Source organism: Cervus elaphus, chromosome 11 (assembly GCF_910594005.1).
Source record: "Cervus elaphus chromosome 11, mCerEla1.1, whole genome shotgun sequence".
Classification (NCBI taxonomy): Eukaryota; Metazoa; Chordata; class Mammalia; order Artiodactyla; family Cervidae; genus Cervus; species Cervus elaphus.
The window spans coordinates 15605378-15677466 of record NC_057825.1 but is presented as its reverse complement, the minus strand read 5'-3'; the positions used below and the strand labels follow the sequence as shown (position 1 = coordinate 15677466).

General features: G+C 43.0%; 1 long non-coding RNA gene across 1 annotated transcript; it reads right to left on the bottom strand.

Moving 5' to 3' along the window:
* Positions 1 to 27432: 27432 nt before the first annotated feature.
* LOC122702512 lies at positions 27433 to 59743 on the bottom strand. Its single transcript, XR_006343269.1, has 3 exons — positions 59671 to 59743; positions 59472 to 59532; positions 27433 to 28275 (listed from the first exon to the last, which is right to left on the bottom strand). It is a non-coding gene; the product is annotated as an uncharacterized LOC122702512 (long non-coding RNA).
* Between the last annotated feature and the right edge of the window lie 12346 nt (positions 59744 to 72089).

Below are 72089 nucleotides of genomic sequence, written 5' to 3'. Positions count from 1 at the left end.
AGTATTGAGAAACTGATTACATAAAAAAGACAATCAGTTGTCCAGAGCTTTAATAACTGCATAAGAGACTTTAGGACATTATACGTTTTTTAAAAGTTTTTCTACGACACTACAATTTTAGCCATTGTGAATCAAGACAGGATTGAGCTATTGACAAGAAGGAGTAATAGACATAAAGTGTGAGACCAAAATGACTGCTACTTCTATCTTCCAAAGAAATGATCATGATTAAGTCAATACATTATCTTAAACTTGGAATGCAAATGTATGATTATTTACAATTGTACATTATATGAATTATGTACTATGTGTCAAGAATACATGGATTATCTCCCTCAAATTGCAGTGCAGACACATTTTAACAATCCAGTTTAATTTACAGATGAAGTAGTTGAGGCTCAGAGGAGAAAAAGAATTCATTCAAGTTCAAAACTAGCTTATTGTCAAAATGATGAGCGCTTGCTTAATTTTTCATCTCTGAGTTCAACATGCTCCTTGCCTCATGCATTTAGAGCACTATGCCGTGGCCGTGGGGAAGCAGCTCCAGCTAAATGGAGGTGTAGCCTTGTCAGGCCACATCGCCTCACTAGATCCTGATAGAAGAAGCAAACCCACCCACAAACTACCTCCTGCTCCCCAGTGATGCTTCTAATGGTTGCAACATAGCCATGCAGAGGAGTGTCCTCTGCTCCATGTTATTCTCAGACTTAAAGAACAGCTGTTCATTACAAAGTAAGGGAAAGTTGATGTGATTTTCCTGCTCCATGGCCAAGTCAGTCTTGGGACATTTAGAACACAATTCAGTCAATTGTGCTTTCTTTAACAATAACACTCTTCATAAAAGCATGGCCAATTGTTGCCATTCTCCCAAGATAGTCCTGGTTTATTCCAGTTGACCCTGTGTAACTATTGATAGCATATTCTTTCACTCTGAAAGAATGCTAAGCTGGATAATAAACATTATGATCAATCTACTGATACACATCATTATGTATTGTATTTAATTTATATTACAATTATACGTCAAGAAAAAATAGACCAACTATTTAAATAGCTAGATCAACAGGTATTATATAACAGCTTTATTAACTGAATTTATATTATTATTGGTAACTACCCAAGTTTTATTCTAATATTTCTTACCAGGGCTACATAGAAGCAGCCTCTGTCTCTGACTTTTTTCAATGAAGTCAAAACAGCTTTGTCTTCTGTGATGCTCTCAATCATGGCAGGTCTCCTGGGTCCCCAGAGCCCTGAGAGATGTTCTTCAGAGCTTCTGACTAATAATAAGAAAAATCTAACCAACTCAGCCTCTCCCCACCATCCAATGTTTGATTTGGTCATGCTACATAAATACAGCTGAAATTTATTACAAACTAAGGAAACAAAAGTACATTTTGTTTATAATAAACATTATATTTTTATATAATATAAAATATTAAACATATAATATATATATTATATATAATATATACTCAACAAAAATATAAAACAAACAAATGGTTTATAAACCATTACCAGTTTAGCTTTGGAAAAAAACTGTTCCTCTGAGGCTGCAGTTGTACAATTAGGGGAGAAAGAAGATATAAACATTAGCCAAAGGATGAATGGTGAGCAAGTCTGGTGCAAAACATCTGAAAGTCATAGTGGGTGATAAAAAAACACTTATTAGCTCACTGTGCTACTACACTGAGTCAGGATTTCCAGAAGTCTTGTAGAGAAACTGATGGCTTTATGAGATTTCTAACCCAAGATGAAGCAGAACAAGAATTAGTTCACAGAACTCTATAAATTGATAGAGGAAGAGTGTGGGTTTTGTCAGGAATATTGTTGATGCTTTAATGATTTTTTTCTTTGATATAAAGAACCCCTTTCTCTTTTCTCTTAAGCTATCTATAATTCAAAAAAATTCATTAAATTATGTTTTGTAAGCAGAAAAAAAGAAAAAAGAAATACTCATTAGCAATACCTGGGGCAACAATAAATTCAGATGCAAAAATAGTAATAAATGCGTGGTGAATGTGAGTGACCAATAGCCTGGTAGGTCAGCGACCTTATGCCTGCAACCTTAGCATAGTTAAGGTATTACCAACTTAAGAAGTGGCACAGACAGCTTGGGGAGGTTGAGGGGGGAAAAAAATCGAGATGAAGCAAAACCTGGAAGTAAGAACCAGGAAGTGTTAAGGATTATTTACTCTTCATGTATCAGAGAGACGATGCAGAGACCTAATAACAGGCTTTATGTAATCAACAGACTATATAAAGAGAAGACACTGGCTTGCTGAGCAGACTAGATGCCTTGAGCTTATGCATGAATACATTTATTTAAACAGAGGGAGGGATTTTTTTTCTGCCAAGATAGATAGATTTTAAAATAGTAGGGTGTGACTGAGGAAATCTAGAATTTCCTTTGCAAGAGAACCTATTTATTTATTTTTTTGCAGGGTGCTGGAGGAGGGAGGAGCCACCCCACTATCACACTGAAGGGTGGTCCACCCAGGGAGCAAAGGAAACCTGGACACAGGAATAGCACTGTTTTTCTCGCTGAGCAGCTTAGCAGCAGGTTGACCTCCCTCTGAGTCAGGTGGATATTCAGGAGGATCGGTTCTCTTTGGTGGCCACACTCCTCTAATCTGACGTACTTAGAAGGTTTCTCTCTTTCTTTCCTAAATGCTTACTCTTGATTCTTTTCCTAGGACTGTTGCATTTATTCCCTATTATAAAATGTTAAAAATTAGATTGCCTTCTCCAGGTAAAAATGACCACAGGAATACATGCATCTCCTTTTTGCTCCCTTGCCAAACCCTATGAAAACTAGAGCAAAAGCTGGTTGTAGATACACCAGGGCATTGACTGAGTCCAAGGGGAACAATATTCAGGAGCTGGAAATAAGTTGAGAAGTTGAAAAAGACCTCAGGACGCAAAAGAGTGGTGTCCTGAGTCCACAGTAAGGAGCCTGGGAGGGAGTCATCTTGACCATGACCATCTCCGCAGCTGGCAGCACTGGAATGGGGGCGAATTCAGGGGCAGAAATCAAGAAGAAGGGCTGAGAGCCAGTTAAGGCAGTTGGATCCGGGCTACTCTCTCTGCCTGTGCATCAGAACCACTTGAAATTCCCCATGTGCAGGAGCCCAGGGGTCTCTTCTCACATGTGTTACAACTTCGTGTCTCCCTGCCCGAGTCCTCAATGCAGATTGGATCCACCCCGATGGCTGGGTGACCAGGGAACGTAGGAGCCTGGATGCCAATGTCCTGGGAGCCCGGCCCACTGGTTCCCACCAGGCTGGCAGGCAGGCAGGCAGGAGCGGCCAGTCTTCTCTGTGGAATGTGACAGGCTCCAGAGGAGAGCATGAAGATATTGATACTGGAGTTTTGCCAGATCCCTAACCTCAAGATTAAAGAATTATTTCTGAGGCTTATACGCTTCAGTTTCTTGTTTTCAACGTTTCCATCTTTAATCCATCTGGGATTTATTTGGGTGTTTAGACATGTTTTTATAGTGGTATCGTGTTTGAGAGGTATCCTCTGGTAAATATTGTGGTGGAAGTAGTGGGGAAGGTAAATGAAATATAGTGTTTGCAGAAGAGAACGAGTCTTGATGTGAGGCTAGTGCAAATTAATTCTCATTACCAACTCCTAGGGGATCACCAGAGTTTACCAAAAGCCTAGACAAAAAGTAGCCGAGTTGACACAAAGCTTTGTTTTCAGAAAGGCTTCTGCAGCTACAAGCCCTCTGAGAAACAGGTCCTGGAAAACAAGGTCACAGACGCAGAAGCAGATTGAAGGAAGTTCCAGGAGGTTGTGGTGAAGGAATCTATCTCAGACTGAGACGACCCAGAATCTCTGGATTTTTGTAGAAACATCCCCTATGACACGTGGAAGTCAATGGTTTTCTCTCTGCTCAAGGTATTTCTATTTCATGTTCTTTGGGGTGCAAGGCAGTTACTTCTAAACAAAGCTGTTCAAAATGACTTGAAATTCTTATAAAAATGGGGTTTCTAGGTCCACCAGATCTGCTTGATTAGAATTCACAGCACTCACTAATTAACTGACGGTAAAACAAGATGGTGCTCCTGTTTAAGAGGGGATGAAAGGTTTTGGGGGAAGTGTGATAATTATTTACTGCATCTTGTGTTGTTCAGTCGCTCAGTCATGTCCAACTCTTTGCAACCCCACAGACTGCAGTTCACCAAGCTTCCCTGTCCTCCACTATCTCCCGAAGTTTGCTCAAACTCATGTCCATTAAGTTGGTGGTGCCATCCAACCATCATATCCTTCTTAGGACATTTTAAGATTTCTGAAAAGCAGGCTACACTCAGACCAATTAACTCATAGTCTCCAGGGGTGACAAGGGCAGTCCTTCTTGCTTTGAAGTTTCTCATGTGATTCCAGTGGACCGAAAAAATTGAGAACCACTGAATAAAGATACCCAAGACATAAAATGAGTCTGTGTTTGTGTGCGTGTGTACATGTAGTCACCGAGTCATGTCTGACTCTTTGACCCCATGGACTGTAGCCTGCCAGGCTCCTCTGTCCATGGAATTCTCCAGGCAAGAATAAGAGTCTAAATTCTGTTAATAGGTTATAGTGTTAGTATTGATAGATCAGGACAGGGATTCTCAGGTGGGGTTTCAGTGATTTTGGCTACCCTGCAAGGCAAGTGGAATCTCAGCTCCCTAACCAGGGGTCAGACCTACCCTCCAGCATTGGAAGCAGAGAATCTTAATCACTGAACCACCAGAATGTGTGTGTTAGTCACTCAGCTGTGTCCGAATCTTTGTGGTCCCATGGACTGTAGCCCACCAGGCTCCTCTATCCATGGAATTCTCCAGGCAAGAATACTGGAGTGGATTGCCATTTCCTCCTCCAGGGGATCTTCCTGACCCAGAGATCGAAACCAGGTCTTGATTGCAGGCAGATTCTTTACCATCTGAGGCATCAGAGAAGCCCAAATTTCCTTAAATGGGATTCCCAGTTTTATAGTTCTTGGTGGACCCAAAGAATTGCATTTTTAGCAAAGAACCTGCTGCAGGTCTGGAGACCCCATCTGGAGACCCCTTTGATTAGAGAATGAGATTCCGAGGAATAAGACACAATGAAAATATTCTGTATCTGTGAACACAGGGTCAACTTGAAGATCTTCACCTGCAGGATGAGCTTGGAACTTCCAACAACAGGCTCCACAGAACAGTCTCCAGGAATGACTTTCACAAATTTAAGCAACACTCCTTAAGTCTCCTGAGGAAAGGATGACATCTAATGTGGTTCCTGACTGCTTCCCAAGGTAAGCTGCCTACCTGAGTTTCTCTCTGCCTTATTCTTAGGTAAACATTAAATGGTTAAGGTACATGATGGAAAGGAAACAGCCTACCAGCATTTAATGTTCAAAAACAACCTGGGAAAATGGAGCCAGTTTCCCTATTCCTCCCACTATATAACACTAATACCCTGGTCAAGCTAAATAAGACAAACACTAGCAACTCTGAAAAATGTTTCCTTCTGAAAAGAGAAGGCAGACCAGTGAGAAGATTTGGAACTAAGGGTGGAGAGTGTCCTGGTCAAGTCTGTGTATTCCATATGTGGAGCTGGAGGCTTTGTGGCAACTTACAAATGCCAAGGAGCAAAGACAAACAAACAAAACAACAGAAAACAAAACTACAACAGCAACAGAAAGACCAAGTCTTCTCTCTCTAGCCAAAGAACCAGGAAAGGGACAGCTGAGCAAGACACCAAATCTTTAGATGGTACCTGCTTCACTCCAGACAAACAGGACAGGACGCTGTGTGGTTCAATCCCAGCAACAGCAGTAAGCTCTGAGCAGATGCCCACTCCTGCCCCTCACCAGCCTGCAATGAGCTGTCCCAGCTGCTCTCCGGGGGTCAGAGGAGGCTGATAGGGAGCCGAAACCATCACCCCCACTAGATGAATGGACACTGTCAAGGAGCCTGGACTTACTGCCCCAGCCAGCCCTCCCCCACCGAGATAAAATGGTTGAGTTGATATGAGTGTGACTTGGGGATGAGGATTTTAAAATCTGCCTCAGAGATTCTAGGATGGAGCCAAATTTGAAAACTTCTGACCTAGAGCAGTTGTCAGAATACTCTGGTCCGTGGGTCAAGTCTGCCCAGTGGCCTGGCTGGTTCTTATAATACGATGTTGGAAGCCAGCCTCACACAGGCATTTACATCTGCTCTGTGGTTGCTTGTCTGCCAGGCAGAGTGGAGTAGTTTCCTTAGAGACTGTTTGGTTCACGTAACTGAAAATCTTTACTATCTGGCTCTTTACAGAAGAATATTGCTGACTTCTGACTTAGAGGATGTCGTGGTTATCAAAGTCCATCTGATCTACTCTATAACTTGATGACTTTAAAAACGTGTCTTTCTTTATTTAATTAAGGCATAATTCTGGAAATAGGTTCTTTGTATGTAAAATAAATGTCATCCCAGAAGTACTTTCTTCAGCTCTTGGTAGCTCAGTTTATAAAGAGCACCCTCAACTAGTGACCACACAGAGGAGACAGACAAGGTGAATCCTGGATTCAGAAACCTGGATGTAAAGAAACGGAGGCTCTGCAGTTCCTGTAGAGAGGGAAAAAAAAGCAGTGGAGAGGAATATGACAACTGCCTTCAAATGTTTGCTGGGCTCTAATGTGCCTGAAGGTTTTGATGTATCCTATGTAACCTCATAGAGAAGATAGATGCCCAGTGGATAGAAGATGTAGGAAATTAGATTTGACACAGTAATAGATAGAATTGCTAACAGTAAAAAAAAAATTTCCATGAGCTTGTTAGCTTCCTCTCATTGAATATTCATGTGAGCTGATCCCTTTTAGCATCTGGGATATTCGGTACTTCTTCCTCACTCCATTACTTAAAGTCTGTATTGGTTGGGGTGAAAAAATTGATGTGACAAACAGATCCCAAAGTACCTTTTGTTGATGTATTCCATTTGCCTAAGATTTCCTGTTCAACTGTGCCTTAGCTCTGAGAGACTGACTTACAAATCCCAAGTCCTCCAGCCCCGCTTTGGTTTTCCCATAACAGGGAGCCCCTGGGGGACCAGAGGGAAGGAGTGGATGGAGGTCCAGGTGTTATGCTCCAGGTCCCTCTCTGGGGAGTCATCCTGGGCTAGTCATATCCTTAACAGGACATCAATTCTCTCAGGGAACCAGCTCCAGGCCTTCTTCTCGGTTTCCAATAGCCTCTTCTCTCCTTATCCTTTCAGACCTCTGCCAGTCAGTCAGTTCAGTCTCTCAGTTGTGTCCGACTCTTTCTGACCCCATGGACTTCAGCACGCCAGGCCTCCCTGTCCATCACCAACTCCTGGAATTTACTCAAACTCATGTCCATCAAGTCGGTGATGCCATCCAACCATCTCATCCCCTGTCGTCCCCTTCTCCTCCTGCCTTCAATCTTTCCCAGCATCACGGTCTTTTCAAATGAGTCAGTTCTTTACATCAGGTGGCCAAAGTATTGGAGTTTCAGCTTCAGCATCAGTCCTTCCAATGTATATTCAGGACTGATTTCCTTTAGGATGGACTGGTTGGATCTCCTCACAGTCCAAGGGACTCTCAAGAGTCTTCTCCAACACCACAGTTCAAAAGAATCAGTTCTTCTGTGCTCAGCTTTTTTTTGTAGCCCAACGTTCCCATCCATACATGACTACTGGAAAAACCATAGCTTTGACTAGATGGACCTTTGCTGGCAAAGTAATGTTTCTGCTTTTTAATATGCTGTCTAGGTTGGTCTTAACTTTTCTTCCAAGGAGCAAGCGTCTTTTAAATTCATGACTGCAGTCACCATCTGCAGCTATTTTGGTGCACCGCCCCCCCCCCCCAAAAAAAAAACAAGTCTGTCACCAGACTTGGGCTATCCCAGGTGTATCACCATCCTGCCCAGACCAATGTCTTTGGTCCCTTTCCAATAAACTATCCTTAAGTTACCCAAATTTGAGTGTGCTATCTCATTTCTATTATTAATACTATGCTGAGTGATACGGGGATATTGGCTCAAGCATAAAGTTTCTTTCTCATTCAAAAAAGAGTTCAAGGTGGGCACAATTGCCATCCCAGAATCCAGGATGGTATGGACCCTGCAACCGTCAATGTGCCCTCGCGTGTGGCCTGGAAGACAAATAAGTATGAACAACACACTGGAAATGGCACAGCTCACATCACATTGCTTAGAACTTGGCCACATGGTCTCTCTAGACTCTGAGAAATGTGGTCAGATGGGGTGGGGAAACGGTCATGCTTTGGGCTCAGGAAGCAGAGGAAGTCAAGTTGGTTAGAGGCTCACGTCTCTGCCAGGGCACTGACTGTACATTGGTCACATACGGTTGGTTTTTAGCAGTAAGTCGACCATAGTAGGCCAGGTCAAAAGTAAGCCTCTGCCATATCACCCTGCAAACCTCAGTAAACTCTCTGGTAGTTAGCTACTAATTTTCATCATTTACTTGTATATATATATATTTTCAATTATTTTTATTAGTTGGAGGCTAATTACTTCGCAACATTGCAGTGGGTTTTGTCATACATTGACATGAATCAGCCATGGAGTTACATGTATTCCCCATCCCGATCCCACCTCCCACCTCCCTCTCCACCCGATTCCTCTGGGTCTTCCCAGTGCACCAGGCCCGAGCACCTGTCTTATGCATCCCACCTGGGCCGGTGGTCTGTTTCACCATAGATAATATACATGCTGTTCTCTCGAAACATCCCACCCTCGCCTTCTCCCACAGAGTCCAAAAGTCTGTTCTGTACATCTGTGTCTCTTTTTCTGTTTTGCATATAGGGTTATCATTACCATCTTTCTAAATTCCATATATATGCGTTAGTATGCTGTAATGTTCTTTGTCTTTCTGGCTTACTTCACTCTGTATAATGGGCTCCAGCTTCATCCATCTCATTAGAACTGATTCAAATGAATTCTTTTTAATGGCTGAGTAATATTCCATGGTGTATATGTACCACAGCTTCCTTATCCATTCGTCTGCTGGTGGGCATCTAGGTTGCTTCCATGTCCTGGCTATTATAAATAGTGCTGCGACGAACATTGGGGTGCATGTGTCTCTTTCAGATCTGGTTTCCTCAGTGTGTATGCCCAAGAGTGGTATTGCTGGGTCATATGGCAGTTCTATTTCCAGTTTTTTAAGAAATCTCCACACTGTTTTCCATAGTGGCTGTACTAGTTTGCATTCCCACTAACAGTGTAAGAGGGTTCCCTTTTCTCCACACCCTCTCCAGCATTTACTGCTTACTTGTATATTTTGTATAGAAATAGCAATTATATTGCAATTCAGACCTTTCTACCTATGCAAGGAAGCCAAACATCTGACACTTTTTGACTCCTTCCTTGGATTTAAGACCTCCTTGTAAATTAGCAGTGCTAATACATCCCTTGGTTTGTATGGGACCATGGATTCCCCATGGAATAAAGATCGAAACCAGTCTGAGAATGCAAATTGACCAAAAAGCACTATTCCAATGTACTGGCAGAGACATAAAAATGCTATTGCACAGATATAAGATGAGGTTTCTAAATAATACCTTTAAGGAGAGAGAGTCTAACCAAGCAGCCATATTAAAGTGGAAATTACATGCTATTTCTGCCTAGTGGAATGGGAGCTGGGCATAAATGTGCCCTATACCAGCCCCTAGAGGCACCTGTGGTGGTAGAAAGTCTATATAATGAGCTGCTGGTGCTCTCCCCAGAGCTCCTCTACCTACTGGTGTCCAAGAGTATTGACAAGCTAGCCGTAGATACATGGCCAGTGACGCCACGCCCAAAGACCATCAGTGACTGAAAAACACAAGTCCAGATCCTGTTGCCTAAAGACAAAATACCATTGGTTTCCTCGGTGCAGCTCAGTTCCCTGCAGAATCATCCTGAATATAAACTCATCAGATGTTTCCTCTTTTTCTAGCTTCATTTGCTGTTTCCTATGCACTCCCTCTCCTGGGAAAGCTTCCCCTATAAATCACAATTTGCACAAGAACACCAAGCCTCAGCTCTGTCTCTGAGGAAGCTGCCCGAAGGTAGCTAGGACCGTAGCACCAAGAACTCGGACTCCTGGCAGGTGGGCTCCATCCTTAACTCTAACCTTGACCCCATTCCAGATGCTTCTAGAGTCAGGTGATGGCGATGCTTCAGAACCACCAATGACCCAGGGAGTTTCAGTGTCACCTTATGTGCAGCCCAAACATGGGATCTGCAATACCAGTGATCCTAAATGCAGGCGACTGGGGGCCGGGAGGGTGAACATGCTGGTGAATGGTAGTAGAGACTGAAGACGGAGATGGTGCACTGGATGCAGTAGGCAGGATGTTGACTTAGGCAGCAGTGTGGGTGAAAAGGGCACATGCTGCCCGAAAGATAGCATCAGTGAGGTCCACACCTGGAAGGAGGGGGTGATGGAGGAGCCAGTAACTGAAACCACTTGAGGGTCTCTTTGGCTATCAGGCCACCAGAAACCAGCAGACAGGATAGAATGGAGGGCCCCTCACTGGGCAGGTAGAGGTTCTCTTTCCAGGGAAGCCAGGTGTAAACTATTAAGCCAATCTTCTTAGGGTCCATGAACTCGTGGGCCTGGGGGGGGGCGGCAGACACAGGATACATGTCAGGTAGGCAAAGTGAGAAGAATATGTGGACCCCCACCTCTGAAAATGAAGCCAGTGCTGCTCTGGTTACATCTTCTTCCCAGAGAACAACCAGAGTTGAGAGAGACATTGAGACCATTCCCACAGAGCTGGTTCTACGGCTTTAATTCTGAAACTGGAACTAACGTCTTCCCTCTCTCACCATTTGACACAGTATCGATGAAGTCCAAGCTCCAATGAATTACATGCTATAAGAACAGAGCAATGATGTTCTATTTGCAACCTGGACCAACTTTAGGCCTTTCTCATATTTTAATTTTACAATGTTTTGCAATATGAAGGATTTGGACTTGTTTACTTGATAGGAGTGAGAGGGTTTAAAAAGGACCAGATTTACAATTTGAGAGCAACTCATGCTTGTTTGGAATGCACATGAATTTACATCCTTTTCCCTTTTGGCAGGAATTGTGTAGGCTTAGAAATAATATAAAAATGAGGTAAAGGGAATCAATAATTTACTATTGGATGAAAACCATTATTTCTACTTATGTTACATATTTAGTAATGTAAGTCAGGCTATATGCCACTTCCAGAGGTTCAAAAATATCAGGAACAAAAAGAAATGCATCTAAAGGCCTCAGTGAACAATTTTGGGTTTATTTTGTCAAGACTGAGATATACACAATTTGGTAACTTAAAAGTCAATTTCCTGATGTTTAAATGTGTTCTATAAAGAGCCTGGTTTAGGACTATGTACATAGTACCACTTCTCCCTGCTTTCTGTTGCTTGGCCATTTAAGTTTTACTTGAGAAATTATCTGGCCACACCTGTTCAAACACATTGCATACCTTTGTACATTTCTGTGCTGCTACAAAGGTTTACAGTTTTTAAGAGTCTTCTCCATTCATCTGTAAACTCCTTGAGGGCATGGGGTGAATCTATTCATATCGATCTTTGATCCCTCAAACTTTGCATAATGTCTGAGACATAATACATTTTAAATATGCTCATTAAGTAAGGGAAGAAAAGAATGAACAAGGAAAGATGAGAGGATAAGCTGAGAGAAAATATATGTAAGCTCAAGAATTGCAATTTTTACCTTCAGAATAATTTTACTGCTTCCACTGACTTAAAAAGAAAAGATAATAATACTAAAGTATAATCTCTCTATATGTGTGTCTAAATTCATAGATAGAGTAAGAATTTCTGTCTATTTTAAAACTATATTTCACCTCACAGGAGACTTCTTCTCATCTCTAGAAGACAATTACACACACACACACACACACACACACACACATATATATATATAGTTTATACGGGCTTCCCAGGTGGCACCAGTGGTAAAGAATTCACCTGCCAGTGCAGGAGACATAAGAGACACAGGTTCGATCCCTGGGTTGGGAAGATGCGCTGGAGGAGGTCATGGCAACCTGCTCCAGTGTTCTTGCCTGGAGAATCCCATGGACAGAGAAGGCTGGCAGTCTACAGTCCACAGGGTCACAAATAGTAAGACATGACTGAAGTGACTTAGAACACACACATATGGTTTATATAATATATATATGGTTTATCAAATATATACATATAGCTTATCAAATATACATTACATACATTACAAATACATATTCCTAGATGGTGCAGATGTAAAGAAACTCCCTGCAATGCAGGACATGCAGATGTGATCCCTGGGTTGGGAAGACCCCCTGGAGAAGGAAATGACAACCCACTCCAGTATTCTTGCCTGAGAAATCCCAGGACAGAGGAGCCTGGCGAGGTACAGTCCTTGGAGTCTCAGAGTGTCATATATTACGAAGTGTGTGTGTGCGCGTGCGCACACACACACACACATACATACACACATACATACATACACACACACACACACGCTGCTGCTGTTTTTGTTGTTCAGTCCCTAAGTTGTATCTGACTCTTTGTGACCCGATGAACTGCAGCACACCAGGCTTCCCTGTCCTTCACCAGCTCTCAGAGTTTGCTCAGACTCATGTCCACTGAGCCAGTGATGTGGATACATGTTTAATGGAAATTAACAGCACCAAGTATTTTGGGCATAAAAAATGAGCTATATTTAAAAATAAAAGTAAATGCCTTGATAAAAAGTGCAAGAGTAAATGCTCTACCATGGATGCAGATTGGTGAGGTGACAAAGAATAGATGAAAAGGGTGGATATTGAGGGAAAAGGGAAGGGTGAGGGGCGAAAACTGTGCAGGCAGAAGAGAGGAAGCCACCAAGGTGTCTGCTGATGAGCTGGGAGGGGACGGGAAGAGCGCTCAGCTTCCAAGCACCGCTGTCTCCCACCTGGGTTGCTCTATCAGCCTCCCGAACACCCGCCTTCTGTCCTGATTCACCTTCCACTGAAGTCCCAGCAGGGCAGCCCAGGGGTCCTGTGAAAACCACGTCTGACCCCATCTCTCCTCTTCCTCCAATGACTTCCACCTCACAGAAAGCAAAGCACTAGAGCTCATGTCTCCCCAAACTCCCCTGCCTGTCTGAGTCCATCCCCTGGTACCCGGCCAGCCCCAGCCTCACAGCATCCCCTGTGGTCCAGCTCAGTGCCCACGCGGTAGGAGCTGAGAATCTTATGTGGGGAACGGTTGGGCGAGACCTCTTCACATCGGTTCCTTCCTGCACATTGGCCACCACGAGGGACGCTGGTCCCTCTGTGTTCCTGTTCTTCCTCATTTTAAATTAATTTTTATTGAAGGATAGTTGTTTAACAACATCGTGTTAGTTTTCACTTTACAGCAAAGTGAATACATATACCTGTGTGAGTGCTTAGTTCAGGGGATCTTCCCTACCCAGGGATCAAACCCAACCGTCTCCCATGGCTCCTACATTGTAGGCGGATTCTTAACCGCTAAGCCACCAGGAAAGCCCCACATATACATATATCCCCTCTTTTTCAGGTTTCTTTCCCATTTAGGTCACCGTAGAGCACTGGGTTTCCTATGCTATACAATAGGTTCTCATTAGTTATCTATTTTATACATAGCATCAGTAATGTATATCCCAAACTCCCAGTTCACCCCACCCTTGTTTCCCTTCTTAGATTAGTGGTCAGAGAAGTCACAGCTCTCATCTGTGACTCTGGGTCCCAGCTGAGCATGCGCTCCAACCCAGCACTGAAGCAAGACACTGATTTCTCTTGTGTCACTCAGAGAGGACCAGTGAGGGGGTCTGGATGCAGGCAGTCCCGGGTCTTGACCCTAGCACTCTTCCGATACTGCCCAGAACTTACCCCTCCCCTCTGACGAAAAGGAGTGAACCATGTTCCGCCTTCTCTCTCACTATTGACATCCTCTGCACACTCCTCACATCCCCTTGATATGTCTCCCTTGGAGATTTTTCTTCTTAACAGAAAAAAGAAAAGGGAAAATAAGGTAAAAGAAAGAAGACCATGGTTATAGTCCCACATGGGAACCTTACAGAAACTTTCATTTTGTTCTTTGTAAGTAGCCAGTAAGGAGGACAAGTCTTTCCAACCAAAGTGTATTCCACGCAGTAGATCCGTTAAGAATAAAATAAGAAACGAGAGTCACTTATTTGTAATTTTATTTTTCTCCTCTTATGCACCTTTGTGATTTAATTAATAGTTTCTCTGAAGTGAAGTTTAAGAAAAAAAAAGTCTATTTAATTATTTGAAAATTATTGAGTATAAATTATTTTCTTAACTAAGCTACAATCATCTCTCTGGCTTTTTCTTGGACATATTCCCACCATCACTCTGTCCTTCTACGTGCACATAGAGACAGGCTTCTTCACTTTTTCCCGAGTCCTGCTGGCTGTGCTGTGGTTAGCTAATTTATTTTCATCTTCTAGCAAGGTCAAGAACACATTGATATTTGTGGGTGAGCCAGACATCACGTCTCTGAAAGCTCCCAGAGAAGGTTTATCATCTTGTTGGGGGTTCTTTTCTGCAGCAAATGTTGGAGTTGACTTGGAGGAGGAACTTGCTTGGTTCTTAAGTTCCCAGGTTAGTTGCATCAGAGGCTCCTCTTAATAAATTAACTGGAGTCCTTCCTTTGATGAGAGAGTGAAATGTCAAGGCTGGCTAACTGCCAGCAACCCATGTGTCTCCTCTTCTCCCTGATGCAGGGAACCGACGAGGCCAATATTCAGTCACTCCTTGCCCTGACAGTTCATTGGCACCAGGACAATTACAGCAGAAGACCAGCTGCTTAATGCTGAGTGTCTATGATAAAGGTCCTATCCTATCTGATTTGAGAGCTGCTTTTAAAAAAAGCAATCATTAATCAAGTATTGCATTTGTGCTTAACTATGATTGAGAGAGACAGACACCTATTTTTACAGGCCCCTGTGTCAAATGGTTATCATTTGGAATTGTTTTACAAGGATATACTATCTAGACAGACAACACTTGGCTTAATTCTACATGCTGGTTTGAAAAAAATAAAAAGGCATCTAGTATACTACAAAGAAAAAGTCATGTTAGTTCCTTGTAGAAAGGTGAGAAATTTTTGTTTTCTACAGCTCAGCTACCTCTTCAGGAAATTTCGGGTATTCGTGGGTTCTTTTTTAAACATAATCACGTGGGAATACTTCGCAACAGAGAATAATGATCAATGTAGCTGTTGCCTTTATGAGGCTGTTTGAAGACCCAAATCTGGTTGGAGCGCCAGGGAAGGAACCCTCCCTGACACTTGAGGCTTTGTGAAGCTCTTTTCAAGGTCATTGCCAGGTGGCCTGAAGTGGATTTGTCTTAGGGGAAGCTGAGCAGTTTACATTGGACTTGACCTCACTGGGGAATGATATGAACGGAGAGTCTCAGAGTCCAGTGTACTGTTTCTACTCCCAACATCACAGAGACCCCATGCCACAGTCATCTCCTGCTGCCATGGCACTGGGATTTCTACTCCTATAAACTTCATTCCATTGGGTTTGCTGGAGAACAGGTGAGGTCAGCATGGCTGACAGTGAAACTGATCCTGCCCGTGATGGTAGAAGAGTCCACTGGCTGGATGCTCCCCAAAGCCAGTTTGTTCTTTCAACCATATGAAATTTGTTCTTTCACCCATATGCTTCCTGAGGATCCATAAGATACTAGTTGCAATTCAAGGTACCAGAGATATAACAATGCACAAAACAGATGAAATTCCCACCCTTGGGTTGTTTATATTCCAAGGTAGAGAAACAAACAACAATCTAACATAAATAAGTGGTGGATAGACATCAGACATAATTAGTTCTGTGGAAGAGAAAAAAGCAGAGAAGGGGGTTAGAGACCGTAGGGTGTGGGGTAGAATTACATTTTGAAGAGAATGTCTGAAAGGTTATTATAAATTTTTATAAATTTAATATTTACAATATCTTATAAATATTTTAAAACACTTAATATATGGTTTAAAGCTTTAAATTACACTATAGAAGGTTTTGGTTTGTTTTTTTCCTCGGTTTGCTTGTTTTCAGCAGTTACAAAGAGAAGCTTAATCTTTAAAAAAAAAAAGTGGTGATACACCCCGCATTTATTCCTGGTCAATCTAGAAATTCACAGAGGAGCTATTTACATGAAACTAGTAGGTAATAAGTGAATGGACTAATGAGTGAATGAATGAATGATGTTCACCTAGGAGAGTTTTCAGAACAGAAGAGAGAGACAAGCTTACATCCTCAGGGAAAGTCAGACTCACAGGTAACCCCTGGTCAGAGGTTGGTGTCGTCCACAAGGGAGACCAAAGGGCAGATGGTGGCTCAGGCGGTAAAGAATCTGCTTGCAACACAGGAGACCAGGGTTCGATCCCTGGGTCAGGAGATCCCCTGGAGGAGGAAACAACAACCCACTCCAGTTTTCTGGCCTGGGAAATCTCAAGGGCAGAGGAGCCTGGTGGGCTACAGTCCATGGGGTTGCAAGAGTCGGACTTGACTGAGCGACTAAACCACCACCCAGAGAAGTGGGACATCAGGTCCGAAATGGCCAACTCAGCTCTGAAAGTGAAGGGACCAGTCCAGCCTCAAGGAGAGGAAATGGTGATGTGACCAGCTTTAAAGGCTGTGGAGATCAAAGAGGTGGGAACAGAGAAAAGGCCCCTGGATTTGATCTCCGGGGGGTTATCAGTCGCTGAAAGCACAGGATGAAAGCCAGGCTTCCAGGGCTAAGTGAGAGGGGCAGAGTGGGAGAGGAGAGCCCCCTGCAGAGGGAAGGCCACGCTCGTCAGCCTGGAGACTCTTCTCTCAAACAGCTCTGGGTTCTCAGCCATTTCCAACTTCACTCTGACCTTTTGGGTGCACCTTTATGCTAGGAAGGAAATGGCAGCCCACCGCAGTATTCGTGCCTGGATAATTCCATGGACAGAGGAACCTGGCAGGCTATTAGTCCATGGGATTGCAGAGTTGGACACAAGTGAATGATGATCACTATCAGGCAAAATTTTAAAAATTAATACATACACATAATTTTTGAGATTTAATAAATATTGGAAAGATCACTGGACTTGGTCTACAAAACCTACTTCTAATCTAGTCAGAAAGCTCATAAAGGCACAGTTTGTTCATCTGTACAATTAAAATAATACTCATTCCACTCCCAGAGAAAATGAGGTCAATGAAATGGTATGCATGTCTTGATTTGTAAACTAGAACAAAAAATCAAGTACCTTTCAGTTCAGTTCAGTCACTCAGTCATGCTCAACTCTTTGCCACCTCATGGACTGCAGCACGCCAGGCCTCCCTGTCCATCACCAACTTCCCGAGTTTACTCAAACTTATGTCCACTGAGTCCATGATGCCATCCAACCATCTCATCCTCTGTGGTCCCCTTCTCCTCCCGCCTTCAATCTTTCCCAGCATCAGGGTCTTTTCAAATGAGTCAGTTCTTCATATCAGGTGGCCAAAGTATTTGTATCAGTATGTTATTCTTTGTGATGGTGGTGCACCCTCTACATCTTGGCTTTTTTCCTGTTTTACCAATGAAACCATCTTATTATACAAAAATTCATGAAAGCCCCCTCCAGACTAGGAAATAGCTTTGCAATACCTGGCAGGCTCTGCTGTGCTCCTAACAATTCTTCTGACCAAAGTGGTTGAAAAGACTTTGCCAACTGGAGCCTTTTCACTCTTGGCCACTTTGCTCTCCACCATGCCCCCTCCATGGCACATGCCCAAGGCCATCTTCTCTCTGTGTCTTGTGTTCTGGCACCTCGGTCCACCCTGCGCTCTTGTTTGCCTTCTCCCATCATCGCCATTCCCCTCCGGCTCTCAGTTTCCACTGAACCTCCACTTTCTGTCTCTCTCCCCTTCACCGTGAGTTGTGCTTCCCTCTGTCCCACGGCACTTTGCTCACAGCACTTGTATCTTCTGTCTCCAGTATAATTGGTTGTTTATGTATTGGAGTTTCCGGCTACACTGAAAGCTATTTGAGGGTGAGAACCAAGCTGCAGTCATCAGCATAACCCTATCACTAATTGTGACCTACAGTTAGTATCTGAGGGGATCAAACACATGATAGCATCTGCTCATCATTTATCATCTCTAGGTCTTAATTTCATCACCCATGAAAGAGGGCTGCTAGAGAAGATGACTCCAAGAGCCCACTTGAGTTCTGACGTCTGCAATTCCATTTGCCTACACTTTTCCCAATCTCTGTTCTTTTCATTGCAATCCATGTTCACATATTTTGAGAAAGCACATTGAGTATAAAATAGTTACACATATAAAATTGAAGAAGACATATCCCTTTGCTCCATGAATACATACAATGTGATCTGAATGCAACTATAAATTGTGAAAGACTTCTCTGAGAGTCTGGTGTCTATTACTAGGACCAGCAAAATTTCATTCTGTAGTCAGATGTTTCAAAGATGCTTTTGATACACTTATCCATAAATTCAAACTCTTTGTGCTTCGACAAGGGCAGATTGGAAAAAAAAATGCCTAGTTTATCACTGGGTTACAAAGATGTACACATTGCTTTTTAAATAAAAAACATTTTAATTTACTATCTAAAAACTGTTATTTACCCCTTCTCTTCTAAATGAGGAAGCTATAAAATTAGTTGGCATCCTATAATATGGATAAAAGGCATTTTCTCTGACATTTCCTAATGCCATCTTGTCAGGGTGGCATTGTGCTGGGGCTGCACTGTGCTATTAGTTTGCAGTTTCTTGTTACAGTAAAAGGTAAGGCCGTACTGAAATTCTGCTTAACATTCACACTCGTGTGAGCCGTGGAGATGATGCATTATCTTAAGTGCATTACCTCACCGTGTCTGTGAATCAGCATCATTAGATCAGGATGAGATCATTTTTAAAGAAAGATTGAAAAGAAATCAGGGTTCTGGGAATTGACTGGGAAGAAGGAGAGACCCTGCTAATGACACTTAGCGTTTATTCAAACCTTTTGACACAGACAGCTTTGTGTCTCTCTTAGCGTTCTGTTCAGTCTGTGGAATTTGCATGATAATGGGTGCAACGTCGTCGTTATCAGATCGAACCTTAGAGCCTACACGGGGAGACATCAAAGGAATGGAATGCCATATGATGGGCTACCCTTGAAGGAAGGGTCTCGATTAGCAAAATTTCATGTACTTTGCTCCCAAAGAAACTTCTTGAAGAAATTAAAAACAAAGATTTCCAGCACTGTTGAACCCAACAGCAATTTTAATTTGCATATTTGGCATCTAGCAGGTCCTGAAAGGTCTCACTTACTTTGGCTGTATGACAGATGTTCCCTAGTGAGCTGGTCTTGGGTAATTTCCGTGCATTAATCAACACGGAGTGGATTTTAGCAACCTCAAGCATGCAGATCTGACTTCCTTTCTAACTTTCTCTTATTGCAAGCATGCCTTGCCGGAAAAGTGATCACTTTTGTATAGTCTTGGCTTTTTGCTAAGAAAATGTAAGTCTGAGGATGAAATGGGTATTTCAGTTGGTGAAGGAGAGGGCAGAAGAGAAGTACTTATTTCCAGAATTCACCAACCATGGAGTAATACATGAGTGTTGATACTTAACAGAACTTACGAAGTACTTAATGGTTGTGTGCATGCATGCTAAGTTGCTTCAGTTGTGTCCAACTCTTTGAGACCCTATGGACTGTAGTCCATCAGGGTCCTCTGTCCGGGGGATTCTTCAGGCAAGAATGCTGGAGTGGGTTGCCATGCCCTCCTCCAGGGGATCTTCTTGACCCAGGGATCAAACCTGAGTCTCATGTCTCCTGCATTGGCGGGCAGGTTCTTTACCACTGCAGCCACCTGGGAAGCCCCCTTACTGGTTATAAGGTGTCTTTCTCTAACTCTTCCTGTTGATCCTTCTTTAGCTTCTGCTCATAACTAACTGAATCTTCCCTCCAACCCAGCTCAGATCTGCAGAGGTTTTAGTAGTGCCTTTTCCCTATTGTTCATCCATGTCTTTGAACTAGCTTTACATAATCATTTGGGGATATAGACACAGCAGAGTTTCCAAGTATTAGATATGTTAGTGATTAAAAGGCAGGAGAATATATTTCACCCTAGTTGAATACGTCCACTCATGTAAATGTAATTTCATAGTAATTGCACTTATTTCTAGACCTCAAAGTTATAAGGCCACTGAGTTCAGCCCCAAAGGGGCCTTCCTCTCCAGGATGCCCCTTATCAGCAGCTGTCCCAGGAGACAGCTCACCCCCACCCCACCCCCTCGGGCCATGCATGCACAAGCTGCTCTGGGGACCGTATGTGTCCTAAAGACATTTTTCTCTCATTCATGTTCAAATCTTGGTGTGTCTGACTTTTCACTCCCAGGAAGAGTTACCTTGAACTCCATCTTTCTTTAAGTTTTACTTTTTCCCACATTTTCATACCAATGTGAAAATAACCTGGCATGACCTAACCTGGTTGAGATGTCCTATCCAAAGAGCTTGTCGCGGGGGGTCTATGGTCACCTTAAGATGATGCCATTTTAAGAAGTTAACATGTATACCTGGAAAAGAGAAAACCCAGGGGAGAAGTGCTTATTAATGTATGATACAGTGATTTGACTCATCCAATGTGGCTCTGAATGACAGAACTGTCCAAAATGTGGAAGAAGAGATAAACCCAATGACTTTAAAGGTCTTTTGTAGTGTAGCATAGAGAAGGAGGTAGCTAATTTAAAAATCCCAGTGTAAAATAAAAGTGGTACGGCTGTTTAAAAACAGGAAAAAACTGAGAAATTAGAGGTACTAAAATATATTTTCTTTTTTTTTTTTTGGTAGCTCTCTCTTGATCTGATGTGGAATTCTTCATTTGTAATTTAATGTTCTCCTTCAGGAGTGGGCATTTTGTGGGGTGAGGGCAGACTCTGGGGGTGCCTGAGACCTCCACTCTGCCACCTGGGGTTCACAATGACAGCAGGCTGTCTCCCATCACCTCTGACCCCCGGCAGTGGGGTCTCACGCTCCGTGCCCCTCAAGGGACTGTACCTGCCCCGCCTTGTGTGCTGGGTCAGGGCGCATGACTGGCAAGTTGCCTCCAAAAGCAGCGAGTGGGGCAGCCCCCAGGTGGGACAGCTCCCACCTGTGACCCTACCTGGGCTCCTGGAGCAATGGGGTCAGGGTCAGGCAGCCAGGAGCCTTTCTCAAGGACTTCAAAAGTAGCTGGAAGTAGGACACCCCTGAGCTGAGGCTCCAAAGCCCTGGCAGATGCTCTGCTGGACCAATTTGTCTTTCAAAGCTCACATTCCCATAAAAATAGTTAAGAATTTCAGGGCAAGGAGAGCAGAGCATTAAGGCCTGAGCATCAGGTCCTTGTGAGCTCGGGGCCACAGGCCCCCAAGCCCGAGTGGTAGCTGTGTGGGGGGTGCAGGCATGGCTGTGGGCATCCCAGCTCCAGGAGGTGTGGGTGAGCCCTCTGAGATGTTGGGTGAGCCCTCGGCCAGATGGGGACGCCAGCACCTGCTACAGTACAGCCGTGCGGACAGACCGCCTGGAACATCCGTAAGTGCTACACCGGCATTCATTCTGATGGTCAGCAGTGCGTTGTCACAAACCCTTTTATAATTGTTGTCCCTTATATGCTCGTGAGGTCCAAGGGCTAGGTTTTGTGGGATATGGATTCTCTGAGACTCTCTTAGAACACCTCGTCTACCGTCAATCTTTGCAGATTTTGTTCTTACTAGATGATAATTCATTAAAAGAGGGACACAGACAGTCCATGGATATAAAATATTGGCAAAGGAGAAAATATATGGAAACTTATGAAAAATTGTGTGCTTAGTCACTCATTCATGTCTGACTCTTTGTGACCCCATGGACTTTAGCCCACCTGGCTCCTCTGTCCATGGGATTCTCCAGGTAAGAATACTGGAGTGGGTTGCCATATCTTTCTCCAGGGGATCTTCCCGACCCAGGGATAATACCCGGGTCTCCTGCCTTGCAGGCAGATTCTTTACCGTTGAGCCACCAGGGAAGCCCTATGAAAAGTTACATAGAACAAAATTAGGGTTGAAAAAAAAGCACAGCTTCCTGCACATGGGCAGGACCCTCACCCCAGGGGGCTGCTTCACCTAAATCTGTGGACACACCTGTGCCCTCAGAAGACCTGGGCGGCTTTATCCTCACAAGTGGAGCACTGTGCTGTCTGCATCTTCTCACTTCTACACCAGCTTTCATTTTCAGACTAGTGTGTTTATGTTAAGCCCTGGGCATCACATTGCATAGCATTCTTTATGCGTTTATGTTGGCACCTTTCATTAACAGATTAATGGTTAGAATTGCTAGAACTGTTGTTCAGTCGCTATGTTGTGTCTGATTCTTTGTGACCCCATGGACCGCAGCATGCCAGGCTCCTCTGTCCTCCGCTACCTCCAAGACTTAGCTCAAAGTCATGTCCATTGAGCTGGTGATACAATGCAGCCAGCTCATCCTCTGTCATCTCCTTCTCCTGCTGTCTTCAATCTTTCCCAGCATCAGGGTCTTTTCCAATGAGTCGGCTCTTTGCATCAGTTGGTCAAAGTATTGGAGCTTAAGCTTTAGCACCAGTCCTTCCAATGAATATTCAGGCTTGATTTCATTCATGAGTGACTGGTAGAACTTTTAGAATCATGCAGTTCTGTGTCAATCAGGAAAGATAGTAAGGAGCTAAATTTTTAGACTTGACAAAACTTTTGTTGGCTTGCTTGGCTTTTCATTTCAGATGAAGCTACGCTAAAATCTCCTCCTATGATTATAATTCACTTTTTTATGCTTTATATATTTTGACATTACAGGGTCAGGGACATAAAACATATGACTGTACAAATTCTTGGTAGAGGAATGTTAATTTCATTATTACGCAGGGTTCATTTTAAATCTAATTTTCCTAATATTGATATTTTAATATCACTGTACATGTGCATAATATTTATGTAGCAAGACTTACCATTCAGTATTTTGTGTTTTAATTTTATCAGTCATGCAATTTGATCATCTCTCTTCCAGTAGCATAGTTTAGCACTGTTACATTTATTGTTACTGTGGGTTCATGCACTTGGGATTCTTTCTACTGTCTTTTTGTTTGTTTTCTATTTTTACCTTTTTCTTTTTTGCACTGCTGTTTCCTGGATTGATGGCCTGCTACAGCATCTTTTTCCCACTTAAGACGGACTTCTCTTCTTTCAAAGAGACCTGTGTATCACTGACATATGTAACTCTATTTTTTGCTTATGAATAAAGTTATTTGGTATTTCCTCCTGACCTTGCTTGCTTTACTCATTGAATATTTCTTCTGACCATATCATTGTTGTTTAGAGGTTTATTTTTGGCCCTTTACAATGAGAAGTGGTTTTCTTTGAAGGACGAATTGAGCACAAGCATATTCAGTGTATGTCCTCACTCCTTTCAGCCACACCCTCTGCCTGATTGTCTTTCCCACATGGTGACCTGTACATTTTCCCAGCTCCTCGGGTGAGGCTGTGAGTCCTGGAGGTGGGAACCTCCCATAATGTGTGTAACAAAATACCTTTATTTTGTACTTTTTAAAAATTTCATGTCTAAATTTTGACACTGCAGATGGACAAGTGAGGTAAACATACTATTGTTCTGGAACTCCTTTCCTCCTGATATTTACTCGTCATATTACTTTCAAGTGTTCCAAGTTGATAATGTCAAATACGTTGTCTGGTATGAACACACGTGGTTTGGGTTCCGTATTCAACACGTTCATGGCTCCTTAGCAGTGATTCTTGGATCCCAGTTCCCTTCCCTGTGTTATTTTATCCCTTTCTTGGTTGTTCGCTTTAATTAGACATTTCCAGGTGCGGTTACATTTGCTTGAGTTTAATTGCCCACACTGGTCTAGAATGACCGGTCTTCAGCTGTTTGAGGCCTCTGCCCAGGTATACTCACTGACATCTATTATTCGTAAAAAAGGAGTATGCTATCAGTCTAATTGCAGTTCTTCAGAGGTAATTTATTTTTATTTATTGCACTAAGTATTCTAAGTAAAATGTATACATTTCTTGACATCCTTATAAAAATCAAGAATTATTTCTATTCTCTGACATTCCCTTCATTCTCTTCTGGGATTCTAATTAAAAGAATGTTGGAGACATTCTTCCATTGTTGGAAGAATAAGTTGGAAACATTTTTGATTTCTCAAGTATTCATTACAAAATAATAAACTATGGGTGTGTGTGTGCTACGCTCTCAAATGAATTGTTAGTCCTATCTTCCACTTCACTAATTCTCTTTCCAACCTCAAGTCTGACCCATATTTAGGATTCAGGGTTCTAAGAAAGGCCCACGATGACCCTTCACCCTTGTGAAATCCTCTCCTCTTTGACTGTGGGTGGAGCCTCTGAGAAGTATGTAAGTTGTGAATGAGTGAAAGGGTAATTATCTGAATGGACCGAATGGCATTGTTTGAATCCTTTTAAAGCACAGAGCTTCTCTAGTGTTATCAGGAGAGGAAGTCAGGGGCTTGCTCTACAATCGCTGGCGTGGAGGAAGGAGGAAGGCTAGTGGCCTCCACAAGGACAGAGTGGCCTCAGCTGACAGGACCTTTACCAATGGGACCAGGAATCGGACTCTGCCAACAACCCTGGTGAGCTTGGATGGGGATTCTTTTCCAAACGCCTTGTTTTTGCTGTGAGATACCCCAAGCAGAGAATCAGCAGAGACCTCCCCGATCTTCGGACATGTAAGTAACGAGGTGTGGTTTTAAGCAGATAAGTTGGTGATAATTTTTATGCAGCAAAAAGAAAGCGATACTGCATCTACTACATAAAAAAAAAAAAAGCAACATCTATATTTTTCTTCCTCAAATTTGTAATTGGGTCTTTTATATCGCAATTTAGTATCTAGAGGTTTAGGTAATCTTCAATTTAGGCTTGCTTTAAGAATGCCTTTGTGACAAAAATTGAGTTTTTATTCTTTTGAGCATCTAATCCGTATTCACCTGAAAGTCACAGTCTGCAGAATTAACTATCTTGAGTAAGCGTCCCTTCTGATCATGTACTTCGTGTGTCTCACCATCAAATGATGCTTAACTCCTGATAATTTGGTCTGCAGTCATTTTGATGCCTTTTACCTATTCACTCTCTCATCCCTTTCTGACTATTCTCCCCAGCTTATGGAGCTTCCGCCGCCTTCACCTGGCCTACTGTGCGGCCCTGTCCAGAACCGGACCTTACAACCGTCACTCGGGGACTCTGTCTGTATGCGCTTGGTGACATTGCTGCTCCGATGACGACGAGCTCGTGGGCCTCTTGGTGCAGTTTCTCGTCACAGACTGTTCTGTGTCCTCTCCTGCTTTTTAAAAGTCATTGTGGAAGATGAAATTGACAACCATTTTTGGTTTTCAGGCTCCTTTTTAGACAAGAAAAGACTTCACCTGGCCTCTGGCATCAAGACGCAAGACTGGAGGGGGCACCTGCCTCCTTTCACATCTGGAGGCGGACCTGTTTCCAAACCCAGCCAGTGTCCTGCTCACGCTTCTCTTGCCTGTTGAATTCTACATCTGGCTCACAAGAATGCAAGAGCCCTGAAGGAGATGGCGTCTTACTGCTATTCTCTGCTAACATGTTACCCATCAAAGTGCCTTGAGCAGAGGGGTTGGTCGAAGGAGAACTCTGCCTCCATCTTAGAGAGACGATGTAGTTATTTCATCTTTCTTGTTTCAGTTTTCTCTTCTTCAAGGTAGAGAGGATGCTATCTGCTCTGCTTACTTCAGAAGTTTGTCAAGAGAGTCAAGAGGGATGAGGTATCTGAAATGCTTTGAAAGCGGTAAGGTAATGGGTTTAATACAAATGTTAAACTGTAGCGTTAGAAGTCCTGTGCGTTACTTGTATCCATCACCAAAGGCTGGGAATGTTGGCCGGTGGAAGGAGACTTAGCGATTTAAACGTCTTTTACTTTAGAAGATTCAACTAGGAGACCCAGGGAACCAGGCAGCTAACACAGACTTCCTGATTGTTCGAGGTCTCAATCTATGGCATTTGTGCTCTCCCTGACATTTGTCAAAATGCAGACACCAATTTCATGTACTGGAGGAGTTTTTTGGTTCAAACCTGTGAAATGTCCCTTGAATATTCAGAATGCATTCAGACAAGTTGGGAAATAGTTTCAGATCATTTTCAGTGAAGAATTACATGAAAGAGCGTGTCTACTTCTCATGTGGGTTTGCAGCTGGAAAAGAAAAAAAAAATTAAAAGAACTCTCTGGATACACGTTGGATACAAATAGACTTGTTGCCAGACAGCCCAGTGGTAGGTTTTCATTAAAAGAGACCAGATGTTTTTAGGCAGTGGATGAATTTATTCTGTTTCATTTTTTATCCAAATAATCCAGAACTTTGAATATGCAGCATTCCCGGATGGACCCAGACCAATACTCTTTATGTTCAAAAAGCTTAAAATGAACTAGGGTCTGGGGCTCAGGAAAGCACTCTGTAAGAACAGGGTCAGGCAGGAGAGGCCAGGACACTGAAATCAGGCAGGTCCCAAAGGGAGGAACTGTGCTTCTTCCTGGGATGATAAAAGGAACTGACAGCCCATGGGCAGACAGACATTGCAGGGAACGCAGCCGTGTGTGAGGATCACAGGAGGGGATGGTATCGGGAGGTTAGAAGTGATAGAACATAGGTCCATATCAGGAGACAGAAAGCCTGGAGACAGGGGCTGGGGTAAATTAGACAGAGGGACACAGAGGTGCCAGTTTCCCAGATGGCACTACTGGTAAAGAACCCACCTGCCAATATAGGAGATGCAGGAGACGCGGGTTTGATCCCTGGGTCGGGAAGATCCCCTGGAGACGGGCATGGCAACCCAATCCAGTATTCTTGCCAGGAGAATTCCATGGACAGAGGAACCTGATGGGCTACAGTCCATAGGGCTGCAAAGCATTGGACATGACTGAAGCGACTTAGCTTCACACACACACACAGATGCCACATGGCCAGTGCATAGAGGGATGTGGTTTGTGTTAAATATTTCTAGAAACAGAAGTAGAACTATAACATATAAACTATATGTTTGTTCATATATAAAATATATAATATTTCTTGCTGTTCAATTATGTCTGACTCTTTGCAATCCCATGGGCTGTAGTGCGCCAGACTCCCCTGTCCTTCACTACCTCCTGGAGTTTGCTCAAGCTCATGTCGATTTATATATAAAATATGTAAAATGTATACACATATGCATATATATCATATAATAGTTAATATATAATATAATTATCCAATATCTAATAGTATAATTATATGTTATATAATGAATTTAGATTCTATCTTTATAATTTTGCATAATATATGATGATTAATATATTTATATTGTTTATCATGTTTTGATAACAATATATTGCACATTACATATAATATTTCATATATTAAGTACATACATTTTATATATTAGATATACGCACACACTTTATGTATACACCCACATACACACATATGAACACACACACACATCTGAAATTTAAACTGAGATATTTTACGTTTTAACTTGCTATTCTAATTCCATAACCCATGCTTGACAACTGCTCTGAGCCTTCCTTATGGGACCTGAGGGACGCAGGTTTGAAGTTGAAGTGGATTCTAGGATCCGATCTGAAAACAAAGTTGAGTAAAAATAGAAACTCTTGTCTGGGCGGCTGGGCCGGTGGGCTTCCTGCTTTAATCAGAATTTGCACAGGTCCCTCAATGGGGGGAAGGAAGTGCATGGTGACTGGGATGTGGAGGTCACAGATCTGTGTGTACAAGTGTGCAATCACACACGCACACACACGTGTATGGGCCCTGAGTGGAAAGAGCAGAGCGGGAGGGGCCGAGTGGGCCCCAACCAGGTGGTCAGCGGGAGCCCCTCGGACGAGGACCAGGGATGGGCAAGGATGGGTTATTTTCTTTTTCTCTCTGGGTTGGAAGCTGTTGACAAGCTTCGCTTTCTGCACTAGGTCCTTTGCTGGAGAACTGAGCTGTCACAGAGCCCCGAGAGCCGGCGGCCCCACGGGAGAGAGGACCAGATACTTCAGAAGGATGTCGGCGTCTCGAGACCCCAGGAGGGTCACCCTGCAGAGGACGGGCTGTCCTGCCTCCAGAAGTCAGGAGTGTTCCTGTGGCTTCTTGAAGGCAGCCTGCAACAGGGAAAGAGCGTGCAGCTGTGGCCACACGGTCTGGATCCCATTTGTCAGGATCTCTTCTCTGGCTTCAGACATCTTCATCTGTCAAGTGACTTAAAAGTAATTTCCTGGTCTGTTCCGCAGGGCTACCTGGAGGACCAAAGAAGAGGAAAACATTTGAAACTGTTTTAAAAACTGTTTTCAAAAAGTGAATTAAGCCTCTTCATGTATTTCTCTGTGTGTGTTTCTACCCCTTGCATTTGAAGGTCCGTAAGGTGGGGGGACCAGCCATTCCTTCTGGGTCCCTGGGGTGTCTGCACTGGTGCCTTGCACGGGAAACACCATCAGGTGAGTACCTGCTAAGTCACAAATGAGCACAACCCTAGAACATCGGCTAGAAGTTCACATGTTCACCTCAGGGACAGTCCTTGAATTTCCCAACGAACAGGCTTACCATTGACTGCTTTCTGCTGAGAAACACTTTAGAAGTCCAGCTCTTTCCAAAAATAATTTTTAGGAAGGAATGAGTGTTACAGTTTCAACCCCGTTATGTTCTGAAATCTGGCATTTCTGAGGCCCCTTACTTTCAACTTTTACTGGTTCTTTTATAGGTGGCGGTTGCATCTGATTTCAGCAGAGCTCCAGACAAAATAATACCCTATATTTGTAATAAGTTAAGCCTATTATTCTAAAAATTTTTTGCAAAACAGATAGCTAAGGGAAGAATCTTGTCTTAAAAAGTCAGGAACATTGTAATAATCCTAAAGTAGGTAAATTAAAACAAATTTCCTAAAGAGATTTTTTTTTCACTTTCCTTATATTCATGCTTGTCTTCTAATTGGATGTGATAAATCATCTTCATGTAGCAAGACAAGGACAGTTTAATCCTATCCATCTTTTCCCACATTTGGGAAGCAATATATAACTTTCTTTAGCTTTAAAATCCCGAATGTGGTTTCCAAGAAACTGTGTAAGTATGATCTTCTTAAAAACAAGTTTAAGGGAAAAGAATCTCTATGCAGTCGTTATTTATTTACTGACTTATTTTTCTCCCACTGACAGACAGCCCATCACCTGCTGTCTGTCCTATGTCTTATGTCCTTTTGTCCTGTCCACAGTGAAGTCAGGAGGGTCAGGTGGACTAGGTCTCCCACCTGGGCTAGCATGTCTGTCTATAACTCGGACTACAGACTAAAGGGCAGGGTAGCCTTTGGGGTTCATGTTTGGAAATATTAGGTAGGGCTCCTGAAACCAAGTTTCTAAGTGAACTCCAGTCCCATGGCGTCTAGATCCAGGCCAGGATTTGGAGGGAACCGGGTCCCTGCAGGAGGTTTTTAAGGGCACAAAAGCTGGTGCCTGGTCTCCCAGGGGAGGTTGATAGGGACTTGAAGGCTCTGATGGTGTCCTGCGGGGGTCCACCAGGGGCCTTCCAGCCCAGCTGCAGAATGGCAGGGAAAGGTACATTTTCAACCCAGCTTGAGAGCTCTGGGAGGATCTTTACAGTGAGAGAAAAAAAAAAAAAGTCATTAGGGGCTTGTTGCAAGAGCCACACTCAGGAACTCCTGGCTCTGCAGGCTGTGGGGGGAGATGGAGATGGGTGGTGTTTCCAGCTCCCCTTTCTCCTCATATGGACACAAGCACACAGCTCACAACTCAAAGGTCTCTCCAACACAGACAGGAGTTTTTGTCTTTGTTGTTGGAATTTTAACCTCTTTGCTTGGCAGTATTTTCTATTTCCCTATTGACTTTGCTGCATGAATGCAAAAGATTAAACCTGTGGGGTATTCTTTCTTTTTAGGGGAAAAGTTTGCTTTAATTTTTTATTATAAATTTACTTAAAAAATAATATTATGCAGAAAACATTCTTTTAAATATTATTAACTATACAGGGTGCTGTTGATAAAAATAGTTTCATACACTTGTTAACCTTGATCTCTTGTGAGAACTTGTTGTTCATACATACATATTAATAAGAGATATAAATGCTGCTAAGACACCAAGTCTGCAAACTCTGCCTCAAGCCCTCTCCCTGACACTTCCCTCTTCTCATGTAGCTTTCTAAGATCATTTGGAGAAACTTCAGATTCAGTCATAACACTCTGGATGTAATGTACTAAGAGATGTTAAAATGATCTTATCATTGTAGGGATCATAAATTCCAGAGAGACTCTGAATTCTAGAATCCAAATTCTAGATTCAAATATGCTCTTTGCAAATGCTTTCCTTTGTGACTGCCAAAGTGTTCAGACTTTTAGTTAAGGAAATGCCATCACTATCTGTCTATCAGTTGAGATTTTCTGAGTGTGATCAATAAAGGTATTAATTTAAAAGCCTAACATTCAGGACAACTTCACAAACTCGTCTTTGGCCCCTGCATTTTCTGAGGCAACACTCGACAACATGCCGAGAAGTACAGATTGACATAAAACAGTAAAAGACAGGCTTCAATTCTGCCATGATTGCTTACAACTTTTTTTTTTTAATTTCTTATTTAGACTTTACAAGAGTTGCAGCCAATTAACAAAACAATCATTGATTGCCACACTCTCGCTCCAAAAGTGTTTTCCTTCTGATCCAGTCAAATCCACAGGAAATGCCATTTGCTATCATAGACGGTATTTATAAAACTATAACCAAGACATAAAAGAAAATTTCAAAACTGATTAAACAACTGGAAATTCGTATTAAAGGAAAGACATTTTAGGGATGCAAAGAATTATCATGAAAGGGCCAGGATTACCTCATACCTTATATATAATTAAAAGAAGGTTAACTTTCAATGCAACTTTGAAGTCTACCACAGTCGTCATTTATCCAGCCAGCAAGTATTTTTTAATCACTTACACATGTTATTTTTTCTTCCATGGTTCTCTGTCTTTCCTATTGAAATGTAGACTATCATAATAATCAGAGTATTTAAAAACTTGAAGGCAATGCCACATCCAGGGGTTCAATGTTCTGATTTTATTAAGAGGAAACTGAAGCCCTGAGAAATAAGTAATTTTAGAGATTCATAATTGGCAAAGCTAGTGCTTTTTCATTGTACATCTTTTCATTAGTCACTAACATGTACTAATCAATACTATCTCTATTGTATGCCCCCTTCCCCCCTCCACCAGCTTTTCTATCTCTAGAAAGATTTTGAGTAAACAGACATTTCCATTAAATTCTAGAATATAAAATAATAAGATGGTAGACAGCTAGATGAGAAAGGGAGACTTTGTTATTTTAATAATATGTACATTTCAATTACATAAGAGTTTCCAGTTTTGTGGTTCAGCCTTTGTTCCTGTTGTTCAGTCACCAAGTCGTGTCCAACTCTTTGCAACCCCAAGCCCCATGCCAGGCTTCCCTGTCCCTCACCATCTCTCAGAGTCTGCCCAAGTTCATGTCCATTGAGTTGGTGGTGCCATCCAACCATTTCATCCTCTGTCACCCTGTTCTCCTTCTGCTTCAATCTTTCCCAGCGTCAGAGTCTTTTCCAATGAGTCGGCTCTTTGCATCAGTCAGTTCAGTCACTCAGTCCTGTCTGACTCTTTGCGATCCCACAGACTACAGCACACCAGGCTTCCCTGTCCATCATCAACACCCACAGCTTGGTCAAACTCATGTCCATTGAGTTGGTGATGCCATCAGGTGGCCAAAGTATTGGAGCTTCAGCTTCAGCGTCAGTCCTTTCAGTGAATATTCAGGGTTGATTTCCTTTAGGATGAACTGGTTTGGTCTCCTTGCAGTTCAAGGGATTGTCAAGAGTCTTCTCTAGTACTATAATTCAAAAGCAACAATTCTTTGGTGCTCTGCCTTCTTTATGGTCCAACTCTCACACCCATACATGACTACTGGAAAGACCATGCCTTCATCCTTATGATATGCTAATGGTGGTAAGTCTAATGTGGTAATGGAGGGGTGTGTGTGTGTGTGTGTGTGTGTGTGTGTACATATCACTGTGGCTGCCCTCTCTGATGGAATGTTGAGGCAATTACTGCCTCACAGTAATCATTAAGTCATATTTAGATATTTAGCTAGGATTAGAGTGGCTTCCCTCATAGCTCAGTTGGTAAATCATCTGCCTGCAATGCAGGAGACCCGGGTTCAATTCCTGGGTTGGGAAGATCCACTGGAGAAGGGAATGGCAACCCACTCCAGTATTCTTGCCTGGAGAACACCATGGACAGAGGAGCCTGGCGGGCTACAGTCCATGGAGTTGCAAGAGTTGGACACAACTTAGTGACTAAACCACCACCACCACCAGAGTGGTGTCCAGGAGAAGGACGGGTGATCTCGTTTGCTCCTGAGCAGGGCAGGCTACAGAAGGGTCACAGCACATATATAAACCACTAAGGGTCACAGCACAATGAGTCAACTTGAACTATAGCAAATACCACAGTTTGGTCACCTCTGTATATTTGAAGGAGTCAGTTCCTTGCACAGGTAGGAAGAGGACAACTTTAGTTTAATTTAAGAAAATATTTTTCTAGTATTTAAAATTTTATAAAAACAAATGAGCTTTCTTATGAAACCATGAATTTGGCTTTTTCAAAGCTTCTGAAGGCAAGAAAAGGTTGGATTTGGGGGCATTGTATGAGTTTTCTGCACTAGGTGGCAGCTGTCATCTGACAGCTCCTAAGAAGCTGCCGTTGGTCCAGGGATAAAGCTGTTCGCTGCCCAGATGCAGCAAAGCCAGCCTCAGGCCACTGTACACAGGTCACCCCCCCCCCTCCACCGAGGGACTGGGGGCAGGCAGGAAGACCCCCGCCCTCTGCCTGTTCTCAAGGAGCACTGCTAATCGGCAAGAAGAGACGTCCAACTCATGAACATTCCTCCCCGCTCAGGGTGACAAGCCGTGGCAGGTCAGAAGGGGTGTGTCCGACGTGCAGATGATTTCCAGCAGGGCCATGGATGGAATGAGAACTGGGTTGATTCTAGATTTTATCACCCTGGAACGGTATTCTTCAAGCAGCCACAGGAGCCGACCTTCTCTGCTGAGTATCAAAATTCTTCCTACTGAGCTAGGCACTGTTGGAAAGCAGTCATAATGCCCACAACAGTCATCCCAGCACACACCATCCCTGCCAGAATGGCTGCCCTCGTAGATGGAGACACAGCTCTGACCTGTTGCTGAGCTATGGACCGTCAGAGACTGCGGTAGGTGCAGGCGTGCCTTGGTAAGGGACCCACTTGGTTAGAGATCTGTCAAGATCCATGCATGCTCAAACCTCATTGAGAGCGCCTTCTGCTCTCTGCTGCTCTCCTATTTTATTAGGACATTGTACATCACGTACTTAGTCACTCAGTTGTGTCCAACTCTTTAAGACCTCATGGTCTGTAGCTCTCCAGGCTTCTCTGTCCATGGGGATTCTCCAGGCAAGAATACTGGAGTGGGCCACCTTGCCCTCCTACAAGGGATCTTCCTGACCCAGGGATTGAACCCAGGTCTCTCCCATTGCAGGTGTATTCTTTGCCATCTGAGTCACTAGGGAAGCCCATTGTACATCTTATCTATATTATATTATTTTTACTTGTGGTCATACATTATTATAATGTTTCTATATTATGCATTCTCATTATAATATTACATATTAAGTTATTTTATGGTGTGATTGGAACTACCCAAAGAATGGGGAAATGCCATGATAAAAAGTTGGCTGGCATATGAGAGCGAAAATCACTCAGTCGTGTCCGACTCTTAGTGACCCCATGGACTATACAGTCCATGGAATTCTCCAGGCCAGAATACTAGAGTGGGGAGCCTTTCCCTTCTCCAGGGGATCTTTCCAACCCAGGGATTGAACCCAGGTCTCCCACATGGCAGGCAGATTCTTTACTAGCTAAGCCACAAGGGAAGCCCATATACATGCTGGCATACACATGCTACTATATAGAAAATAGATAACCAACAAGGACCTACTCTATAGCATCAGGAACTCTACTCAATATTTTGTAATAACCAATAAGGGAAAAGAATTTGGAAAAGAATATATATGTATACATGTGTGTGTTTGTGTACGCTTAGTCTCTGAAGAGCCGGAGACGGTGGGGTTTAGGGACCAGGTCGCTGACCCAGCTTCGAGCTGGTGGCTACTGACGTGTTCATCAGTGGCTGATGGAAGTCTGCAGGGGCCAGGGTGGGGAGGGAGGGCTCAGATGTGTATTCCATGCTTTGCTCTAAAACGAGAAAGCCTGCACCCTGACAAATTTAATTTACCTCTTTTTTACCCCTTCTTCCTACTTCTGTGCCCTTTCCTTTGTTCTCTATCTTTCCTTTCCTTTATTTTTTAAAAAGATTGCATGTTTTGGAGCAGAGTTGAGAGGAAAGTACAGAGATTTCCAGCACAACTCCTGCCCTGTCCCCTAACATGGACATCCTGCCCCCATCAACACCTCCCCCCACCAGAGCAGAGCGTCGGCTCCAAAGGACGAACCTACTCAGACACGTAGTCCCAGTCCACAGCCTGCTCTAGCGCTCAGCCTGCATGCTGCAGGGTCCCGGGGCAAGTACCCTGTCCTTTTCATCTCCCCGCCCCCCCTCAACACCTGCCTTCCATCTGCCCTTCTTTTCTCTGTTCCTTGTCAGCTCCTTCTGAGGACCTGCCTCAGCCCGTGTGCTTCGGGAGCCTGAGAGAATTATTTTTCTGCATAATTGGTATCTCATTCTGAAAAGGCAAATATTTTCCAGAATAGTTTCTTTGGTTCCTTTGGTACACGATTTTCACAGTGTAAGTCCTTGTACTGTATGTGCCTCCCTCATCGAAGGTAACCCAGGGCTCACTTGCACAGCACCTTCATCAGACCATCTTTATCTGTCATATCTACATGGCGGCCATGTGTCAGAGAGATGGAGAGAGAGGAGAACTTTCTAATGAATTTGTAGTTCCCCTTGAGCCTGAAGAGTACCAGAAAATATGTTCTTACAGCCTGGAACTGCAGGGTCAGACTTGGCCAGCAAAACGCTCCCCTGGAAATCTTTGCGGGGCTGATACAAAGACTGCATATTTCCTCAGGAGATTCGATGGCCAAACTGTACAGCCTGGGATCTACTTACTCTGATGTCTTTAACTTTTATCTTGACAGAGGCTTTAGTCCTTCTTGATTGGAGGGTAACTCCCCATCACTTTATAAATACATTCTTCTTTAGGCTGCTTTCTAAAGTATCAGAAAATGTGAGCAGGTAAGGGCATGCCACCCAGCCATAGCTGACAAGGGAAGAATGCAAGTTGGAATTCTCCTTTAGTGGATGGATTTGCAGCTTATTCAGAGAAACATGAGATCCTAGAGGAGGAGACAGACCTCCGGTTATTCAGAAGTCTCCAAAAGTCTGCGAGAAAAAGAGGTAGAAATGGAACAGGGATGCTTTTGTACTGTGGTGCTGGAGAAGACTCTTGAGAGTCCCTTGGACTGCAAGGGAATGAAACCAGTCCATCCTAAAGGAAATCAGTCCTGAATATTCATTGGAAGGACTGATGCTGAAGTTCCAATACTTTGGCTACTTGATGGGAAGAACTGACTCTTTGGAAAAGACCTGGAAGATGGGAAAGATTGAAGGCAGGAGGAGAAGGGGATGACAGAGGATGAGATGGTTGGATGGCATCACTGACTCGATGGACATGAGTTTGGGCAAGCTCTGCAAGATGGTGAAGGGCAGGGAAGCCTGGTGTGACGCAGTCCATGGGGCTGCAAAAAGTCGGACACGACTGAGTGGCTGAACAACAAGCAGTCACCCTCCATCCAGGAGAAGTGCAGGGATGCTCAGGGCACCAGGGAGCCCCAGTTTCTGCTGACGCAGCACAGGTCAGGGTCAGCAGAGACCCACGGCCCTTTCCTGTCTATCTCGGGTTTGGTCTTTAAGACCCTTGTACATTGAAGACAACACTTGAAACATCGCAACACCTTACTAAGAACTACTGTTAGTTTCTTTATCTTCCTACTTACATTCTCTTCTTTCAAAATATCTTCCTAAATAATATTCTCAAATAATCCATGTATTTTAATTTCCTCAAAAATATTTAATCAGCGACACTCTCCTACATTTATTTGAACTCTTAAAAAAGAAAAAAAAAACAGTGTTGAGGGGGCATCTATTCCTTAAACCCTACTCATTCTCAGATTTCTATATTAACAAATCAGAATATTCCTTATATTTTTCCCCCAGGGGATATTAAAAAATTATAGATTAAAAAAAAAAAATTCTTCAGTATCCTAGTCAATTCAGCCCTGCCTGCTGTATCACGCATTTAACTCCTTTTTCAAATGGAATATACCATTGTATTTTCAGATACTCAATTTTCCTTTTTGGTTGGGCAGTATAGAATAACAAAGTTTATGTTGTCGCTTAATACAGAAAACTTCTTTCAGTTCAACAATCTTTACTTTTTCTCTTAGAGTAAATAATAAACCTGCCCAAAGCTCAGCAGAAGAGCAAACTAACCTGGAAACTCATTTTAGGGGAAGAGGCAGGCAGACTCAGGCCCTTGCCCTCTCCCAAATCCTCGCCTGGGGGTTTCTTCTGAACAGAATCCCGCTGATTGTTTCCTGGGGAGGAGGAGGGACCGCTGCATTCCTCCAGAAGCTTCTGGGCTCTCCCCTCTAATCCTGTCTCAGATGGCACAAGTCAGCACCCTCCCTGCCCCATCTGGAGAAGGGCATGCGTCTGCTTGTCCCAGAGCAACGCCTCCCAGGACAGTGACTGGGGGCTCAGAGGGCAAGGCGTCCATTGTCCTTGATCTCACAGAGCACCCCGATTCCAGGTGCAGGGCCCCCCTGGCAAACAGTGTCCCGATCTGATGTTTACAGATGTAGTCTTCGGGGGGTAAACACGCCATTTCTATGAGCTTATTTCAATGTTTGATCTTCTCTTCTCCAAACTGTACAGCCAAAACAGGGCCTCCTCCCCTCCCCTGCTGCAGAGGACATGAAGCCATCAGCATTCTTCTCTAGAGAGAAGTGAAACATGTGGGTGATAGATTCTCAGAGAAACGTCTGTGGATTTTTTTTTTTTTTTTAACAAAAGAAAATAAAATCGAGCTAAATCCAACAGGGAACCCATAATCATGTTGTCATTCCTGGACTCTGAGCACTTTTTTTTCATGCCCTGTCTCATTGTCAAAACCAGAAATACCTTGAATTCTGTCTGGGCCTTGGTTTTTCTCACCTATGAGAGACTGAGCAAGACAAAATCCGAGTTCTTGAATCATTTTATCGCCTGCAGAGGGAACTTGAGTGAGTGAAAGTCTCAGTCATGTCCCACTCTTTGCGACCCCATGGACTATACAGTCCATGGAATTCTCCATGGAGTGTAGCCTTTCCCTTCTCCAGGGGATCTTCCCAACCCAGGGATCGAACCCAGGTATCCCACGTTGCAGGCAGATTCTTTACCAGCCGAGCCACAAGGGAAGCCCTAAGCTGGGCTTTACCAGCAGATGGAAGTTGGTCGTTTTAAAAACATTAAGCTTTCTGCTGTTTCAGAGAATGGGCGTGAAGGGTGGTCCTCTCAAAGCTCACTGGTGAATCTCTCAAGGTCGGAGCTCGGGGATGGGGTTTCTGGCTCAGGTTGGTTTCTCATCACCTTCCCTCCAAACTCCTTGTCACAAAGCCCCACAGTTTGTTAGCTTTTCACACCGATGAGCCAATAAATTACATTGGATTGAATCCCAATTAACAGTCTGCAGTTTCCATTTTGGAGACCAGCGATTTCAGATATAGGAACGTTTCTGTGTGGTCCTGCCATGCGATTTGCATCTATAAAGACAAGTATAAAAATGCAGGCTGGGGGAAAGCGCTTTCTCACCACCATTCGCAGAACTAAAATGTTCAAGACGGTTTGTGCAGATCCACCAGGGGGCGCTCAGCCCACTGACTGCCCAGGGTGGAGGCGTGCTAAGCCCCTTGACTTCACAGTCCGATGGAAGACACTGGCCTCAGTGAGGAGCCCCACAATCTTCCCAAAATGCCATTATTATGGCTATGTCCAGAGAATCACATTTTCAAAAGAGTGCAAATACAACTCTTTGCTTTAAAAATTGCTGCTTGTGAATACATAATGTTTCATAGCTATAAAAATAGTAATAGAGTCAAATCCATTATGTCATTTCAGATATTCCTGCATCAAGCTTCGTTAACTTAGAGAGGTCTAAAGAGTAGAGACAACACTGGCTTAAAAAATGTGTTCAATCTTGAATATTCCTTGTTAGCTATTTTTCCAGAAAAGTCCATCAAATTAACACATGCCAGTGGACAGTACATAATGATCCTGGCTTTTAAAATCTTTTTAATGATAGCATTTGCTCATGATTATGAAAAAGAATTCAGTCAAGTTTAATGTCACTCTCAAGCCTGCAGATTCTAAATTTGGAATCATAAAAATACTGTGATTTTCCACAATTTTTGTTTATAATGAAAGATTGATGTGGTACAAAGAAAAATGAATATTCTCCATGGCTTCTGGGAGATATGATAGGGAATGGCTAAAACAGAAGGGCACTTTTGAAAGCACATAAATGAACAGTATTCCTCAATCTCAACATTTTGGTGTGCTTTAAGAAAAAGTATGTATGTGTATATATATATATGTATATATGTATGCGTATATATATACATGTGGGTATATATATATACACACTTTTCCCATCAGTAAAAGATTTCAAATAAACATTTAAGCCCTATTAGAAAAAGATTTAGTTGGTCTGTTGCTTTTAAAGAACTAGTTTTTCCAGAAATGATTTGTGCTCTGTACCTTGTTCCCCACCAAATGTTCATGGTTCATGTTTAATGTAAGAAAATTGAACTTAATTTATCAGAATAACACACAGAACTTAGTTTGGGAAGCTTAGATTTGGATAAGAGAAAGTTTTTTTTTTTCTTTTTTTTTTTTTAAATTTTGGTGACCAATTAACATGCAACCAAGATGATGCTTTTAAAAATGAAAAAAAAAAAAAATAAACCTTATAAAAGCTTTTAAGATGATTTTTTGTCTCTCTTTTGTCCTTTGGCTTCTGTGATTGGGATCTATCACCCCCTGACACACCATCTAATTGTCAGAGGTATTTCTCTTGCTGCCTTTTTTAGGCAACTGGGCTTAGTGTGTGAATGGGTGGTGTGTGGCAGAGGGGAAGAGAGGCACAAGGGCAAGATCTAAGGAAAGAGAAAGGAGAGTTTGATTTATTTTTGGCTTTGGCTTAGAACTTTTTAATCTTCATTTTCCCGGTATAAAGGGGTTGGGCCAGTTGTTGTGTAACATTCCTTCCAAAGCTCAAGCTTAATGGGTCTATGAAAATCAATGTTGCTGTATAATTGTAGGACTTCTCCTCTGTTCCCTTAGAGACAGCTAGCATGTTGCCCTCACACTGGTCTAGCTGCTAGCATATGGTCATTGCCTAGTAAGTTATCTATCATCTGTCTGTCTATCTATCATCTATTTTATGTACTATATATTATATTAATATATTATATTTTATGTACTTATCATCTATTATCATCTACATCACTTTGCCGACAAAGTTCTGTATAGTCAAAGCTATGGTTTTTCCAGTAGTCATGTATGGATGTGAGAAAGTGAAAGCTGCTCAGTCGTGTCCAACTCTTTGCAACCCCATGGACTATATAGTCCATGGAATTCTCCAGGCCAGAGTACTGAAGTGGGTAGCCTTTGCCTTCTCTAGGGGATTTTCTCAACCCAGGGATCCAACCCAGGTCTCCTGCCTTGCAGGCAGATTCTTTACCAACTGAGCTATCAGGGAAGCCTCACGGATGTGAGAGTGGGACCATAAAGTAGGCTGAGCGCCGAAGGATGATGCGTTCGAACTGTGGTGTTGGAGAAGACTCTTGAGAGTGCCTTGGACTGCAAGCAGATGAAACTAGTCAATCTTAAAGAAAATCAACCCCAAATATTCATTGGATGGGCTGGTGCTGAAGCTGAAGCTCCAGTACTTTGGCTACCTAATGCGAAGAGCAGACTCATTGGAAAAGACCTTGATGCTGGGAAAGACTGAGGGCAAGAGAGGGGATGACAGAAGAAAAGATGGTTGGATGGCGTGCTGCAGTTCATGGGGTCACAAAGAGTCAGACACGACTTAGTGACGGAACAACAACATTATCATCTACATGTCTATCTATCTATCTATCTATCTATCTATCCATCTGTCTATCTATCCATCTGTCTATCTAAACTTTCTATTTATCATCTCTCTATCCATCTATATATCTACCATCTGTTTATGTGTCCTTATCATTATCATCTTCTATAAACTAATAAATTCTATTCCCTTGCTTCATCTGTTCACAGAAGATCTTAAGCTTTGATCATTCTTGCTTTCCACCAACATTACTTCTCCTAAACACCATCTGTGTATGTTAAAATGAAGTCTTTAGTAACAGTGTTAGAAAGATGTGAGGAAAAGGCAGACATGATTTACTGTGTGAACTTGTGTGAGTCTCTGGAGACCTCACTCCCCTTCCCCAAATAACACAGGACAGTATCTTTGCCTTCTTCTCAAGGCAACACATGCTGGTCGACAGAGACCCAATCTTTCACAGGAGATTTGGCGTTAAGCAAAAGGGAATGGTTCTGGGTCATTTATTCCTGGCCATTTTTGTTATTTCTTAAAAGGAATGCATTTTTTTTTAAATGAAGATAAAAACTAAGGATATTGTGCTAAAAATGAAAAGATCTTTTCACAATTTTATCTCTGTTGTCCAGAAAATCTGTTATGGCTGCAAGGCCACATAAATATCAGATGATAAATGTCAACTTATTAATTTTGTCATTCTTTGGGATAGTATTTTCAATAGTTCAAAATATAGAATGTATGCCATACTTTATACCATACTTCAAGGCCCATTCAGAATTATGTTTGTCCTTTCCATTAAAAAAAGAGAAGCTACCAAGCTATAAATTTGGCCATTAAAATATATATAGGTGCATATATTTTATACATTTTAATACTTATATATGTACGCACACACATACACACACATACACAATGCCGTCTAGGTATCTTCCTACACGGGTAGCCACAGCAGAATGTACCCTTAAAATCGCTTTCACTGGCTACACATTCTCACACTTTATTATGAAAATCAAACAAACGAATGATCCTTATTCTTTCAGAATTTGAGTGTTAGAGTAAACCAAAGCAGGCTTCCATAGGTATTAGATCCCAGGACAACGGGCATAGGCCATGACCCCAGGTTGACTCGGCCGCAGTGGGTCACGAGAGCAGAAAGGGCGCTATGGTCATCATTCATGTTAACTTAGGGTGTCAGTTTCCCCTGCATTCTGCCCTTACTCTTCCCTTTTCCTTGGATTTCCCTCCATCATCTCACCAGGAAGCTGGTTGTGAATTGCATCATCTCAGTTGAGTTGAGTTCAGTTCATTTCAGTCGCTCAGTCGTGTCTGACTCTTTGCAACCCCTTGGACTGCAGCACACCAGGCCTCCCTGTTCACGGCCAACTCACGGAGCTTGTTCAAACTCATGTCCATCGAGTCAGTGATGCCACCCAACCATCTCATCTTCTGTCGTCCCCTTCTCCTCCTGCCTTCAATCTTTCCCAGCATCAGGGTCTTTTCAGATGAGTCAGTTCTTCGCATCAGGTGGCCGAAGTATTGGAGTTTCAGCTTCAACATCAGTCCTTCCAATGAGTATTCAGGACTCATTTCCTTTAGGATGGCATAATCTCAGAGCTGAGAAAAGGAGTACTAGGCATCTTTTTGGTGTGAATATTTCAAAGTCCCAAAGCTTCAGAGGAAGGTAGAGAGTGTGGGGAGGAGGTGAACATGACAGAGAAAGAGATTCACAAGGACAAGGGATGTATTTTCATGTAAAATCTGAACCTTCCCTGTGATGGAGGAGTCTTTCTATGTGCATCTTAGTAGGATGTGAGGCCTGTTTCCTATCACACCATAAAAAAGGACAGAATAGCTACTTTTCTGACTTTCTGGTCAGCAGTATTGGGTACCTGGCTCCTGCTAAGGGAAATCCATGCTCCCGTACAGGGCTTGTCACCCAAGAAAGCAGGACATGGGAACTGGGCTTATGTATCTCCATGGGAGTCCAGGCTCTAGCAGTGACAGTTAATGGCAGAGGTGTCTTCTCCTGCCCACTTCTGGCCCAGGGCTCCTGCCTGCATCTCTGCCTGCGTTGCCTCCTGTCCATCAAAGTCTGGCTCTACACAATCCCGGATATTCTGGGACCTAGCTAAACTCGTTTTAGACTCAAATTCATGAATATGAATTTTGTGTCTTGCAGCTAAATGTCATGATGGATACAGATATTAACGATGGAGTCTATGAGAAAAGCAAATCCTATTTATCTCCCACTTACACTTGAAAATATGACAACACAACAGCCTGAGGAGCAACACACCCATCCCTGTCTGGGTCTTTCCATGAACCATCAATTCTCAATGATGTTGACCACAACGGTGTTAACTCCTTGTATCCTTAAATATTATTGAGGACAGCAAAGAGTGAGTGTTTATGTGGGTTGTATCTGTTGATGTATTCTCTGTTACTAATTAAAAGTGAGACATCTTAGAATATTATTAATGCACTCATAATAAAATTTCATGGTATGAATAACATATTTTTATGAAAACTTATCAAGAAGAGGAGCGACTGTTTTTGCAAATCATGTCAGTGTCAGGTTTAATGAAAGGAGCTGGATCTTTGTCTCTCTTCCTGCATCGATTTGCTGCTGTCAATTAATTATTGGGTTAAAGTAGGTTCAGATAGAGCTGAGTGCTTTACTAGCCTGCTCAGGTAGCTGTGTATGTTGCCCTATGACAGCGCATAGAAACTTGAACAGAGTTCATTCCTGTTAGTAAACAGTTAGTGGTTGTGTGGAATCTAGACCTATGTCCTCAAATGCTTTGGACTCTGACTCTATTGCATTGATTTATCTTGTACCTGGGCTCTTTGACTCACCAGGATTTTTTTAACATCATGCATTGCTTCGTTTGAGAAGTCAGATTAACAGAGTTATCCAGATTTTTCATATGTGAATATATATCATTGTGCTTAGTCGCTCAGTCATGTCCCATTCTTTGTGACCCCATGGACTGTAGCCCACCAAGCTCCTCTGTCCATGCAATTTTCCAGGCAAGAATACTGGAATGAGTTGCCATTCCCTCCTCCAGGGGATTTTCCCAACCCAGGAATCGAACCCATGTCTCTTGTGTCTCCTGCATTGGCAGGCAGATTCTGGGAATCTCCAGATCCTGGGAAACTCCCCATAGATCATTATATAATAGCAAAAAAAAAAAAATCACATTTTTTATCATCACCACCCATCTCATTAGAATTGTCTCTAGGTACTGAGAAGCTGTCAAGCTCAGAATAATAGATATAAGTTTGCCATATTTCTAATTTTCACCGGAAAGTTCTAATATTATCATTGGCAACAAATACAGCCTGTTGTTTTCCTTATAGTGACAGGCTCACTCCATTTATTTTCTAGGAAATGTCTTCCAAGCACCCCAGCTCTGAATGATCAGTTTGTCTGTCAGTCATTCTTTCAAATAAAACTGCTACCCCATTGAAAAAGAAGCCAGTTCAGCCGGCAGCTCAAATGCTTGCCGAGTTCTTTTCCTTGACACACGCTTGATAAGCACCGTCCCAGGGTACGCTGCAGATGAGCCTTGTGTGTGCCCTGAGCTTACCACACAGAAGATGGAGGATACGCGTACATGAAGCTTAAAATTTAATAATGTTGATCTTATTTATAGCTTTATCAAGGTCATCCTTCAGTGTGTGTGCACACAAAGACACACACACTGAGCTGCAAGGGCACCGCATAAATAGAGAATACCCGGGTTGCTGGTCCATTTTGGTGCTGTGGTCTTGCCTTCTGCTTGGACAGCCTTCTTGCACATCACTGCTTTTCACCTTCAGTGCAAACATAAGCATAGTGAAAAAAAGCAAGTAACATCTTAATTTTACGAGGAAAATAGTTTTGACCTTGCTGATATCCTGCGGCTGTCTTGGCACCCAGGGGTCTGTAGACCACGGCGAATGGCTGGCCAGTCCAGTCACTTTCGAGGCTCTGAGAGACTATTTTCCACCTGCCCCCTCTCCTAAAGCTTCAGGTACCCCCCTCTCCTTTTCGTATCCTTGTAAATTTGGAAGCAGTCTGCAGAGACCCTCCCCGTGTACCCACAGGCCTATCACCTCCCCTAGCCTCCCTGGATCTGTGCCACAGGCAAAGCCTCTTGTCTTTTCCCAATGGATAGTTGGTGCTCCTGTCTAAGGGCCCACAACTGGGACTTCCATCTTTGTCTACTCAGGTATAAACCTGCAGCTCCTGTCTCCAAAGAGCTGACTCATTGGGAAAGACCCTGATACTGGGAAAAACTGAGGGCAGGAGGAGAAGGGGGCAATAGAGGGTGAAATGGTTGTATGGCATCGCCGACTCAATGGACATGAGTTTGAGCAAACTCAAGGAGATGGTGAAGGATGGGGAAGCCGGGTGTGCTGCAGTCCATGGGGTCACAAAGAGTCGGGTGCAACTTGGTAACTGAACAACAGCAATGGCTCCTTTGAGAGGTATAATGAAGATGTATTTTGTGTTCATGCTGAATTCCATCCTTTAGATTGCCTTTGGGGCAGGGTCACTCTAGTGACCTAGTCTAGTGACACTCTAGTCACACATCAGCAATGAATTTTTGTTTATAATAGAATACATAATAAATAAAAGAACTTCCCAGGTGGCACAGTGGTAAAGGGTTCACCTGCCAATGCAAGAGATGGGGGTTCAATTCCTGGTTAGGGAAGATCCCTTGGAGACGGAAATAGCAACCTGCTCTAGTACTCTTGCCTGGGAAACCCCATGGACAGAGAAGCCTGGCAGGCTACAGTCCATGGGCTTGCAAAAGAGTCAGACACGACTGAGCACACACAGATAAAATTAATAAATAAAATAGATTTATAATAAAATATAAATGACTATAAATTCACATCTTTATATTTTATACATTTTAGATTTATCAATTTGTTAAAAGACATAAATTATTATGTATGATTTATATATAAAATTAAATATAACATCTTTTTAGCAAATGACTATTGGTAGAGACCATAGTTTAAGTATATCTGGGCTGAAGCTTTTAAAAAATAAGATTTTTTAATCATATAATATTTTTTTGTATAAAAGTTGAACTTCTCTAAGCTAGAGTATTGTTAGAAAGACTCACATTTTAATCAATTTGTTTTTCATTTTTTGGCACACATTACTGCTCACTTTGGCAATTTTTTTTTTTTCCAAACTGGTCATCCCAGATGGAATTGTTAATCTCAGTGGGAATTGTTAATCCCAGTGCAGGAGACCAGGAAAATCTGATGAGAAAGCAAGGCCACTCTTAGCTTGCACCTTCCACCTGTCCAGTGGTTTTTGATTTGTGAGCAGGCAGGACACGGCCACCCGACCTTCAGCCAGGGCCTGATAGGCAGACTCACTGGCTAACCTCTGTTAGCATCACTGGATTGTTTGGCGCTGGTGAAACATACGAGGAAGACAGCCAGTGTGGTCAAGGGTGAAACTGAAAGCCTTGGAGATCGCAGTCTGGCCCAAATCACTAACCCCACATTTTAAAAGCCTTTCCGCACCTGTGGCTGCGTGGAGACGTGAGGGTGGAACAGGCTTTCTCTTTACCTTTGGGCTTCTTTGCCCTTGGAGAGCTCACGTGTCTGGGAAGATGCTGGTGTAGGACTCCATCTACAAGAAGTGTATTTTCCCTGGGGAGCGTTAGAGTTTTCAATGAGCTTTGAATGTATCCAGGGCAAATCAAGCATGTTCACTCTGCTAAACGTCCCTCCACCTATCAGTTTTCCACGGTTTTATCACTTAGCAGTAGTTACAGTTCACGAATCCACACGTCATTACGTGGGATCTGTTCATTTTATTCTGTTCTGTCAGCCATGCATTTGGTCATTCAATAAATGTCCCGTAACTTGGGGAATGTGTCTCCTAGTCAGTTTGGGCTTACAGCGACTTTACTTAGATCAAGTCCTCCGTGGGAAGGAGAAGAACAAACAGACTTCCTCATGTAATGTGAGCCTCCTTGAAATGGTCTAGAGCAACATGATTGTCTACATGGTATAATTTTCTAAAATTTTGAAATAATACATAACATAGATTTTATGAAGAAAAAAAAAAGCATGAGCAATTTTCTAAAGAAAGGCATTGCAGGAACGCTGAAGCTGTGTTGCATGTACGTGTGCCTGACTCACACACGTGGCTGGGGGGCCAGCAAAAAAGCAACACACACAGTTACACTTGTCTCTTTGAAATTCCATGGCTCCTAACGGCAGAATCATCTGCTCCGCGCCATCTGCCAGCTGAGGAGGGAGCAAACATAACACGTGCAGGTACTGTAATAGACAATCTAATTAGTGTACTAAACCCTAATTTATTGGGGAAATTGTAAATATAAAAACAATTATAATTTAACAAATCTATTCCTTCACCACTCTAATGAGCACTCTGCTTGCGCTGAGTTATTATGCACAGTTTTCTATATTCTGTGGCAAGGTACCCTTTCTCACTACATCACAGGGACGGTGAAATTACACTCTACTACTTCTCTGCACGTTTCATTCACATCTGCAATCATGATCGGCATTCACCCAACAATGGAACTGCTTCATGACAAATATGAGCCGAATTGGAAAGTTCTGTGCCAACCTGGCGTCAATTCTGAGGAAGCTTGAGGACTCCCCAGAGGTGAGACTCCTCTGGTGACTTTTCAGTCTGGGAATGAAGCAATCGGAAACCATATCTGTCTCATGATTGCTTCTGCCAGGTTCTTCGTCCTCCTCCTCTCCTACACTCCTGTTTTCCTGTTTTCTGTTTACCTCCCCTTCCTCCTCCTTCTCCTCCTTTTATTCTCCCCCTTAATCTTTATCTTCTTTGTAAACCTGGGCACCCAGGCCCTTGTTTTCTATCTGAATGAGAGGTGAGTGACGAGTCATAGGCTGTTGAACGGACCACCTCCTACCTTTGTATCCTAATGATGAAACAAGCTTTTGATTAACTAGGGGTGCCTTTAAAAGATGAGAGTCAATAATTCCACACAGGTGTATTTGAAGACTATCAGACACTGAGATTACACAGGAGAAATTAAGCTGGATTTTACATCACTTGTGAGCTAGGGCTTTCATGCTGCTGCTGCTGCTAAGTCACTTCAGTCGTGTCCGACTCTGTGTGATCCCATAGACGGCAGTCCACCAGGCTCCCCCGTCCCTGGGATTCTCCAGGCAAGAACACTGGAGTGGGTTGCCATTTCCTTCTCCAATGCGTGAAAGTGAAAAGTGAAAGTGAAGTCGCTCAGTCGTGTCTGACTCTTAGCAACCCCATGGACTGTAGCCTACCAGGCTCCTCCGTCCATGGGATTTTCCAAGCAAGAGTACTGGAGTGGGGTACTATTGCCTTCTCCAAGGACTTTCATGCTATAAATTCTAAATACACTCTAAAATGTGTTGCTAGCCGGGCCAAACTGACCTTGATCATAAAGCATGTTTGGCAGGCTGGTCTCCCTCTGTTATCTATAGAAGTTTCACAGGTTCATTGCATCACATGGCTTCATGGACAATCTTACACACAGGCAGGACAGGTGGGTGCCTGTGATTTATTGTCACAATTTTGGGAATGCTGTGAAATTCAGCAAACATGGACAGGTAGCACTTTTGCAGGGACTGGCTTAAGTTTGGACTGCTGGACATAGCTCTCAGATGACAATAGTTTTGGCATGGTTGTTGCTCGATGCTCCTCCTTTGGGTGGCAGGATCGATGGAGCATCGCTGCTAAGGCTAGTTCATGACCAAAGGAGCCCTCCCTCCAGGCTGCACCCTTGTCCCCCCCGTTCCTCGGCTCAGGAAGCCATCTGTGAGACATTTCCTTTGGAACTTGTGGCCAGAAAAGTCCCTGCTTATTCCAAGAAACACGCTTTCCCTTTCTCTCTGACAGCTAAGAATTGTACACTTTACATTTTACCTTGCCAGCAAGCAGGATTACCATCAAGCGTAATGCTCCACTGTGCTAGACACTGTGTCCCTCCTCATCTGCATGTTTGAGCTTTTCTTTTCCGAGATCTCACTGTCTATCCCTGTTTGCTTGAGTTGTATTAATTTGTTAGGTGTGCTTTCTGTTTGAGGAACTCGAGCTGTATACCTATTTCTCCCTCATCTATCTGATTGCCTCTTATTTGTCAGGTGTGGAGCTAAGGACCACACATCCATTCTGATGTTCATGTCTCTGCCTCTCAAGTGTCTAACTGAATGCAGGGGAAACCGATACAATCAGACAATTGTGATGCTCACAGTAGCAGTTGTGATGGAGAGTGGTACAAGGGGGAGAGAAGAAAGAAGGAGATAGGAGTGTGAGCTGGGTATCAGGGAAGGGATGGAGCAAAGGGTGAACTAAATTAGAAGAAAGAATTTCTCAGGAAGACAATCACAAAAAAAGATACTTCAGCAGAGAACCCCAGAAGCAAAGGCAGCATCGTAGGAAGGAGATGGCCATGGTCAGAGAAGGACAGACCTGATGGCCTCAGAGTCAGGACCCAGAGATGCCACCGATAGGATGTACACATCATAGATTTCACTATTAAAAAAAACACTTTGGAATTTTAGGCTGGGGTTGACATCATTGCATGCTCATGTTAGTGCTGTGTAAAAATAAAATCAAATCTGCAAATGTCAGCCGAATTAAAGTGCATTTTAAAATAACCCCAGTAACATTTATGGCAGAATTCGAAGGCATACCCACATGTATTCATAAAATGAGGATCCAACCATGTGACTCAAGTTGGTGTGATCGTCTGATTCCCCTTCCTGGAGTACAAGGTATAAATAACCTCTACTTAGGCACAGCTTAGTTATGTTTCTCTGATGGTCAGTTTATAAAAGTTTGATTTTGCTAATCTGGGCTACAAATTTTAGAGTGCTTTGAAAGCTGCTCTTGCTGTATTTGGGGCCAACACATACTGAATGGTTCCTGGAGGAGGTAGCATTTGGGTCTAGGCAGGTTATACTCTCCTCGGAATCAGTCTATCTTGATAGCCCATGGAGATGGATTTGATCATCGCTAATGATAACCAAGAGTGCCCCACTCGTATTTCAAGGGGACAGTAACCTTTTGGCTACATACTGTCCAGCTGCAAGGAGAAGGCCATATCTGCCAGAATGACATGAGCTACGGAGCCGGGGATTATTTGGCACAGACATTACAAAGATGCGCTCAGTCCTGGCCCTTCCAGAGCACATAAAATGTGTAAATAAATGTTCAGGCGGCCTGGATGTGGGCCCCAGCCTGTGTCGTCCCCATGCTTTGCCTGCCCGTGGCTTAGGAAGCGAGGCATTGACTTGCCTTTTGGACAAATCTTTCTGCTGCTCTGCCCTAGTTATTCAGTTCAGCTTCAGGAAACACTGGCTTCATTGCTTTATCCTCTGAACTTGCTTTCAGCAGAATTCACTGTGTGATAGAGCTGAGAATGTACCCTTGCCCTTAGTGTAAATTCTCTCGTACTGAGTAGAAAGTGCTTGTTTTCTTATGTCCCTTTGGTTGTTGTTCGGTCTCTAAGTTGTGTCTGACTCTTTGTGACTCCATGGACTGCAGTGTGCTATGCATCCCTGTCCTTCACCATCTCCTGGAATTTGCTCAAACTCATGTCCATTGAGTCAGTGATGCCATCCAATAATCTCATCCTCTGTTGCCCTCTTCTCCTCCTGCCTGCAATCTTTCCCAACATCAGGGTCCTTCTTGGACCTGATGCAGGTCCTTCCCGCATCAGGGAAGCGTCGGCTCTTCCCATCAGGTGGCCAAAGTATTGGAACTTCAACTTAAGCATCAGCTCTTCCAATGAATATTCACGGTTGATTTCCTTTAGCATGAACTGGTTTGATCTTCTTGCTGTCCGAGGGACTCTCAACAGTCTTCTCCAGCACCACAATTTGAAAGCATCATGTCCCTTTACTTCACTCATTTGTTATTGTAGTCAACCAGCCAATAAACTTTTACTGAGAAAACGGAATTTTCTAGGCACTCTGTTGGGCTCGACGCACATACCTGTGGATAAGACGTAGCCCTATCTTTGCAGAACCCATGGTCTGGTAAAGGCAAGCCAGTGGGTAATCCCAGTGAGACGGACTTCATGTACTGACATAGTTGGTGTTTGAGAAGAACAGAAACAGTGAATAACTTCCAAGGTGTGTGTGTGTAGTCATGGTGGTGGATGAAAAGTTGCTTTTACCTGTTTCAGTAATGTCTGGAATTATGGGGAAAGTTAATCACAATGTCTTCAAATACCTTTCCAAGCTCCATGAGTTGCCCTGCAAACACTCCCAGGCAAAGATAGAAAGTCATTGCTGTGAAGCTGTAGTTCTCACCTGAGGGTTATTTTGGGCCCCTGTTTTCTCTGTGCCCAGGGACATGAGCAGAGTCTGAAGACATTTTTGCTCATCATGTCTGGATGGGGCTGGCAATCTTTGGCATCTAGTGGGTACAGGCTGGGGATGCTGTTAGATGCCCCTCAGCACACAGATCAGCCCCACAGCAACTCATCACTTGGGGCTTAAAGAATATTCATTGGAAGGACTGTTGCTGAAGCTGAAACTCCAGTACTTTGGCCACCTGATGTGAAGAGCTGACTCATTGGAAAAGACCCTGATGCTGGGAAAGATGGAGGGCCAAAGAAGAAGGGGGAGGCAGAGGAGGAGATGGTTGGATGGCATCACTGGCTCAGTGGACGTGAATTGAGCAAACTCCAGGAGATAGTGAAGGACAGGGGAGCCTGGAGTGCTGCAGTCCATGGGTCACAAAGAGTTGGACATAACAACTGAACAACAACAACAACAACAAAAGCATCAGTGTGCCAAGAACATAATTTATTTTAAAGTAATAAAGCACACACACACACACAGAAGATGGTTATACTAGCCACAGTATGTGGCCAATGGCAGTGAAGTACATTCTGTTGTATGAAAGAAATCTCGGTTTACATTCACTGTCCTCTCCTATGCCCCAATCATTTCTTGGGTCCCAGATAAATAACTTTCTTTATTGGACCAGTTTTTGAATGTAGATAGACATTTTACTTCCCCAAGGTTCTTCCAAGTGAAAGTCGCTGAGCCGTGTCCAACTCTTCGCGACCACGTGGACTATACACTCCATGGAATTTTCCAGGCCAGAATACTGGAGTGGGTAGCTGTTCCCTTTTCCAGGGGATCTTCCCAACCTGGGGATCGAACCCAGGTCTGCCACAATGTGGGCGGATTCTTTACCAGCTGAGCCACCAGGGAAGCCCGAATCTGGTGACAAACCAGGCTTCTGTGGCCGCCCTGGGGGCTTTCTGAGCCCGCATCCACCTTAGTTATCACTGCTCACCCCACTCTCTCCCCCAGGACCCCCAGGACTCAGGCCTGGCCTCTCAGGGGCCGTCTGTCCACCCTCCAGCGGCTGCCCTTCTCGAGCACTGGTTGCGATGTGCTGACACCGGGTCTCTGCCTCCCCCATCCTGCCACCAGCTGGTCACAGTCCTGAAACCAGTCTTTGATGGTTCCCTTTTAGTGACCATAGATAACTCTTGGAGGAACTCAGCAGATGAGTCTTTCTTGTAAAATTTCCCCTTTTATTTAAAAAGCACCCATAGATGTCTCAAGCCCTGGAGTCTAAGCACCTGTGCCTCGCTCACATCCGTGTGCTGCTTTCAGATGAGGCAACGCAAGAAGGCTTTGCTTCCTCTTCTTGAGGGTGACTCCTTGGTTCTCCAGACCAGGCTTTGCTGATCGTTGGGTGACTGGAAAGCTGCTTTGGAATGGCTAAGCTGACCACCCTAATGTTTACTTAATAATGCATTTTTTTATACAAATTCTTGTTCACATAAATAATTGGATGTTCTGGGCCATTATAAAAATCAGGTCCTCACGGGCTGCTCTGATGTATCAGATATTTGGAGACTCAGATTTGGTCTTCACTATTAACTTAAACACAGTTTTTGTGCCTTATAATGATCTTCAGTTCAGTCGCTCAGTTGTGTCCGACTCTTTGCGACCCCATGGACTGCAACACGCCGGGCCTCCCTGTCCATCACCAACTCCCGGAGTTTACTCAAACTCATGTCCACTGAGCCAGTGATACCATTCAACCATCTCCTCCTCTGTCGTCCCCTTCTCCTCCTACCTTCAATCATTCCCAGTGACAGGGTCTTTTCAAATGAGTCAGCTCTTCGCATCAGGTGGCCAAAGTTTTGGAGTTTCAGATTCAACATCAGTCCTTCCAATGAGCATGATCTTAGATGTAATCATTTCATTCAACCTAACAGCAACAATGAAGATAGTGGCAAACGTGTATTAGCCTCTTACCAGATACCAGTCATTTTGCTAAACAGCCACGTGACTTGTTAACGTTTCAATCTCACAAAAGCTCTATGAGAAGTTTCTTATATTCTCTTCGTTTGGCTGATGAGGACACTGTACCTTTGAAAAGCTGTTTTGTTTCCTGAGGTCATTGACACCCAGTGGGAGACTTGATTAGAATGAAAATCATCTTTCTTTTTATTTTTTCATATAATGAATCATATTTCCAAATGTTATTATAGCTTGGCAATGGTCATGATTATCATAGAAAGTAATACACAAGAACTCTGAATTGACACCCTAATCTTCTAAAATCATTACTAATGAAAATGTCATGTATCTTGACTGTATTTCACAAACAGAGAAAGGGCATTCTGACATATGCTTGGGTTCTGCAACCAGCCACCTCTCCCAAATTTATTTGTATCCTTTACTTATGGCTGTCATTATAACTTTATTTTATCCCCTGTCACAATATATATGCCTCAATATCAAATATTCATTGGGAAAATTGCACATCACATTTAGAGCTGCTATGTAAATTCATTTTGCTATTGTTTATAAAAATATTGCACATAGATGTTTGAAAATTTAGCAGTGTCAGTATTTGCATAAAAACAGATTAACTGGAAATCACAGCTGAGTGAACTAAATCAATGGTTTATAACTGTTGTAGAAAAATGGAGCCCAGTAGATACCAGCTTCTTGGAAAACCCACCCTTTGTTCACCTCTGCTCCAAGTCCACATCACCCTGGGCCCCAGCAGGGCACGCCAGGGTCTCGTGAAGATTCCGAGTAGCTCTCCATCCTCACCCCCTCATATTTCCACTGCCAGCTCAAACTCCTGCCATCTTGAACTAACAGAAAGGCCTCAACATGATGCAAACCAGAGTGACAATTAGTCAGTTGAAAAATTCAGAGTACACAGGGAGTCAGAAAACTGATACAATATGCTTTCAGTATTTTATTAAAACATTAAAGATACACATTTACACTCATCTATTAATGTTCTGATGTAAGGCCAAAACGTTTTCTTTGAGTGAAGATTGGCTAACTCCAGACTGGCTGGAGTTAGGTGTCATTTTTCTTGGATAAACCACAATCATAATGCCTTGTATATAATTTCCAGATTTAGTACTTTAAAATGGAATGCACAAAATTTTGAGCGCATCACTCTTTCCTTTTTGTAGACTTCTCCCAAACTTGTACAGAAGTTTTACTCACACTTAATTTGTGTCTTTCCTTTTCATATTTACTTGGTTTGCTTGATATTTAATCCTATCACAGGATAAAAACAGCCCTTCATGTAAACAGGCTTGTGAGTAACCAGAGGGTCTTGGAGAGTCAATAAACCAACTGAGAAGTGTATTTGGTGCTTGAGAGAGGCCTGCAGGCTGGAAGAGGGTGCTCTGTGGGCTTTGGGATCTGTATTTGCTGCGGGACTTGGAGACCCACAGTGAGCTGGAGGAATGTAGTTCACAGCCCGGGTTTTATTGCTCTTGCAGCTTCTAAGGTGCATTCGCCTGCCAGTCATCTCTGAACATTTCCTTTGTCTAGATTGCTCTTATAGCAAGCACTGTACATGTGAACTTTCAAGTTGCGAACTTTCAAAGATGCGGGCATGCATTCCATCAACATCAGGCGAGAGTGAAGCTGCAGCTGGACCTCCGGCTCCTGTTGCTGACAGTCCTTCAGCTCTGCCAGCTCCCACCTCCTTTCATTCCTTCAGTCAGGAACTCTTCTTGCCTGTTCGCGGGATGCCAGCCCCTATATGCCACCTGTTGTACTGTACTGCTCTACTTTTCAAGGTACAAAGCTGTAAGATTAAAAATGTTTTTTTTGTGTGTGTTTGTTTTTTAGGTATTACTCATGTGAAAAGTATTATAAACCTACTATAGCACAGTACTGTACAACTGGGGCTTCCCAAGTAGCTCAGTGGTAAAAAACCTGCCTTCCGATACAGAGTATGTGGATTCAATCCCTGGGTCAGAAAGATCCCCTGGAGGAAAAAAAAAAAAAGATCCCCTGGAGAAGGAAATAGCAACCCACTCCAGTATTCTTGCCTGGAAAATCCCATGGACTACAGTCCATGGGCTCAAAAACAGTCGGACATGACTTAGCAAATAAACGACAACTATAGAGCTAATTATGTTAGTTAGGTACCTAGGCTAACTTTGTTGGACTTACAAACAAATTGGACTTACAAACATGCTCTTGGAATAAAACTTGTTCCCTCATTCCCTCAAACTCCTACTCACCTTTCAAGACTTAAATCAGCCCTTTCTCAGCAAAGCCTGATCCCAAATCCCACCACCCACTCACCTCTCTTAATTCTTCAGAGACCCCTGTGTGTCTCATTCTATATTTACACTTTTTCATGAAAAACTGTACTATATTTGCTTTTCCTGCCTACTAGACTCTAAACTCTCAATGGCAGAACATTTTTCTGTCTTTTATCTCTGAGTCCTGGTCCTGAACACGGTGGCTAGCATGTCCAGTGAATTCTGCTCAGCTGAATGGATGCATGGGCATCCAGCTGATGGGAGACACTTCTGTCTCCGAAGGCTCCTGTGACCACGATCAGCATGGGCTCTGCAAGCTGTGTGTGGCTGTTGACACTTAGATCAGTTAAAATTGCTGTGAAATGAACACTGACTTCCTCGGTGGCATCAGTCACCGTGCCCAGTGGCCCCATGAGTCTGCTGACACAGAGCCTGCCTGCCCCTGAAGTGAGCTCTGATAGAGGTGGCTTCTGGTCCTTTTGAAAGCTCCGGTTGTCACTCCAAGGAGGAAGCATTGTCTCTGCTTCTTCCCCAGATGATGGGTTGTCCTTCTTTCTTTCTTTCTTTCTTTCTTTTTTCCTGCTTCTGCATCACCTATCACAGCAGTTTCTTGCTTCCGACAACTTTGCTGATAAATGTAGTCCTTCCTATTGGGCTGTGGCTCCAAGCTTTCTTAACACATTTTTATGGAAAGTGGTGTGCTTTAACAGCTTTGATGTTGAGGGCTATTTGAGATAAAGGCTGCAGTTTGCTGGTCTAAATCCCATTCACACAATCTCAGTTGCAAACACCCTTATCCATGGTCATCCGGAATGTAATAACACACAGCTTCACAGCTGATTTCTTCTCATCCCAGCTCTACGAGGTGGTGGCTCTGGTTTGGGGCAGCTCAGAGAGATTTGAGTGTGCGTGATGCTCTAGTGAGACTCTAGGATAACTGACCAAATGGTGCTTCTAAAAACATTCAGCTTTTAAGAAATATTCCATGTATAGTATCTTATTTGTCTCTCTCAGCTGCCTCTTTAAGGGCATCATATTTGAAGCCGCTGGTCTGAAGGTAGCAAAATAACAGCTACTTTCATCCATCCTGCGCTTTGTAGTTGTGGAAAACACTTTCAAAGAGCAGTGTCTCTTTTTTAGGAATGAGTTGTGGCAATTTTCTAATCAGTTGAAACACGAGCCAGTCGATATGTCATTCTTTCAGCTAAAATCAGAGATATTCCTTTTACTGTGCTTTTATCAGTTCATATTCAACAAATTAAGTCATCTTTAATGATTTCATTGTATCATAATTTATGCTAATTTATGATGGAGCTTGAGGTGGCAATAGCTCCTAATATAACATTTACTGTCTGTTTTTAAGCCCTTTTCTCCCATCTAGTCTTTCCCTTGGTTAAAAACGTGTATGACTGACTCATGTTGCTATATGGTAGAGGCTGCCCCTACATTGTAAAGCAATTATCTTCCAATTAAAAAAAAAAGTTAGATTACAAAAATAGCCATCGGAAAGCCAAGTGTTAACAGAAACCATTTTTTAGGGTATGTGTTCTTTGTCAGCCTTACTTATACTCACATGGATCAGTTCTGGAGCTCGGGTTTTCGTAGACGGTTTTGGTTCTGTGGATTCTTAGGGCTGGGAGAGCCCAGGAGCACACAGCCAGCTGGCGCTCTCCCCGACTCCACCTCCGTGGCTCACACCGGGGCATGTCCTTCCTCCCGGCCCCCTCCCAGTGATGCTTCCCTCTACTCCTCTCTTCCTCCTTCTCCAGGCCTCTGTCAATCTCTTTTACTCCTGGCATCTCCAAACAAACAAACATTAAACAAACACACACACAGATGCACACACCTGGGCTGGAGTTTGTGAGCCCGATGTTCACGTGTGAAAGTGGGGCATCCAGCCCATCCCTCACCGGTGTTATTCTGGGCACCAGTTGCTGGAGTGATTATGAAATGGGATGAGATTCAAAGTGCTCCCAGTGTTGTCCCCACAGATGCATGATTCACTCCAACTACAGAAAGAGGGCATTTCCTCAGTTATAAGCAAACATCCTATTTCCCTTGATTGCAGTCAATGAAACAGTGAGACCCAAAGGACAGGACATGGGTGGGATCTGGGCCCCCAGGGCCCACCCCGGCTCTGCCCAGAGTGGTCACATGCTCCAGGTGGGACACTTGTCCCCCTTACTCTTTCTGATGCTTTTCGAACCAGGATGCTTGGAATTGGCTGGTTGTCACTACGATTAGGGGATTCTGTGTTCAGGGGCCAGGATTCCCCATGTCCTGAAATCCACAATCCTGCCCAGAAAGGACCCAAAAGTCAATGGCCTCCATGTTGAAAAATATTGGATAGAGTACCTCTAGGTTTCTCTCTAAACTTAAAATTCTGTGATTAGAAATTAGGGATATCTCTTGAACAATGAAAATGAGAAATGATTAAGCTAAGTATAAATATTTCCCAAGTTTAAAAACCAACGTGTTTATATGTTTATTCATTAAAGGATGCATTTAAAAATTATCACTCTCATGTTAAAAATTAAAGAGCAAAAAGTTAAAGGATGAAGAATAATAAGATCTATGGAATTGAATGAATGATACATTGAGAGAAGATATACCATCTGAGGTCCCAGAAAGATTCTACTGAATGGGCACATACTATATATATGCACCTTTCGTGTGCAAAGCATGACATCCCATAGATGGGGCACAGTCTAGATGGAAAAGAACCAACCTGCAGAAAATGTCCTGCCTGCATCAGGGCAGGACAAAGGCAGAGAGGGCGATGCACACAATATTAATATAAGCCCTAGAAGGACTTGAAGGCAAGACCACCAGAGAAGTGGTAAATGGAAAGAAAGGGGAGCAAGAACAATTGAAAGACAGGAGCAGAAATGGGAGAGAGGAATGAAAATATTTGCGGATCTCTGTCAGGGATAGAAATAAACATTCCACTGTACTTTATCCCACTTAATCCTCATCATGGTCCTGGGATGGAAGAGTTATCACCATCTTACAGACGAATATACTGAGGCTTGATGAGGTTGAAGAATTGGTGAAAAGCTACACAAACATGTAAATACTGGTAGATCTAGGTCTGGAGAGGAGAATGTTTCAAGAATGGTATGGTTTGTTGCTCTGTGCCAGGTCCCTATTTTCCTAAAAGAGTACTTATCTTTTTACTTTTTAATGACTTTTTTTTATTGTGGTAAAATACACATCACACAAAGTTCACAAGCATGAGTACTTTATCGTGTAAATTCCATGGTGTTAAGTACATTCCCACCATTGTGAAACCATCACCACCATCATCTCCAGGAGATTCTCATCCTGCAAAACTCTGACCCTTTGCACCTGTTAAGCACTAATTCCTCATTCCCCTCCCCGAACCTTTGGTAACCACCAGCCTACTTTCTGTCTCTGTGTATTCACTACTCTCGGGACCTCACATAAGTGGACTCACAGTATTTGTCCTCCTAGATTCACACATGAGTCTGAATTTTGCTTATCCGGTCATGTCAGTGGACACCTGGGCTGCTTCCACTTTACTCTATTTTGAATGATGCTGCTATGAACATAGGTGTACAAGCATCTGTTTGAATCTCCACTTTCAATTCTTTTGGGTAAATACCCAGAAGTGAAATCGATGGATCATAGGGAATTCTATATTTAATTTTTGGAGGAACTGTCATATCACTGTCCACAGTGGCTGCACCAATTTACAGTCCTACTAGAAAGGCACGTGGGTTCCAGTTTCTCCATAATTTTTTTTTTTTTTTTGGTTGTTGTTGTTTGGTTGGTTGCATCTTTGAAAATGGTCATATTGATGGGTGTGAAGAACTATCTCATCATGATTTGAGTTTCTTGACTTTTAAAAACTCCTTATATGGGGAGGCTGCTAGTTCTGGCTTATTTTCTCTCTCATATTCTTCCTCTCTTTAGGTCTCCTGGGTCCTCCCATTCAACTTTGATCAACACCCCCAGATTGACCACCTCTTGGCTTCCGAGCCCCTGTCTTCATTTCCTGTGACCTTCCTGGCATATTCCAATTCTCTCTGATGTCAAGGGAATAAACCTCTTGTGCATACACCAGCTCTACTATTTAGTCTACATCTAGATCAGTCCTAAAAGCCCCAGACAGGACCCACGGAAATAACATCAGAGTTTAAATCACAACCCTCAGTATAAGGTCAGACATAGCATATTTTCCTGTACACTCGCTAAGTTTTCAGTATTTATTAAATAGATAGATAATGCCCATAAAAATTAGGTCACATTTCACCTATTGCAGAGGGAAAGAAAAAGAAAACCCTTTCTAATGGCCTCACTCTGAGTTGCTGCAGGAAGAATTAGCCATCAAGTTGAGTATTACACATAAAACAGCAATAAATATGATATTCATAACCTGAAATGAATCTCATCAACCATTTACGAAGAACACCCAGTTTATTTAATGGAGTTGTATTAATACATTGCTGGGCAGATAATGGCTCCAGATTGCTTGTTTTAATGAGACGGCTGCCACTGGGTAGACATTCAGTCTTAACTTTCATAAGCCTACCGAGAAGATGGGGTATTTTAGTCCTTTTCCTTCCTTGTATGAAACAAAAGAAATACGTCAGAAACCTCCATGCTGAAAGGTGCCAGAAATGATTTATTTAGAGAACTGAGTCACACATAGCTACCCATGTTTTTTCTGTGAAACCCAGTTTATTCTGGGTATTCCTACCTTCCAGTCTTCAGCAGAGAAGGGTCTGTCGTGAGGGACCAGCGGTGTTAAGACATCTTATCTACAGAGACACGTGAAGGTGAAAGTGTTAGTCGCTCAGTCGTGTCTGACTCTTTGTGACCCCATGGACTATATCTATATAGCCCACCAGGCTCCTCTGTTGCCATTTCCTTCTCCAATGAGACACTGAGATACATACCTGTGAGGGATTTACTATCTCAATGGCTCTGAGCTCTTCCAGGCAGCCAGCTTCCATCCATACGAGACATTTTCACCAAAGCTCTGCTTATACACCAAACAAATATCAACTATGTAGCTCCTCCCAAATACCCTGGGGTCCATTTTCAGGTTCAGGAACCCTTTGGAATCTGGTTAATGTTAAGAGTTTGGCATTTTCCCCCCAGAACTATGAAGGCCAGAGCTTCAAAAGCCAACAGAAACAAACAAACAAACAAAAAAACTGCAGTGAATATTACATTATTGTGTTGATCTTTCAATAATCAGTGAAGGCTTTGTTCTCTGGACATAGTTTTGTTTTGACTAAATTTTTGCTCCATGTCATCTCTGTATCTTTCTGACTTTCTAGAATGCCACTCCATTATCATCCCAAATGTATTCTGGAGGGAAAACTAATCTCTAGTTACTTTCAGTTTTTGGAAGGACAGCCTCCAGAATGGTCAGAAATAAGTTCCTTTGGTGTTATAAGCCATCAGCCTATGTTATTCTGTTACAGACACATCCCAGTGGCTTCCCCTGCTTCAGATTTTTTCTCTGCAACTCAGAATGACCTTCTTAATGGACAAAATGCTCCCCCTCCTTCCCTCCAACGTCCTCCCTCTCTTTCAAAGTCCTCCAGTAGGCGACCATTGACTGAGAACAAAGCCCTTACTTCTTACCGGGGCCTCCAAGAGTTTCAGGAGCTGCCCTCTTCCCACCTCTGTGGTTTCCTCTCTCCCCAGGCCATGGCATCTAAATCAGTTTGTCTCCAGAAACCTCATCGCTACACATTTTCTTCCTTGCAGAAAGCTCAGCTGAAATCATCTTGTTCACTTATTTGTTGATTGCTTTCTCTCTCTTTCCATTAGAAATAGAAGCCCGACCTTGACTGAGTTGCTTACAACTCATGTCCTGAATAGAAGCTGGTGCATGAGAGGTCATCAGTAAATAATTGTTGAATGAAGGGTTAAACAAGGGCTGAACTGGCTGGGGGTTTAGCATGGTTTGGTTTGCAGAGTCACTGTGCTGAGGGATCAGGAATGGAGAAATCTCTCAAATGTTCCTTGGAACTCAGTCTTGCAGATTTAAAGGCCACCATGCTTTCTCTCTTTCTTGACCTCTGCGTTAAAGGTCTTACAATGGACTCAGTGGGGACCACTGCTCTACATCAAGTTGAAATTGGGCTCCAAGCTTATGATGTTGAGGTCAGAGGAAACATGCCCACCCTTCTTTTCCACAGGCTTTATCTGAGAGTGTTGATCAGAGGAGGATGATCAGCTTTTCCCTGATTGTGGGCTGGTGGTTTGGGTACCATGCCAACATATGCAGGGACCCCAGCCCTGTGACAGGTGAGGAATGCTGGAAAAGGATCCAGGTTCCAGAAACTTGAAAGGACCTCAAACATACTTCACCTGAGACCATCTTAGGTCTTCTTGCTCACATTCCCTGCTTGGGAAAGAGGTTCTTTCCCTCTGAGTTAGGAAGAAGAATCACCAGCAATACAGGAGACTTGGGTTTAATCCCTGGGTCAGGAAGATCCCTTGCAGAAGGAAATGGCAACCCACTCCAGTATTCTTGTCTGAAAAAAATCTCATGAACAGAGGAGTCTGGTGGGCTATAGTCCATGTGGTCACAAAAGACTTGGACACAACTTAGCAACTACTCACACACACACACACACTCACACACATACAGAAATTAAGATGCTTCTCCCCTGACTCTGGAAGCAGATGTGTGTAAGTTGATGGGGACAGCTGATACAACATACAATTAGGCTGAGAGCCAATAAAATGTAGATCTCAAAAACCACACTGACAAATGTCTAACCTATCATGGTTTTCTATAAAGAGAGAAAATCGGCCTGTTTCTGGGACTTGCATCTCTGGAGAGAGTCGCAGCTTTCCTTGTAGTCTGAATTCTCTCACGTTGCTGTATACTTGTTTTATTTTATTTTGAGTTTCTTGGAAATCTGGAACATGCTAAGGCATGATGACCACTTGGGTATTTGGAGCAGTTATGAGATAAAGGTAAAGTTGTATCTTAGTGAGTCAGGAGTTGCGGATTCGGGATGACTCTACAATTTGTCCCTCAGAAGGGGACACATTTTTGGACCAGAGAGGTAATCTTAGTATATACCCCAATCCTCCAATCCTGGGCAAATCACTGTATATGGCTGCTCTGTAACCATAGGCTAGTTGTGCACACTGGCAAGCCACTGTCAGAATTGAGGAGTGTCTCAGATGGGAAGCAAGAATTCTAATTGAATGGAAGAGAGTTTAGAACTATGACATTATATAGCATTATTGTTATTTGTCAGGACTTCCCTGCTGGCTCAGTTAGTAAAGAATCTGCCGGCAGTGCAGGAGACCCAGGTTCGATCTCTGGATTGGGGAAATCCCCTAGAGAAGGGAACGGTAACCCACTCCAGTAATCTTGTCCAGAGAATTCCATGGACAGAGGAGCCTGGCAGGCTACAGTCCATGGCGTCGCAAAGAGTCAGATAGGACTGAGCGACTAATACACATATTGCTTTTTGTCAAGTGACTTTATTTATTTTTGTCTCTGTTAAGTAAATGCCTTTTATATTTTTTATTTTTAAAGCCTTTGTCTATATTTAGACACAGTTCCCATGAAGCATGAAGGGACTGGCTTTCCAGAAAACTGAGCTCCCTTTTAAGCATCCCAGGACTGTGTGTTTGGAGTCAGGCTGCCTCAGGCTCTAACCCTCATACAGATGGCTAACAAACACATGAAAAGATGCTCAACATCACTCATTATTAGAGAAATGCAAATCAAAACCACAATGAGGTACCATTACACGCCAGTCAGGATGGCTGCTATTCAAAAGTCTACAAGCAATAAATGCTGGAGAGGGTGTGGAGAAAAGGGAACCCTCTTACACTGTTGGTGGGAATGCAAACTAGTACAGCCGCTATGGAAAACAGTGTGGAGATTTCTTAAAAAACTGGAAATAGAGCTGCCATATGACCCAGCAATCCCACTTCTGGGCATACACACTGAGGAAACCAGATCTGAAAGAGACACGTGCACCCCAATGTTCATCGCAGCACTGTTTATAATAGCCAGGACATGGAAGCAACCTAGATGCCCATCAGCAGATGAATGGATAAGGAAGCTGTGGTACATATACACCATGGAATATTACTCAGCCATTAAAAAGAATTCATTTGAACCAGTCCTAATGAGATGGATGAAGCTGGAGCCCATTATACAGAGTGAAGTAAGCCAGAAAGATAAAGAACATTACAGCATACTAACACATATATATGGAATTTAGAAAGGTGATAACGATAACCCTATATGCAAAACAGAAAAAGAGACACAGAAATACAGAACAGACTTTTGAACTTTGTGGGAGAATGTGAGGGTGGGATATTTCAAAAGAACAGCATGTATACTATCTATGGTGAAACAGATCACCAGCCCAGGTGGGATGCATGAGACAAGTGCTCGGACCTGGTGCACTGGGAAGACCCAGAGGAATCGGGTGGAGAGGGAGGTGGGAGGGGGGATCGGGATTGGGAATACATGTAAATCCATGGCTGATTCATATGAATGTATGACAAAACCCACTGGAAAAAAAATAATAATAATAAAAAAATAAATTAAAAAAATAAATAAATAAAAGAAAAAAAAAATAAATAAACTCCCGGCCACACTTACACTGCTGGGGGGAACAACTTGTTCCTACGTCAGTGTAGGGGCTTGGATGAAACAGCCCTTGCGGGTGTTAATTAATGCAGCTCCTGCCGTCTGTGTAGCATTAGGAAAACTTCGTGCCTTCTCTTTTCCTCCTTTCCCCAACATTTTTCTCTGCCCATGAGCTGGCTCACCCAGCCAGACCCTGTGTGTTCTCACCATCCAGGCTTTAGAGAATTCTGTCCTGTCATTGGCCTAGGTGACTGTTCTAGAACTTTACTTTCTTTTCCAACGTTCATTTTCATCCCTCTGAAATCTACCCCAATGCTGTTGTCACAGTTCAGCCTTCTAAAATTTACGTTTTGCTGCTTACTAGACTTTGTAAACTTGTCTGTTAGTTTTCAGTTGTCCTGGTGAAGATCCATACTCCTCCGCATAGCTGTCCAGACCCTTCCAAGCTCCTTCTACCTGTTCGACTACATTTTCAGTCTCTCTGCCCACGTTCACCAAGTTCAATCTTCACCCCAGTTCTGACCAGAAGGTTCTTCTCTTTCACTTTTTTTTTTTTTTTTTTTTAACATCAAACACACGCATCCTGCGAGGTAAGACTGTGGTTCCTTTGACTTTGTACCCTCCTTGCCTTTAAGTTCAGTTCAGTTCAGTCACTCAGTCGTGTCCGACTCCATGACCCCATGGACTATAGCACACAAGGCCTCCCTGTCCATCACCAATTCCTAGAGATTATTCAAACTCATGTCCATTGAGTCAGTGATGCCATCCAACCACCTCATCCTCTGCCATCCCTTTCTCCTCCTGCCTTCAATCTTTCCCAGCATCAGGGTCTTTTCCAATGAGTCAGTTCTTCACATCAGGTGGCCAAATTACTGGAACTTCAGCTTCTGCATCAGTCCTTCCAATGAACAGGACTTATTTCCTTTAGGATGGACTGGTTGGATCTCCTTGCAGTCCAAGGGACTCTCAAGAGTCTTCTCCAACACCACAGTTCAAAAGCATCAATTCTTTGGCATTGAGCTTTCCTTGTAGTACAATTCTCACATCCATATATGACTACTGGAAAAACCATAGCCTTGACTAGATGGAACTTTGCTGGCAAAGTAATGTCTCTGCTTTTTAACGTGCTATCTAGGTTGGTCATAACTTTCCTTCCAAGGAGTAAGCGTCTTTTAATTTCATGGCTGCAGTCACAATCTGCAGTGATTTGGGAGCTCAAGAAAGTGATGTCTGTCACTGTTTCCACTGTTTCCCCATCTATCTCCCATGAAATGATGGGACCAGATGCCATAATCTTCGTTTTTTGAATGTTGAGCTTTAAGCCAGTTTTTTCACTCTCCTCTTTAACCCTCATCAAGAGGCTCTTTAGTTCCTCTTCACTTTCTGCCATTAGGGTAGTGTCATCTGCATATCTGAGGTTATTGATATTTCTCCAGACAGTCTTGATTCCAGTTTGTGCTTCATCCAGCCCAGCATTTCTCATGATGTACTCTGCATATAAATTAAATAAACAGGGTGACAGTATACATCCTTGATGTACTCCTTTCCCAATTTGGAACCAGTCTGTTGTTCCAGGTCCAGCTCTGTTGCTTCCTGACCTGCATACAGATTTCTTAGGAGGCAGGTCAGGTAATCTGGTATTCCCATCTCTTTAAGAATTTTCCAGTTTGTTGTGATCCACACAGTCAAAGGCTTTGGCATGGTCAATAAAGCAAAAATGGATGTTTTTCTGGAAATCTCTTGCTTTTTTGATGATTCAGCATTTGATCCAGCATCATCCAGCATTTGATCTCTGGTTCCTCTGTCTTTTCTAAATCCAGCTTGAATATCTGGAAGTTCACGGATCATGTCCTGTTGAAGTCTGGCTTGGAAAATTTTGAGCATTACTTTACTAGCATGTGATGATTGCAATTGTGCAGTAGTTTGAGTATTCTTTGGCATTGCCTTTCTTTGGGATTGGAATGAAAACTGACCTTTTCCAGTCCTGTGGCCACTGCTGAGTTTTCCAAATTTGCTGACATATTGAGTGCAGCTTTTTCACAGCATTATCTTTTAGGATTTGAATAGCTCAATTGGAATTGAGCTCAAATGGAATTGAACTCCATCACCTCCTCTAGCTTTGTTCATAGTGATGCTTCCTAAGGCCCAGTTAACTTCACGTTCCAGAATATCTGGCTCTAGGTGAGTGATCACACCACTGTGATTATCTGGGTCTTGAAGATCTTTTTTGTATAGTTCTTCTGTGTATTCTTGCCACCTCTTCTTAATATCTTCTACTTCTGTTAGGTCCATACCATTTCTGTCCTTTGATGTACTTACTTGTATGAAATATTCCCTTGTTATCTCTAATTTTCTTGAAGAGGTCTCTAGTCTTTTCCATTCTATTGTTTTCCTGTATTTTTTTGCACTGATCACTGAGGAAAGCTTTCTCATCTCTCCTTGCTATTCTTTGGAACTCTGCATTCAAATGGGTATATCTTTCCGTTTCTCCTTTGCTTTTTGCTTCTCTTCTTTTCACACCTGTTTGTAAGGCTTCCTCAGATAGCCATCTTGCTTTTTTGCATTTCTTTTTCTTGGAGATGGTCTTGATCCCTGCCTCCTGTACAATATCACAAACCTCCCACCATAATTCTTCAGGCACTCTATCAGATCTAATCCCTTGAATCTATTTCTCACTTCCCCTGAATAGTCATAAGGGATTTGATTTAGGTCATACCTTAATGGTCTAGTGCTTTTCCGGACTTTCTTCAATTTCAGTCTGAATTTGTCAATAAGTAATTCATGATCTGAGCCACAGTCAGCTCCCGGTCTTGTTTTTGCTGACTGTATGGAGCTTCTCAATCTTTGGCTGCAAAGAATATAATCAATCTGATCTTGGTATTGATGATCTGTTGATGTCCATGTGTAGAGTCTTCTCTTGTGTTGTTGGAAAAGGGTGTTTGCTAGGACCAGGGCATTCTCTTGGCAAAACTCTATTAGCCTTTGCCCTGCTTCATTCTGTACTCCAAGGCCAAATTTGCCCATTACTCCAGGTATTTCATGACTTCTTACTTTTGCATTACAGTTTCCTATAAAGAAAAGGACATCTTTTTTGAGTGTTAGTTCTAGAAGATCTTTTAGGTATTCATAGAACCATTCAACTTCAACTTCCTCAGCATTACTGGTTGGGACATAGACTTGGATTACTGTGATATTGAATGGTTTGCCTTGGAATTGAACTGAGATTATTCTGTCGTTTTTGAGGTTTCATCCATGTACTGCATTTTGGACTCTTGTCGACTATGATGGCTACTCCATTTCTTCTAAGGGATTCTGGCTCACAGTAGTAGATATAATGGTCATCTGAGTTAAATTCACCCATTCCAGTCCATTTTAGTTCACTTACCTTTACACCCCAGATTTTACCTCCTAAGCACTACTCTGTCTTCTATTAATCTTGTGAGCTCCTTGATGGCAAGGACTATTTTTTTTTCCACTCCTGAACTGAGCAAACATCACCCCAAAACAGGCATGAACCATTGACAGAGTTGATATGGAACCCACTATTATTCTGGTGCAGAACAAAGCCACGCAGGCAAGCTGGTGGAGTGGACCCTACCTGCTGAGCCCTTGGAGGCCTTTCACTTTATTTCTCTCGCTCCTCTTTGTTATCACACAGTAGTTTTGACCCCCTTTTTTATTTAATATGTTACTAGCACGAAAATCACATCATCAGCTTTATTTTCACCTACCGCAAATATTTCTTTGGTGTCTACTTTGTGCTACTGCCAACATCCACTGGATCATCAAAAAAGCAAGAGAGTTCCAGAAAAACATCTATTTCTGCCTTATTGAATACGCCAAAGCCTTTGACTGTGTGGATCACAATAACCTGTGGAAAATTCTGAAAGAGATGGGAATACCAGACCACCTGACCTTCCTCTTGAGAAACCTGTATGCAGGTCAGGAAGCAACAGTTAGAACTGGACATGGAACGATAGACTGTTCCAAATAGGTAAAGGAGTATGTTAGGGCTGTATATTGACACCCTACTTATTTAACTTATATGCAGAGTACATCATGAGAAACGCTGGGCTTGAAGAAGCACAAGCTGGAATCAAGACTGGAGAAATATCAATAACCTCAGATATGCAGATGACACCACCCTTATGACAGAAAGTGAAGAGGAACTAAAAAGCCTCTTGATGAAAGTGAAAGAGGAGAGTGAAAAAGTGGGCTTGAAGCTCAACATTCAGGAAACTAAGATCATGACATCTGGTCCTATTACTTCATGGGAAATAGATGGGGAGACAGTGGAAACAGTGGCTGACTTTATTTTGGGGGGCTCCAAAATCACTGCAGATGGTGATTGTGGCCATGAAATTAAAAGACGCTTACTCCTTGGAAGGAAAGTATGACCAACCTAGACAGCATATTAAAAGCAGAGACAATATTTTGCCAACAAAGGTCCGTCTGGTCAAGGATATGGTTTTTCCAGTGGTCATGTATGGATGTGAGAGTTGGACTGTGAAGAAAGCTGAGTGCCAAAAAATTGATGCTTTTGAACTGTGGTGTTGGAGAAGACTCTTGAGAATCCCTTGGACTGCAAGGAGATCAACCAGTCCATCTTAAAGGAGATCAGTCCTGGGTGTTCATTGGAAGGACTGATGCTGAAGTTGAAACTCCAATACTTTGGCCACCTAATGGGAAGAGCTGACTCATTGGAAAAGACCCTGATGCTGGGAGGGATTGGGGGCAGAAGGAGAAGGGGACGACAGAGGATGAGATGGCTGGATGGCATCACTGACTCAAAGGACATGAGTTTGAGTAAACTCCGGGAGTTGGTGATGGACAGGGAGGCCTGGCATGCTGTGATTCATGGGTTTGCAAAGAATCGGACACAACTGAGCGACTGAACTGAACTGAACTGATGTGCTACTGAGGAAGCCTGCATGAAGAAAACCTGTTACAAAGCATCGCTTTGTGGTACTTGGGTGGCGTCATTAGACTGGTGCATAGAGTGTGCTATGTGGTTTTGGAGAAGGAATAGATTGGTTTACAGGCAAAGTGAAAGACCTTGACAGATCTTATAATATTTGCTTTTATTTCTCAGAGTTCTTGTTTAGCTTCTTTCTTTTTTTAAAGGATTTTTTTTTTTGATGTGAACAATTTTTAATGTCTTTTCTTGAATTTGTTACAGTATTGCTTCTGTTTTATGTTTTGGATTTTTGGCCCCAAGGCATGTGGGGTATTAGCTCCCTGATCAGGGATTGAATCTGCAGCCTCTGCATTGGGAGGTGACGTTTTAACCACTGGACCCCCAGGGAAGTCCTGGCTTATTTCTTTATCCTCTTTTTTAAACTGGTCAAAAAAGTTTGCCAAATTGCTGAGTCTACACAATCATGGTAATAGCAGGCTTACAACAGCAAACAAACGCTGGGATATCAGTGTCTCCACACAGCAAAGGTTTATTTCTTGCTCATCTCCTGGTCTGGGGAGGGTCGAGATTCTCCTGCGGGCTCTCCTCTGAACAGAAGAGTCCCACGATGGATCCTCTTGCCGTTGAGTCATCAGAACCCTTAGCTCTCCAGGATAAAAGTGTGGTGAAGAAGGCCAACCTTGTAAGTGGCTGGCTTTGTTTCTGCTCACTTCCCACTGGCCTGACCCCAGTCTCCTGGACCCAACCTAACTGAGAGAGGCCGCAAGAAGCCAAGAGCACGTGGCTATTGTGAGCACTAAGAGTAACTCCTGAACTGAGATATTGTGAATTTAGCCAGAAGAAATAATCAGACATGTGCTTTGTAGACTGTGGAACACTATGCCAGATTCTAAAGGCAGCAAGATAGGATATTAAAAGGGAGGAGAAAGAACTTCCATTTCAGCCTCTACCACTCACTAAGTGGTGAATGTATTAGGTAGGTCACACAGCACCTGTAGATTTCAGCTTTCTCACTGGCAAAGGGAAGATGTCGGACTTAAGGAAGTAGAAAGTCCAGTTTAGCTTTAAAATTCTTCTTTCTAGGAGCTTGCAATTCAGTTGGAAATATGAAATGAACAAAGCAACACTCTGTTAAAACATTTAGAATTCCTGAATGCAGATACAATCAGAACAGAGCTGGTTTCACCAGCTGGTGGGGTACCATTTATTATAAACAAAAGGGCTTCATGCTCCCTCTGCCAAGTCACAATGGTGTGTTTAAATACTAGCAGTATTTCACACTCTCATGTTTCATTTATTTTATTTTCCCAGAGCTTGACTTTTTTCTTTATGCGTGCACATAGGATGATTTTCTTCATTTGTAACACGTGCAGCTTCTTCGAATAAGTTTAAGCTATGGTAGAAGTCAGCAATTGTGTGTGTGTGCGCGTGTGAGAGGGAGAGAAGGGCCAGCTATTTCAATGAACACTTTAGTCTTTACAGTGCTTACAATCTCTTTACAGTGCATGTAATCTCAGAGATAGCTACTTATCTCTGTGGTTTCCCTCAAAGGCATCTGAGAAAAACATGTAAATGTATGGTCATGGCTGTGTTTAAATAAAACTTTATTTACAAAAACAGAATGTGGGCCAGAATGGCCACAGTTTACACACTGCTGATCTAGGGTCTTGGATATTAAACTCTTCAACTTTTATCTACATCGCAAACTATACACTATTTTTATGCTTGCTCTGTATATTAATAATGAAATGTGTTTTTCAGCATGACTTTCAGACAGTGTCAGTTTGGATGTTCTTTAGGGTAATTTGCTACCAGTTCTATCACCCAAAATGTGAAACAAATGAGTGGCTTAAAGCAATGCACATTTTTTATCTCACAGTTTCTGAGGTCAGGAAATGTGACAGGTCTTGGCTGGATGTCCCAGGACAGGAGCTCTGACGGGGTGCAGTCAAGTCTGCTGTAACACCTGGGCCCAGTCCTCCTAGGGTTCGACTCGGAAAGGTTCTGTGTCTCGGCTTGCTCAGTGGCTGTTGGAAGGACTCGGTTCCTGGGGACAGTTGGATGGAGGCCTCAGCTCTTTGCCAGGTGGACGGCTCACAGCGCTCTTGCTGGCCTCACCTCAGTGGGGGCCAGAGAAAGAAGATGCAAGTGCCAATGCTGTCACCTCCGCCCAGAAGGGTACCCCTCCTGCAAGAGAGGGGTCTTATCAGTGTGACCACCGTAGGTGAGGACCACTGGAGCACCTTCAGCAGCTGACTGTCACAAAGACCAACCTATTCTTAGGGTAGTTTAAAGTGAGGCTCTATTCTGTGAGCACAATTCAAGGGCCAGTTTATACAACTCCTGAAGGTATGAACAACCAAGACACCCCATTGTCCAATCATCGGTGTAACTGAGTTTCTATGTACAAAGAATTTTTGAATTCTAAAAAGTAGCATGTTTCTGTGATAAAGATCACTTAATTAAATGCTTGCCTAGAAAGGCATAAACTCTTTTTTCCTAGAGTTGGTCCTTCTGCCAATAGTTTTCTATGATCAGCTAGCTGGTGTATAGCTAGATGTGTAAAGGAGACAGAATGCTACACCTGATAAACAAGAGGCAACTTTTCATTGCCTCCACTGATCAATTTTTCCAGTGTGCCAAGGGACGCTTAGGCCATGTGAAAGACTGGATTCAATCCTACCCTTTCATAATCACAGGGACATTCATTTATTACACATTAAATGCCAAAACATCATCTCAGAAAACAAAGTCAAAGAAGGATAAAAAGAAAGAAAGGCTGGCTACAGAAATCTTGCAGCCAGATTGTGAGATAAAGCTAACCTTATACAGTTTGCAAAACACTGGCATTTCATCATCTTTTATTTATGGAATTCATTAAAGTGGGATGCTAATCTATCATGCACTAAAAGAAATGCTGTAACCAGTCCTCAGGAACATCTGGGCCATGAACCCTGAGGTAGCAGGTGAATCAGCTGCCTCAGCATGAAGCTTACCAGCCGGGGGTGACTGGTGAGCGTTTCCCTTTCGTTTCCAGATTCTGCCGGGACCTACCCCCGGCGCAGAAGACACTCAGCTGGTATAGAAGCCCTTATTTCTTCTATGACTGTGCACTCCTGTGGAAACAATGATTATTTTCATTAGACCCTGAAGGAGTCCATTTCCTCAGACATGGCAGAGGCACCTGTTAAATCATTCAGCATCAAAAAGGTTAAATATTTATCTCTGGAAGTATTATGATAATATGCCTCCCAGACTCAGCTTCTCTAGGCAGAATTGGCTCCCACAGGTCAACCGATGAAGCCTTTGGAAATCTGAATGGCATTCCCATGATGGCGGTGTTTTCTTTGGCCAAAGACCTGCAGGCTGGACATGCAGCTGTCTGGTGGGGAGGTGGTCAGAGCAAACCAGAGGCTCTCTCCCATCACTGGCGGGGACGCGGCCTCAGGAGGCTTTATGCTGCCCTTACCACCCATGAGTGAACGTTCTGGACACCACACAGGACAAGCTGTCAGTAGCCCTGTGTCCTGTCAAAGATGAAGTCCAAGTTCATGTGGGACGCAAGGTTCTCCATCATCCGACTCTCATTTACTTTCTCCTGGGGCCTTCCTCCACCTCACTGTGATCTGGGAAGACAGCCCATTTAAATTCTTCTCACACATTCCTTTATCTCTCAACTCTTAACCTCTGATGTTGATGTTGAATCACAGTGGTCAAAAGTGTGAGAAATTCCACTGAGGATAGATGATTTCATATATCTGTGATGTAATCTAGCTGCAGGAGATTTTGCTTCTACTGTAGTGAATGAAGTT